The following is a 61,805-nucleotide window of genomic DNA, read 5'->3' as shown; positions in this document are numbered from 1 at the left end:
CTCCTACCTCTGGATCGACCCTGAACCAGGATAAACGATACGGTTTCCTCTGTGGTTTTGAGGGATGCTATAAGCTCATTCAAATTTCCAGCATTTTCCACTCTTGCCTATGAATAGCAAATGTTTTCTAAAACCCATGTGTGCTCATTTTCCAAACTATATATGTATAGAGTGTTTTTGTATGCTGTAGATTTAGTGTTTCTTCACTAAAACTTGAGAGGTCAAATCCTACTCTAACATGACCATGCTCCTGTAAATGAAACCAGCTTCATGAAGACGAGATTTGCATTAGGTTCCCATTGAAGAATTTGAGTGTCCTGCACTGAGAACTGATCTCAATCCGACTAGAATGCTGACAACTTGTATCTAACTCCTGACTTCACTAAAGCTCATGTGCTCCTGTTCACAAATTTAATCGAAAGCCTTTTCTCAGAAGAATGGAGGTTATTATAACAGCAAAGTGGGACTGTTCGTGTGGAGATTAGATTCGAGACTTTATTGTCATATGTACAGGAAACAGTCTGTTACACCATACAATGAAATTCTTACTCTGTAAAACCTCCAAGCAGACATAAATTATGGACAAAAGGAAAACGAAAGATGACGTAAATAAAGTTATTATGAATTTACAGTGAATTTTATAGTGCAAATGCAAAAAGTCTGAGTCTTGCTATTAACTTCTATCATGTGATTTATTATCATGTGATTCTATCATGTACTTTGTCAGAAGTAATAAATGTGTATGAGAAATAGATGGTCAGGGTTTAAGCTGGTGCAACCACTATTATTTTGCCAAATTAGAAAAAAACTAGTTATTGGAAGACAGTCAGAATCAGAAATAGATTTATTACTAAGTATGCTCACACACAAGGAATTTGACTTGGCGCTTCCAGATAGCTTTGAGTTCAAGAGTAGATGATAGTACACAGGAATTACACAGTAGAGATTGAATATAACAAAATGTAAGAAAAACAAAACAGTTAAATAATGCATTATATACAGATGTAGAAATATTGTTTAAATGAATTTTATTTTCAAGTGTGCAGTTTACAAATGTACCATTTAAACATTTGTAAGACAATGAGGTACGATTTAAAAAAAATATATACATATTGTGTAATTTTTTTGGTGCATTTAAAGCATTCTAACTTTGAACTTTTTCCTTTTGATACTCATTGATTATGACCCTATTAGACTGTGTAATCTGTCGAGCACTTCAAAGTGTGAATTTGGCTTATTAATTTACAGTAACAAAAATGGATCCAGTGGATCTAACATGTGCACTACCACCTGCTCCAGTCAACAACTCTTAAGCCAGGATTTTACCCAGGTTTCAGTAAAAGGTATATAAAGATTGAAATGCATTGACTGATTTTTTTTTTGGGGTGTCCATGGAACTTTGTCCTTTGTTTCTTGACCCCACAACCCTGGATCCTGACTTAAGTTTCTTTCTATATTGCTTGCCATTTTTGGGGACCAGCCACTGATTTAGTGGATCTTACATGTGCACTACCCCCCCTGAGGTAAATGCCAGATTCAGCCAGGAAACAAATCTGAAGTCAGGACTTCATCCAGGCTTTAAAAGAGCCTATATATTAATAAGTGCTTTCATGGAACAAATCATCTTTATTTGGCACCAGAAACCTGGATCCTAAACTTTGTGTTTGAATTTGTTACTTTTGATATGAATTGGCCACAAAACTATCAGATTGTGTAACTTGTTGAGTGTTTCAGTGTGATTTTAGTCCAAATTATTTGGTATATTGTACAGAAATGGATTCAGTGGATCTAACAGATCCTCCAATCAACAACTCAAACGCTCCAGTCAACAACTCTTAAGTCGGGACTTTAGTTGGAGATTGAGGTGGACAGGATGCGTGTCCATTTCCCCGCAGTTTCAGGACAACCAGTTTACGAGACAACCAAGAAGTTTAATTTTCTCTTTTACTTTTTAATTTCCTTAAAGTTTATTGGAGTCAGTTTTAACTTGTGTAAAAACCCTGGACGTTATCGTGGCTAGCTCACTAGCTAGCTATGTTTGTGAAGTAGTTAGCTAGCTAGCTTCGTGTTCCGAGAAGTACAAGACAAGCAAGAAGGGAGAAGGAGAGAGAGAGAGGGAAAGAGGGAAAGAGAAAAGATGGAGATGGAGGACGGAGTCCTTTATCACGAGGACTCGGGGAGTTCCTCCATGATGTCGGAGAGGGTGTCCGGCTTGGCGAGCTCCATCTACCGCGAGTTCGAGCGTCTGATCAGAAAGTACGACGAGGACGTTGTGAAGGAGCTGATGCCGCTGGTGGTGGCCGTGCTGGAGAACCTGGATTCGGTGTTCGCGGAGAACCAGGAGCACGAGGTGGAGATCGAGCTGCTCAAAGAGGACAACGAGCAGCTGATCACCCAGTACGAGCGGGAGAAGTCGTTGAGGAAAGGCGTCGAGGAGGTGCGTGATGGTTTCTGTAGGAAACAAACAAAACTAACTAAAACTCCAGATATGTGAGGTTGATCTCTATATAGGATCGGTTTGATCAGGGGTGCACAAACTTTTTCTTTCCACTGGATCTCAGTATGTAGGTTCATCATCGTCATCCTCATTACCTTCATCATAATCATTGTCTAGAAAATTTTTTCCTTTTAAAATACATTTGCCATGACATTACCAGACTGTGTAACTTGTGGAGAGTTTGTGTGATTTTATTACAAATTATTTGGTATATTTTACAGAAACAGAAATGGATCCAGTGGATCTAACAGATCCTTCAATCAACAACTCAAACGCTCCAGTCAACAAGGTTTAAATTGGGATTTTACCCACATTGTGCAATGACTGTGTTTTTGGGTGCTTCCTTGAAAATTTGTTTTTGCTAGTCCTTTTTCTTGGTCACCAAGACCCTGTATCATGTCTTCAGTTTCTTTCTTTTGATTAGCATTTGAAAATTTGTTAGAAAATTTCTTCCTTTTGAAATACATTTGCCACGACATTACCAGACTGTGTTACTTGTGGAGTGTTTGTGTGATTTTATTCCAAATTATTTGGTATATTGTTCAAAAACAGAAATGGATCCAGTGGATCTACAGTAGCAAGTACACTACCACTCCTGAGGTAAATGACAGATCCACCGCACCCCCTCTCTCTCTCTCCCTCTCCTGTTCCCGCCCATCCCACTTTTAGAAAGTGACGTCACCCGGCGACGCTCCAGTCAACAACTCTTAAGTCGGGACTTTAGTTGGAGATTGAGGTGGACAGGATGCGTGTCCATTTCCCCCGCAGTTTCAGGACAACCAGTTTACGAGACAACCAAGAAGTTTAATTTTTCTCTTTTACTTTTTTAATTTCCTTAAAGTTTATTGGAGTCAGTTTTAACTTGTGTAAAAACCCTGGACGTTATCGTGGCTAGCTCACTAGCTAGCTATGTTTGTGAAGTAGTTAGCTAGCTAGCTTCGTGTTCCGAGAAGTACAAGACAAGCAAGAAGGGAGAAGGAGAGAGAGAGAGGGAAAGAGGGAAAGAGAAAAGATGGAGATGGAGGACGGAGTCCTTTATCACGAGGACTCGGGGAGTTCCTCCATGATGTCGGAGAGGGTGTCCGGCTTGGCGAGCTCCATCTACCGCGAGTTCGAGCGTCTGATCAGAAAGTACGACGAGGACGTTGTGAAGGAGCTGATGCCGCTGGTGGTGGCCGTGCTGGAGAACCTGGACTCGGTGTTCGCGGAGAACCAGGAGCACGAGGTGGAGATCGAGCTGCTCAAGAGGACAACGAGCAGCTGATCACCCAGTACGAGCGGGAGAAGTCGTTGAGGAAAGGCGTCGAGGAGGTGCGTGATGGTTTCTGTAGGAAACAAACAAAACTAACTAAAACTCCAGATATGTGAGGTTGATCTCTATATAGGATCGGTTTGATCAGGGGTGCACAAACTTTTTCTTTCCACTGGATCTCAGTATGTAGGTTCATCATCGTCATCCTCATTACCTTCATCATAATCATTGTCTTGAAACTTTCAAACTTGCATTTACAGAAATCCAAAACATGTTCAATCAGTCACATGGTCCCTTGACCCTGATTTTCAGTACTGATTTAATAATAATTTAGAGGAAACCGGAGTACGTGGAGAAAACCCTTACAAGAACATTCAGCGATTTTATACAGACCGAGACCCAAGGTCGCGATCTAACCAGATCCTGGAGCAGTGATGCTGTGAAAGCTCATGTGATGCATCTGTAGGGGTTTCCACTATGTAGTCTGGTAATTTCTTCAGCAATGTGAGCCACAGGAGCTCGTCTGTTGGATCTGATCACACGGGCCAGCCTTCGCTCTGCTCGTGCATCGACGTTCACCACGGTTCCTTCCTTGTACCATGTTTGATAGATACTGACCTCTGCAGACCGGGAACATCCCACAAGAGCTGCAGAGATGCTCAGACCCATTCGTCTAGACGTCTCGCTCAAATCCTTACACTTGCCCATTTTTCCTGCTTCCAACACGTCAACTTTGAGGAGAAAATGTTCACTTTCTGCCTAATGCATCCCACTCAATAACAAGCGCCATGATGAAGAGATAATCGGTGTTCATTCACTTTACCACTCATAATGTTATAACGCCATCATGTTATGCCTGATGGGTGTGTCGTCGTCTTCTTCAAGCCGTCTTGATGTCTTCATCGATCGGCTGTTAAAACAAAATCGCACTCCTCTTACTGGTCCGTTGAACCGGTTTGCATTCAAACCTGATATTTTACCGAGAAGTTTTAACCACTCAGCTACCACTTTCTTTTTTTTTTTCCTTCTTTGAGATCATGAAGTGCATAGAATCGCAAATGCACTTGCTTTAACAAAATCAGCTTTGGGCTTTTGTGGGAACATGTGATACATGTCACATGCATTGCAGAAACCATGTATACACAAAAAAAAGCCCCACAGTCCCGTGTCCTGTTCCTCAAGATGTGTGAATTTTTTTTTCTCTAAATGTCTTCCAGGTGCCTGCTCAGTTCATCTAATTGTCACACACACTTATACAAAATGATTAAAGGCACACCTCAGCAAATGGGCAAGCCTGATCATGTTTAGACTCTGTCATTAATACCTCTCTCACTATCCAGTCACGTTCTTTACAAATCCTGACACATGCACTCTATTAACCCGTTGCAGTTCACCAGGAACACACACTCGCTGTTTTCTTTTTCCCACGAGCAGCATAACACCATACCGTACACGTTCACTAGACCTACAGGAGCCTGGATCTCAAGAGTCTAATTCTGCATGCTGTCTGGAATTGAGTGACTTGAATAGGAGCATGTAATCAGCATCTACTTGTCCGAAGCCTAAAAACAGGCTTGAATTCATTTTCAGTGCTGGTGTAAGGTTGCATGCGGTCATGTGTGTTGCCGATTATTAAAATTTCATATTGCGACGATCGTGTATTCCAGAGTTGAGTTTTACGATCCTGTCTCCTGAAAGGGGTTCGGATGTAAACAGTATTCTTAAAATGCTCCCGCTGGCCATTGGGCGTTAGAAGAAGTCTGAAGTCACATCCAGACTGTGCAACAGTTTTCCCCCCTAAAGCAATCAGGCTCCTTAACACCCAGAACTGAACAGTACATAACACACACACACACACTCAACTGTGTTACTGAACTGTTACAACATGAACTCGCACTCAATTCATTACACATCCATATCTTCAGCTCCACCCATATTATATGAATCATGTTCTATTGTTTACGTGCTGTTTTGCACCTCACGATTGCTGTTTTTTTGCAAAATGTTATGTTTGTTTACACTCTTGTTTATATTTCTCTTTTGCACACTGTACATTATAACACATTATTCAGTATGTTTACTGGTCGGTGCTGTTGTGTTTTGTGCATCTGTCCCACACCGTCTTGTATCGTCTTTTGTGATGCACTTTATTTGGCGAGGACACTTAGTTTAGTCCGTAGCTCTATGTCCTGTGATGTAGCTCTATGTTGTTCTGTAGCACCAGGGTTCTGGAGAAGTTGTCTCTGTATCTGTTATGTCACTGTGTACTGCGTCGGCTATATATATATATATATGTATGTATATGTATGTATGTATTTATATATATATGTATGTATATATGTATGTGTGTGTGTGTGTGTGTGTGTATATATATATGTTCTGTTCTCTACTGTTCTTTATTTTGTCAGTGATGTTTAAGGACAATCGTTCAGGACATGCTCTCTTTTACATTACATTAAGCATCTCAATAGGGTTGAGGTCTGGGCTTGACCTTGCCATTCAAACCCCCTCGTCGTCTTCAGACGTTCAGATTTGCCGGACTTTTCCATTTGGAGAAAAGTGTCTATATAAATAATACTTGTTCAGTCTCTTTTTAATGATGCCGTCATGGACATTTCTTTAAATGGTCTCCCCTCAGACTGAATTCACACTCTCCTGGAACGGTCTTGAAAGCTCTTGTAAACAATCTGTAGAACGGTGTTTCCAGTTGTTTGCAGATGGCCTTATAACCCTTCCCAGAGTGATGAACAGAGACCGTAGATTCTCTGAAGCCTTGACTGATGTTCTTTTCATCTTGGCATGATGTAGGCACACACCTGAGTGCTCCAGATCACCAAACGTTCTAGAGGTAGAGATTATGTGGTCTTTTTGGGGCAACATGATTGTTTACATGCAGTTGTGTTTATTTTTTTTTTTGGTGTTTGTGTATTGTAATTCAAAGTTATTTGTATTTCTAGGTTATTAGAAGTCAGTAAGAAAAAGGGGAGGATCTGGATAATTATTTATAGGGTGGCATAGGGGTGGCAACACTCAAGCAAGCATTTTGGTTCAGAATTCATGCAATGATAGGCATAATCGGTGTATACACTGGGCACATATAAAAAATAAATAAAGACAAATATGTGCTTTATATACTATTTAACTTGTGTTTTAAATCGTCACTCGAAGAGTCCGATATGGTGATTTGTTTGTGATCAGGCTGGTTACGTTTAAATCGGTTCAATTCACTAAATCGCAGCAGTTTACAAGCGTCGTTTGTTCGGACTACACTTTAGTAGGAAGACGAGATTTCTTGCTATTATTTCTGGGTATATGTTGTTTATGTCTTCGCATTGAAACCCCACTGCTGTAAATCGGTCGAGGAAACTGATAAAATGTATTTGAAAGAATTAGACTTTGGGATAACACTGCTGCTGGCAGATGGGGTGGCAATGCTTTTTTTTTTTAGGGTGTACAGGCATCAAAGGCTACTGGGGGGAAAGAGTATGTTTGATGCTCTTATACAATGTAAATACAGCCTGTTTATTCAATGAATCCGTACCACAGAAGCGAACTGACACGATCCACTCAGAAGAATTTGTGTGGATTACGAAACCGAGCAGCGCGGATGGTGCAGTCATGTAGGTCAGTTGCAGCGAGACCCTCATAAAGCCCAGCCTCCACATCTGAGCTGCCTGCCAGTTGCTACTGCTCAACAGTCACCTGCTTGTTCTAAATAAAATCCGCAGGGACACCCCCGGGCCTGGCGAAACGCATGGGGGAACACTGCCTTGCTTCTGTGTCCTCCTTCTCGCTCTCTTTTATATGCCTGGCGGCAGTGAAAGTGCTCCTCTCCTTTCTTCAAAGCCAGGCTCACTTTCAGGTCACAGGATCCTGTTGTGTGTAGAGAATGAAGAGAAGGGCCGGTGCACGACCCTTTTGCGTTAGCACCGTGCGTTTCGGTGGCCTCGGGGGTCATTCACTGGGACGCCGCGCTGCGTCGTTCCGGTCATTAAGAGTAGGACGCTTGAGAAGCGTCAGTCATATAAAATGACCAGAAATTTCGTTATACGTGTGGTTATGGAGACGAATGCAAAATGAGTCATGGAATGGATGCTGGTGATGATAAATTCAATCAATCCTCATATTTTGTAATGTTTTGTAAAGGTGTGAACAGATGAGATCATGACGCTATATGAGTATTTTCTGGTCTTTTTTTCGATCATTTAAAAAAAAATTTTTAAATCTTAATGGGAGTTTGATTACTGTGAGTGTGCTTGTGTCATGCTTGTCCTTGCTCAGTGGGTCAGCTGATACATTTTTCATTCAACGTTGTGATGTTTGAGTCATGTATGTCTTTAAGAGGTGTGTTAACAATTTTGTCTTGTATTATCACCACACATCTAGATCACGTATAAGGTCTACAGTTTGTTTGGAGGTGCAGAGAGGAAATGTCTGGAAAGGGCCAGGAATGTACTCAGGGAGGGGAAAAGAAACTTCCGGAGCTCCTCTTTGCAGCCAGGATGCTTCTTGGACAGGCTTTTTTTTTTTTCGTACTCTTTGTGAATGTGTTGTATTCACTGTGGGGGTTCAACAGAGCGATTTGAAGAATTCTCATTTTACATGGATAAAACCATCGGTACGCAATCTATACATCTAATACATATATATTGAACATATGAACATTTGTATTCATTTTAATGATCTTTGCAGATGGCAAGTTGACAACCATGCTTAAAAATAATCTATATAAAATATACAACATTGTTTTGACCTATTTTGTTTATTTATGAAGATATAATCATCTAGAATCTATAACTAGTTTAAATTGTATAATAATGACATTATGTGCATAAAATAAATATACAAACGTTGAAAACAAGCATTTGAATGTAGTAAAGCCGCAGTAAATCACATTTATTTGTTGCTTTTAGATTTAGTGTTTGTTCGCACCGTTAACTTGAGCAGCCCGATGAATCGACAGCGGCGTTTTCATTATAGGTTGTTATCTGTTTTATCAATCAGTTGTTCCAGCCCCAGTTCCAGCAATCAGCTATCGGTGCCGAATAATCTACAAAAGTGTTTAATCTGTCATTTTAATACATTAGGAAATTTGATTAGTACACAATGAGGGTCTAATTTACCAAACCTAACAAATTGAAGTTAGTCATTATTATCTCATGTGTGATTTCAAAATATTCTTAATTTGTAGTTCAGTGAAAGGTATAGTACAATGAGAAACCACCCAATTTAGTATACAATAGAGTTCAATGCTTCATAAAGCTATTCAGTGACTTCTAATGACCTGAAGCCCCCAAATCCCTGAAACCCCCCTCCCTCCTTTATATTTTGCTCTACTTTTATATGGCATGGCAGATCAAATCAACTTTGGGTTTTTGTGGTTGTGTGTAATGGGATAAATCGGTGAATAAGCTCACTGGAAGTATTGTTCCAGTTCATATTATTATTCCTGAGAATGTTCCAGATGCATGTAGTGACAAGCAAAATCGAGTCCGCAGCAACTTGAACCATAAACCGCGGGTCCTTAGGAACCGTCGCCATGCTCATTTTGTTATTCAAATCATAGTTTTTTATTTTAGTGCAACCAACAAACGTCTCCATAAGGGTGGATATTCACACAGCAGTAGTGGAGACCAACTAAAACCAGGCGAGCTAAACTGTAAAATAACAAGGAAAAAGAGTCAAAAAAAAAAATATTCCACCTCTATGTGGGAGCTGGCAGACGTGCTATAGATTCCATGGAGAGTTTACGGAGTTATTCCGAGAGAGAAAAGACGTTCGGTTTTTCAATCCTCTTCCAGTATTGCTACACATATTGCAGTTTCGAATGTTAAATGTGTAGCTTGAGAAGCTTTTGAGGGAACGTTGTAGAACAGGGGTCTTCAAAGTTTTTTTCAGCACCCCTTAGGCGATAGAGACATGGGACAGGGACCCCCTTGAAACAAAATAACCAATCATATTGCATTATTTATATTAAGACAATTAGAACTATGTTGTTGTTTGGACAGGCACCGTTGTCTGTATATTTTAATAGATTTTTTACAATTTAAGTTGTTTGCACTTGTCCCGTAAGTACACCCCTCACATTTCAGCAACCACTTCAGTGTGTTCATGAGGGACAATACTATAGAAATAAAAACGTGAGTATATTTTAGAGTAGTCAGTGTGCAGCAGTACAGATTTTCTGTCCTCTAATAACAACTCATCATACAGCCATTATTGTCCAAATATCTGGCAACAAAACTGAGTACACCCTAAGTGATGTAACTATGCAAAGCCACATGTGCTATTCATTATGTGTTTGTCTGCTTGACAGGACCATACAAATGTGTTTTTTTTTTTTTTTTTTTTTTATTAGAGCATTTAAAATTTGGTACTTTTAGTACAAGTCTTACTTCATACTGGATGTTCAACATGGCACCTCATAGTAAAGACTCTCTGAGGATTTGAGAATTAGAATTGTTGTAGATCAGTAACACCCTGTAACTCGGTTACAGTACAGTGGTCAGGGTCATACAGAGGTTTTCTAAGATGGGTTCCACTCGGAACAGACCTCGCAAGGGTCCATGAGTCCCTTGAGTCTGCTTCAAAAAACAGATTCATGAGTGCAGCAGCATTGCTTTTAGAGGGTGCAGAAGCGGAAGGTCTGCTTGTCAGTGCTCAGGCAGTTTTGACATGTTCACTTAGGGTGTTCTTACTTTTGTTGCCAGCGACGTAGACAATGATGGCTGTAGGTGGAGTTATTTTCAGAGGACACTAAATCTGTACTGCTATTCAAGCTGCACAGTGACTAAAATATATCCAAGTTTCATTTCTACATTATTGTCCCTTGAGAAGATACTAAAATGGTTGCTGAAATGTGAGGGGTGTACTTACTTTTGTGAAAATGCTGTACATTTACATGAACTTTAGCTTTAATTTGAATCGAACTTCAATCTAATAATTTATATTTTTTATTAGCGGACCCCTGCAGTTCCGCCACAGACCCCTAGGAGCCCGAAATTGAACCTTGACACAGAGCAGTAGGTTTGCCTGAGAGAAGCAGTGAGTGGATATATCTCTTTAGTGAAGCATGGTGGTGGTAGTATGATGGTGTGGGGATGTTTTTAATCAGCAGGGAATCTTGTCTGGCAAATCTAGAGCAAATCTTTTTAAAGTATGGAAACAATCTTCTGACAAGTAATGACAAGCTCTCTGACGGGACTCACTCCCTATTTTGCACAATATGATGTACATCTGCTGTTTTCCGCAGAACTCGTATGCTTTTGCCGTGGTGGTTATGAACTATGGCTTTGTGCCCCGTAGAAACAACAAGGCGACTGAAGATGCAGTTGACTTAAAGAGAGCTCTGTGAATAGAGTGCCAGCACAGTGCTTCCTCTGTATCGGTTTTCGGCACAAGGGGATCATTATGCGTGGAAACGTTCAGGCTGTACACAGCCCAGGCCTTCTTCCTCTGCAGCGAAGTCATATGAACGTTGTCCTGTGGATCATATGATGAGCAATGCAAAGAGATGGTGAAAGAGAAACCCTCCCACACACTCATTCAGCAGACGCTCGCGAGCGAGGTTTGAGGAAGAACTATGTAGCTTGGATTAATGGTTTGTTCTGTGTGATCTCAGTAACAATGTGCTACAAGTATACTGAAAAAAGAACCATGTACAGTATTACTGCATGGGAAATCTCGAATCAGGAATTTGCAGACCAAAAGCCAAATAACACCATTATCAGTCTTGTGAGATGCTCGTACGGTTGATCGCAGCCGTCTGTTACCTGCCAGAACTTGTTTGTTACAACCAATCCCTCATAAGCCTTATGTAACTTTTCCATCATGGTGGGGAAAACTCAAACGCGATGGGTTATTCCACCCCTGGTGCTGAGTGCAGATTTCTCAGCATTTCAGCTCAAGAGATTTGGTTTATCGTAAACGCGAGTTGCGAGAATCGTGTTTTCTGTCTGTTTGATAAATATAAATAGATCAAATTTTCAATCAAAATTGACGCCCCCTCTTTGGATCCAATGCAATCGTATTAGGGATGGTAAGGTTCACCGATTCGCATCGGCGTAAAAGTTAACGACGCAGTGCATCGATTTTAAAAACGTGGGCATTGAATACAAGTTTCCAATCTGATTTATATGTAAGTAATAGATGCCACACTTTTATCATTTACAAACCGATCGATAATTTGTGACCAATATTTGATATGCAGATTGATTTCTCCTCGCTAAAATGTTTCAGAAGCGCGTTCTCTCAGCACCACTGCTGCTACGTGACGTATATATGCCCTATCACAACACTACGGAGGCCGAGGCGTGTGCTGAGAATCACATAGAATACAGATTATGATGGCAGAGGTAGAGCTGCATCTTCCTGGAGACAGTACAGAAAAAGAACGTCTGGGTTTGTTTCTTTTATGTTATTATTTTTTTTTTTTTATAAAAACATAGAAATAAAACCGAACTATCTGTACCATATTAAATTGAAAAGCATACATCCTCCCCCCCGAATTGCATTGTATCTTTAATGTATCGTATCACTGGCTTTGCCTGTCCATAACCACTGCAAACAGGTTAGGGCTCAGAGCCGATCCTTGATGCAGTCCCACCTCCACCTTCAACCAGTCTGTCGTTCCTACTGCACACTTCACTGCTGTCACACTGTCCTCATACATGTCCTGCACCACCACGTCTTTCATTCTCCATGAAAAGCCATTTGGCCGCATTAAACTCTGTTTAAAGCCTTATGAACAGCCTCAAGGCAAGTCCGAACTATTAAACAGATGGTCTTTTTGTTTCTTTATCTTGACATCGACTATTTTGGATGGTTCTTGTGATGATAGTTTAACTTCTGTGGAACACTCGATCTGTTTTATTGCTATCTTTGTCTTCCTAATTTGGTCCCAAGGCCAGTTTTGTACTCTGCACATCACAAGGTGAGCATTGTCAACATCTATAGCAGTGTCCGAAGGCACTTGGCTGCAGAGGATGTAAATATGAGTGACCGGGAGCATCTTGGTCATGGGATTCTTTACTCAGATACTCGGTGTGCGTCATTTGGCTTTTGAAATTCGATTGCCAGTGGAAAATACAGCCTTCCTGTCCACCTTAAGTAAACTGCAGAAATTTTAGTTGTATTTCTTAGACTTTTTCTAGACTATCACCAGAGTGTTTGCTTTGCTTTTCTTTTTTACTTTTGCTAAATATTTTCCTTTGACCCCAAATAAACCTTTTGGTTTTGACAGAGCAGAAGTTCAGCCGACAGAAGAGAGCATATCCCTATCGCTATGAGTGAAGCATGGTGGTGGAAGTGTCATGGCGTGGGGATGCTTTTGGCTTTTATTGAAATATTTTCCTTTGCTCTAATTGTTTACATTTTCTTTTGTATTTTTTATTTTATACATTTTCTCAGTTCTCTTTATTTCCCCCCCCCCAAGTCACATGACCTCCACTATTCAAGGATGGTGAAAGCTAATCCTTCCATGGGAATGAATGGGAATAAACTGGAAATTTTTGCAGCAGTTTATCCCATAACAGGGACCTTTAAATGTAGTTAAAAAAAATAAAAAATAAATCATCAAGATTTAATGCAATTTCAGTTGAATTTTACATTTACTGCAGTCTTATTGAGGCTACACTTTTTCAATCCTGCACTCAAAATAATGTAAAAGAAATGTCCTTATTGATGAATATTCACGTAAATTACATCAATATTACATGCATTTATGTTTGAAGCTTCATTGTACTGTCTAAGCTATTGTGCAACAAAATGATACTAACAATTACATCATTTAAAAAAAAAATCTGTACTGCTTTGCATGCATGTCCACTTATGACCACACATATGTTTTATACCTATGCTTTATATAAATTTCCACAGATTTCTAATTAATTCCCATTAGTGGAAAGATGGCTGGAATATGTTATTGCTGCATTAACTGACACGGGTCCTTTTCATATTTAGTGTAGGGCTGTAACGATTCCTCAAGTATTTCTGATACAAAAACTCATGCTTTGTTTAGTTCATTTAACTACACACCGAGCATTGCGTTTCCCTGCGGACCATTATTACTGATGCACCACCCGCTGGAGCACTTCGGACGGGGAACACAGAAGACGCTGCAGAATAAAAAAGGGAGGAACGTGGAGAAATATGGCAATTAAATGCACTAAATGGGTTTAGTTTTCAGATATTCTTGTGCAATTTCAGCAATAATTTTTTTTTTTTTTTTTACATTTTTATAAAAGGATACAAATTCATTATTAGAGACCCGTCTTAATTTCTCTTGTATATTTAGAGTTGCTCTTTAATAAAAAGTACTTATCCGATTACTCGATTAATCGCTGGAATAATCGGTAGAATATACGATTACTAAAAAAATCAATAGCAATGGCTCTAATTTGGAGTAAACTTATAACAGAATAGACACAAACTATATTTGATTAAAAGCTTTTATTTGCTTATTTTTTTAATTTAATTTTTATTTTATTTGAGGAAAGAAAGACAGGGCTCACATCCTGCACGCTGACTAGAAATGATTGTTGGAAGAGGTGCAACTATTTGTCATTGTATTAATACATTTCACCACCTGTCTGGCCATTATGTAAGTCTTTAGTCACCCACACGGGACTGGGCAACACGTTGGAGCTTTCACGTGCCTACAGATTGTTTTAATATATCATCCGCTAAACTCTGGAGCGCTTTGGATGGGGAACACAGAAGACGCTGCAGAATGAAAAAGGGAGGAACGTGGAGAAAACAGCAAGGGGAGAGGTGGAGATTTATATGGAAGAAGATGCAAAGTTTCCACAGTTTGGGATCATTTCGAACTAAAACTTTAAGACCCTACAGCGCGTTTACCATTTTTAGAGTAATTTGAAATGGATTTTTATATTTTCCCTCATTATTTTTATATTTAGCCACAGTGACACTGCGCTAACGCTTTCTTGTTTACATTTTTCTATCTCTACTATTGCTGTGTGTTTTCAAGTTTAATAGTAATAACAAACAAACAAACAAACATTGACACTGGGCTCAAAGTGCGAGGCGTAAAAAGGGTCAAAAACGTACCGAACTGAAAGCCCTGAGCCCCCGAAATGGTGTCTGTCTGTCTAATCATAGATAAATAGATTGTCTGTCTATCCAGGCATATGTGTACTGTATTTTTCCACTTCCTGACTTCTTTTTTTATTTATTTATTTTTTATTTTTTTGTTCGCCCCTTCATTAATTTCTAATGGATAAACACTGAGCTTCAGCACTCAATAGGAGGATTGGGGTAATTTTTTTGTGTGTGTGTGTGTGTGTGTGTGTGTGTGTGTGTGCAGTAGAACAGTGCGTGATGGGGAAGAAAATCCTCTCCACAGCTATCCTCTAAAGCTTCTCCTCCACTTGTCGCAGTTGAAAGTGCGGCTTGGTGTGAATGAGCTAAGCTGGTATGAATAAGCTCCGCTAACGCCTGCAGTGATTCACAGAAACCCGACTCAGTGGTGATGAAAGCAGCACACAGCTGTTCGCGTTTAGCCGGGGCTACGCCACCGCATACCGGTGCGGAAACGACTGCTGAGAATCACTAGCAATGTTTTCTATCAGGGTTACTTCTAAAAGTTTGGATTAATTGATGCATAAAAAGATGAAAGTACAAGAAGAGAGTCTTAAGCAAACTTTTATGAACTTGTATTGAGACCCTGTACATTTGCAGCCATATGTGGTTCTTCCCCAAACTGTGACCACAAAGTTAGAGGCACACAATTGTATAGAATGCCTTTTGGATGTGAACAAAACCAGCTTTATGGTTTATTTATTTGGACTGGGAGATCTTGAGTGGCCTGCTATAGATCTCCAAACTCCAATACCTTATGGTTGAATTGGAGTGCTGACTGGATGGCAGGCGTCCTCACCTCACCTACATCAGTACCTCACCTACATCAGTACCTGACCAGGGTTTCTGCGGGGTCTAAAAAAGGAAAAACTTCTTTTAGGTCTTAAAAATTCTTAAGTTCGCTGGTCCACCAGTGCAGATCACCAGTGCAAGTATATTTCACTGTATTACGACTTCAAATGAGACATGCAACAGCCAATTGGCTTTCTTCTTTCGCGAGTCTCTCTCGGGTTGTACCACAGACGAAGTTTTGTGATGCTCGGCTTGAAAAAAATACATTTAAGGCCAGTTGCTAAAAACTTGTTTTTGATGTCATGATATAGATCTTAAGTTTGATTCGTAAGGGTCTTAAAAAGGAGGATTGGGGTAATTTTCAGGCACCTCTGCATCCTCTAAAGCTTAGATGTTATTTCTACGTAGCCCCTCCAGGAAATGTGTTTTTGGCCCATCTCAGACAGTGCGTGTGTGTGTGTGTGTGTGTGTGTGTGGTAAAACAGTGCATGATGGGGAAGAAAATCCTCTCCACAGCTATCCTCTAAAGCTTCTCCTCCACTTGTCACAGTTAAGTGCAGCTTGGTGTGAATGAGCTAAGATGGCATGAATAAGCTCAGCTAACGCCTGCAGTGACTCACTGGTGATTCGGTGGTGATGAAAGCAGCACACAGCTGTTAACGTTCAGCTGGGGCACGTTAAGAGAGTCTTAAGCAAACTTTTATGAACTTGACTGAGACCCTGTACATTTGCAGCCATATGTGGTTCTTCCCCAAACTGTTTGCACAAAGTTAGAGGCACACAATTGTATAGAATGTCTTTGGATGTGAACAAAACCAGCTTCATGAATATATGGTTTATCTGGGATGGACTGGGAGATCTTGAGTGGCCTGCTATAGATCTCCAAACTCCAATACCTTTTGGTTGAATTGCAGCGCTGACTGGACCGCAGGCGTCCTCACCTCACCTACATCAGTACCTGACCAGGGTTTCTGCGGGGTCTAAAAAAGGAAAAACTTCTTTTAGGTCTTAAAAAGTCTCAAGTTCGCTGGTCCTCTAGTGCAGATCACCAGTGCAAATATATTTCACTGTATTACGACTTCAAATGAGACCAACATGCAACAGCCAATCGGCTTTCTTCTTTTCACGAGTCTCTCTCGGGTTGTACCACAGACGGTGCAAGTTTTGCGATACTCGGATTGAAAAAAAAGGCCAGTTACTAAAAACTTGTGTTTTTGATGCCATGATATAGATCTTAAGTTTGATTCGTAAGGGTCTTAAAAAGTCTTCAAAAAGGTCTTGACCTGCAGAAACGTTACACTAAATCATGTATAACTTTAGTTGTACACTATAATTTTATTGTACAAGTTGCACATTTACGGAGGCAAAAAGCACAAGATACGTTTTTTTCCTTTGTTTTTAAAAAAAAAAAAAAAAAAAAAAAAAAAAAAAATCGTTAGCATGAAAGTTTTTTTTTATTATTTTTTAATTATTTTTGTAATTCAGCATTCTTTTGTATAAAAAGTAAACAAAACTCACTGCAGCTTTTCTATAACCATATATAAACCACTATATGGACAAAAGTATTTTGACAACTGACTTTTCCAGCCTGATGTGGTTCTTCTCCAAAGGGTTGCCATAAAGTTGAAGGTATTGGATGTCTATGGATACATTATAATGAAATTTCCATTCACTTGAACTGGGAGACCCAAACCTGTTCCAGCATGACAGTGCTTTTGTGGACAAATCCAGCTCCATTCAGTCATGGTATAGATGGGTTGGAGTGGAAGATCTTGAGATCCTGCTTATGGAGCTCTGACCTCAACCCTAATGAACACCTGTGGTTGACTGCCCCCCCAGGCCTCCACACTTCACCATAGTCATCACCTGACTTTACCAACACCCTTGTACCTGAATGAACACACAAATCTCTACAAACAATCTAGTGAAACATCTTCCCAGAAGAGTGGAGGTTATTATACCAGCAAATTGGGACTAAATGTGGAATGGGATGTTCAAAAAGCACATGGTCATTCAGAGAATGTTTTACATTTATATACTTATATACTATATACTTCCACTGTACAGATCAGTGTAACCCTGTAGTATGTGATTTCTGGATGTTTTGTGTTCAGCGTATGTCTTCATCACTAAACTCTGGCCCATGACCTGTGTTGCTTTAGAGGTACATGGAGATTGAGGACTTGCAAGAGCAGGAGAGGAAAGAGCTGCAGGGCAAAGTGACCACGCTGGAAGGCCAAACCAGACAGATGGAGCTGAAGACCAAGAACTACGCAGATCAGAGTAAGTTTTTCATTTCACAGCCGACTGCATTTCTCCATTTCAGACACCACAGGTGGCAACGTCTATTGTGTTTTTTTTTTTTTTTTTTTTTAAATACACGTGGCTACAGAAATGCAGAAGATACTATTTAAGATGTTTATTTCCTGCTAGGTAAATTTTTTTTTTTAGTTATTGCTCAGTAACATCTTTTTGAAGAAAATATCTAACATCCAAAATGTTTGTTAGCGATCAGTCTTTTGCTGTAATTAATGTACAGTTCGAAGCGGATATGGTTTCTACTTTACACAATTTTTTGACAAGCTCTATGTCCTTAAAACAGTTGAGATGTTTTATGGAGGCAATAAACACACTTCTCTGTCCAGTTGTCTTTAAAAATATTCACTTAAACTTATTTACTAACACATGCATATGGTTGGTGGGTGAATCTAACAAATTATTAAGCAATATTAATAACTAGAGGTCGACCTATAATTATCGATACTAATAGTGAGGTTACTTGCTCATTGCATTAAAAAAAGGATACTGGATTAAAAAAATATATATAAAACCCTATGTAAAATAGTGCTGAACTTTAATAGAAAAATAAAGTAAATCAGTACTGAATCATGAAAATGCGTTGTTAAAAATGCACCAGTAGAGGCCGCTCTCATACTGTGTAACGCCACCAGGAAAAACTATTAGTATGAATTTTTCTTGATAGCCGATAATCACAGCGATCAACTTTCAGTGCCGATCAATCAGCAAAACCGATGGATTGGTGGACCTCTAGTTTTACATCTCCATGGTTTACAGTACTAGTCCATGAAAGATTTATATTTTTCCAAATCTGGATGTGTTTTAGTTTTTAAAATGGAAAAAAAAAAAAAACTGTACTGAATCATGAAAATGTGCAAAATGAATCATGTTCATTGATCAGTCTAATTAAATAAATAATAAGTAATAAATTGTATTTAGTGCCGTTGATGTACTTGTGTATTTTATGAAATGTAGCATTTAAAAGATTTAGTATATTCATCATCAGAGAATCAAGACTACAAACAGAATTGATGTCTTGTCATTGTACAAATTCATTAGCTTTTGGTACAGTCTCAAATGTTTCAGTAAAACTGTATGTTTGAGGATGTTTTGCGTCACGCATTTCCTGTTGGGGGCCACAAAAGGATTCACCCTGAACAAAGGGGGCCTCCTGCTGAAAATGTTTGAGAATTACTGCTCTAGTGGCTTGTTTCCTCTTCATGTATGAGTCAGTGAAGAACGGGCAGAATTGGATATATATTAGTATATAATGGTATAATATGTATCTGCCTGAGCTCCCCAACACGATCAGCCGATCGAGCACGCTCACTACCAGGCCGCTCTTCAGGTGGGCGGTAATTATATAACCCCTCTATCCGAATGACAGCTAGGCAATGCTATCAGCTCCTTCAGGTTTTATTTTGTGTCTCCTGTGATAAGTAGAAAAGTCTGTTGTGACGTTCCTTAAGCATGATTTCTCTCATTTTATAGTTCTTAACTTAACCAAGTGTACGACACTTTAGGGCCTGACCTACAATCACATGCTGGAGGAAGCGAGTCAGAATAAAACCACCTAAACAGTGACCATCGACTGGACCATATATTTAGTTCAATTCAAATGTATTTCTATTGCGCTTTTAACAGTGGACATTGTCTCAAAGCAGCTTCACAGATTATAACAATTATACAACAAAATTTTTTTAATTTAGTTTAGCATTTACCGTTACCTCCATTCTTCTGGGAAGATGTTCCACTAGATTTTTGTGCGTTCCTGTGGAGATTTGTGTTCGTTCCGCTACTGATTTAGGGTGATGAGAAGACCTAGGGTGCGTTCAGCTTTCCAGTTTATCCCAATAGGCTATTTGAGACCTTCCTCTTTAACCTATGTAAAGCATTTCTTCATTGGAACAGGTTTGGGACACCGTAAAACCACAGTGCACCGTCTGAGTTCCAGTAGTTTGAACTCGCTTGTCTTTTATGAAGCCACTTGGGACGTGTGTGGAGTGAAGATACACGGTTTTTTGTGTGTGTGTGTAATTTAAGGTTGATTCACAGTATAGTGTATTTCTTTCTTGCCAGCTTCCCATCTGCTCTTCTGTCTTTCCATTCATTTCTATCCATTTCTATTCAAGTCACTTTGCTTGTTTTATGTAAATCACTCATCGCTTCCTCATAACACGGCTTTTAAAAAAAGACGAAAAAAAATGGATGGCATGTGATCAAATGTCGATGAATGAACGAGTCACGTGTTTTACAAGAACTGTCTAATTAAATTGCTAAAATAAGCCAGTTGCGTTTCATTTTCCATGCCAGTGTTTTGCGGCACATTCCCACGTAAAAACCGTCGCACATTCTATATATGAGAAAAGACACGGAAAGGGGAGTTCCCGAAGAACTTGACGTACATGTAGAAAGCAGTGATCACGTCAAACCCTAATACACTTTATGGATAAAAGTATTGGGACACCTGACTTTTTGCTGATGCATTTTTCTGTCAAATAGTGGTTTATTTATTTATTTATTTTTTAAACGTTTACTTGTAGGAATAATCATCAGTTATGTCATTTGTAAGTTGCTTAAATAGACGAGTTTGTGAATTGTTTTGAATAATTGTAATGTTTTTTTCATACGAATACGAATGTCACTTGTGTTATATGGACTGTACATGTACTTGTCAGGTTTGTACTAATCATATAAAGCTTAAAGCTCATGATTTATATGACATGATTTAAAGCTTCCAGTATCAGATTCTGGCCCGTGTTGTGCTGTAACTTCCCACACCGTACAACGGCGCTTCCAGTATATTATTGCGATATGCCTTTTGTCCTTTTGACCTTTATTTCTATCCTGATGTCTGCTTGAACTTCCTTCTTTGTGAATTGTATTGTGCTGACCTCTTGTGGCCGATTATCGTTATTGCATTTTAATCCCAAATTCAAGGTTGGATTTAGATTCACTCCTCATAAATCCTTTTCAAGTACAAAGGTATTGAGACACCTGACTTTTCCATCCTTATCCCAAACTGTTATCCACATAGGATGTTTTTGGAAAGGGTAGCATGAAGCTACTGCTTTATGGAGCTGGCTTTTGGAAAAGTGACAAGGAGACCCAAACCTGTTCTGGCATGACCATGTCCCTGTACCCAAAGCAATCTCAATCTCCATCTCCAAAATCCTGGTTTACATGAACTGGAGTAGAAGATCTTGAGTGGCCTGCCTTAGAGCTCTGACTTTAAACCTACTGAACGCCCCCCAGACCTCCTCACTTACATCAGTACCTGAATTGTGGGTAACGATTAATTGCGATTATGACAATTTGTTGGCTGATTGGTGAATAATACTGTTTACTGTATCTTTCAGAAATATGAAAATTATGTACATAACAAATCATCACAATAAAGTGACCATAAGAAAAGACTGTAGATTCCAAATCAAACCATATTCACATTTTCTGAATAAAGAAATTCAGTAAATAACAAAACAATAACAACTAGGACCTCAACAGAACAGGCCATAAATGTAACGCATCCGAACAAGGCTGCTTCTGCTCCTTAATGACTTGGTAGATTACAGTAAAGAAACACTGGCATGTCAACATGGACAAGTAGGGTGCTGCAGGTGCTACAAGCGCCCCCTTGTGGCTAATAATTGCGGTCGGACAAAACGACCACGGTTATGCCAAACAATTGCGATTGTTCGGATATTTAATAATCATAACGGTCTTACTAACACCCCTGTGGCACATTCAGGGGTCTAGTGGAATTCGTCTCAGAAGAATGGATGCTATTTTAACAGGAAATCTGTATTAAATGTGGAACGGGACCTAAAAAATAAAAATAAATAAATAAAAAAAGCACATACAAAGATCATGGTCAGGTGTCCACACGTTTTTTTTCTTTTCTATTTAGTGTATTTAAATTCCTAACATTGTCTAATAGATAATAAAAGGTGTTTAATTGGTGACTAATGGAGAACGTCTCTGTCGTTTAGTCGGCAGGTTGGAGGAACGGGAATCGGAACTAAAGAAAGAGTACAATGCCCTCCATCATCGGCACACAGAGGTGAGGAGTGTGTGTGTGTGTGTGTGTGTGTGTGTGTGTGTGTGTGTCATTTTTAAGATTTTTATTGTACGTGTGATGATTAGGTTTGAAGGAAATATTTGTCTATAATGTTGAAGCTGATAAATGTAATACAGTTCTATAAAACAATCATTAGTGCCTTGTATTAGGGATGTGCATCTCCGTGACTGAGGCCGATGCCTAACCTACGATAGGTTAAAGATACATATGAAGCCGCTACCCATGCCGTGTGATTGGATTCCGCCCTGATACGATGCAGTGCGATCCGATTCAACACAATTCAATTAAGTGGAAAAAATAGGATGCTATGCAGTTCAATACAGTACAGATAGTTCACTTTTATTTCTATTTAGATGCAGCTCTACCTCTGCCATGTTAATCTGTATTCTCCGTGACTCTCTGGACACGCCTCGGTCTCCGTGATGCTGTGATACGTCATGTTCACGTAGCAGCAGTGAGAAACGGTTAACCGAGGAGAAATCAATCTACATAGCAAATATTGGTCACATGGTCACTTTTTGAATGATAAATGAGTAGCGCATCCACTAATAATTTTATATAAATATACCGATGCAAATAGGTTAAAAAATGCTACGTTGCGATACAAACGCCAGCTTGTCTCCAATGCACAATTTTTTTAATCGGCGTATCGCGTCGTTAACTTTTATGCCGATGCGAACCGGTGAATCCTACAAACCCCTAATGCCTTGTGCACATGCTTTAGTGCCCGTACATGTCCTCATCTCTTATATTGCCATGTGGTACACTGTGTAATTCCCGGTGAATATTCAGAATGCACACGCTCACACATCCCACGTCCAATCCAAACCAGGCTTGATCATCATTTTGTCTTTTTGCAGATGATCCACAGTTACATGGAGCATTTGGAGCGCACCAAAATGCTGCAGCAGACAGGGGGGGAAGCCACGGACACGAGCACTTCCAGCAGACACAGGTGAGCGCGAATTCACTGACCTTATTCGTCACTGATCGGCTTTTATCTCCCTCCTCTCATGTGTGCCTCTGAAACATATCAGTGTATTTTCAGGTACAATTCTGCTATGATTTCAATTCACCTTCTCTACTGATATAAATATATAGATGGATAGATAGATAGATAGATAGATAGATAGATAGATAGATAGATAGATAGGCAAATAGATAGGCAAATAGATGGATAGACGGATGGATGGACGGATGGATGGATGGATAGATAGATGGATGGATGGAGGATAGAATAATATATAGATAGGCAAATAGGTGGATAGATGGATAGACAAAGACAGATGGATGGATAGATGGATAGACGGATGGATGGATGGATAGATAGATGGGCAAATAGGTGGATAGATGGATAGACAGAGACAGATGGATGGATGGATAGATAGATGATGGATGTAGGATAGATAGGCAGATGGATAGATGGATGGATGATAGATAGATAGATAGGCAAATAGGTGGATAGATGGATAAACAGAGACAGATGGATGGATAGACGGATGGATGGATGGTAGATAGATAGATAGATAGATAGATAGATAGATAGATAGATAGATAGATAGATAGATAGATAGATGGGCAAATAGATAGATAGGCAAATAGGTGGATAGACGGATAGATGAATAGATAGATAAATAGACGGCTGGATGGATGGATGGATAGGCAAGTAGATAGATGGATAGACGGACAGATGGATGGATTGAGGATAGATAGGCAAATAGGTGGATAGGCAAATAGGTGGAAAGGCAGATGGATAGGCAGATGGATATATAGATAGACAGATGGATAGTTAGTTAGTAAGTAAGTAAGTAAGTAAGTAGGGATGCACCGAATATTCGGCCAACCGAAACAACACGGCCGAAACAGTTTGTTGTGATGACGCAAACAGAAACCGCGCCCTGCACGTGCTTGTCTAAAACAACGTCTGCGGTGTGGAGAATTTTAGTATATCTGAGAAAGACCCACGGATAGCGATTTGCAAAACATGTATGGTGCATGAAAATAAAAATGTTAAATAATAAAGTATTGAAAAGATAAGTACAGGTAGTCGTCGACTTACGACCACGATTGGTTCCTACAGACCAGTCGTAACACGATTTGGTCGTAAGTAGAGTAGGCTATATGTACAGTACTGTGAAATGATGTTATAAAAAAAGTAGTATTTTATCATAATTTTTTTCCATTATTGGTATACTGTATATAATCATTTTCTTTGTTAATTTTATGCCATTTGTATCATCTCTACACCATTTTGTTTCTTACTGTCGTACGCCGCGTCTAGTGAATGGTCGTAAGTTGCATAGGTCGTAAGTCGACGACTACCTGTATAAGTGATCCTAAAACATTAAGGTATTGCACATTTAAAGTCTTTATTCAGATGCAGTTGGAATAAATAAATCTGATGTAGAAATTCTGTGAGGTGTGTAAAAATAAGTGTGTGTATTGCCAATAATTCGGCGCATTCACCTATAGTGCATCTTGTTATTCAGTTCCCAAATGGCTTTTGGCTAAAAACTGTTCCCGAGCCCATTCATGCGTGATTGGACGGACCTGAAGTGCCTACCCGAGGGTAGAAGGTCGAACAGATGGTGTCCAGGGTAGGTTGGGTCTTTCTGCTGTAGCAGGGAGAGCCCAATCGTTCTTCCAGGGGGGTAATTAGCATAGGAACGAAGAACTAATTTTGTTTCGATTTAATCTCCTGATTTGTTTGCTGTGTCAATAAATAGACTGCGGTGATGCATGTGACAGTCAGAGTTTCTGGAGACGCACTGACATGGCGAATATGGGTCAGCAGCGTCTCAGCCCCGTCACGTGTGGGATAGTTGGAGAGGGAGTGCGAGGAAAAGGGAGGCATCGACGGATTGAGAAAATCTGGCGGTGGATGTTAATGATGTGTGCAGCAGCTCACACACTCGCTTTATAATAAACTGAGAGTGTGAAAGGAGGAGGAAAAGGGGGCTGCTCGGGCACGGCGGTGAACTCGGTTTCTTTGCTGTTATGTTATTAGCCCTGCCCCAAATACACTCTATGGACAAAAGTATTGGGACACCTGACCCTTCCTGCTATATGTGGTTTTGAGCTCCATGAAGATTATGGATTACATGGTTTGCAAAGGAAGATTTTGAGTGGCCTGCTATAGAGCTCTGATGATCTCAACCCTACTGACCACCTTTGAAATGAACTGGAACCTCAGACCTCCTCAACTCACCTACATCAATACCTGACTTTACTAACACCCTTGTTGGCTGATGAACTCAAACTTGCAGAAGCACAGTCCAAAATCTAGTGGAACATCTTCCCAGAAGAGTGGAGGAAATTATAAGAGCAAATATGGACAAAGCGTGGAATGCGATGCTCAAAAATTGGCATACCGTACCAGGTGTCCGCAAACTTTTGGCAGCATAGTGTAGCACACCTTTGTGGCCTTTTGTCTCATACCAGTCTCAGTTTATGGCATGCAAATCATTTCACATTTCATATTTGCTGGAATGTAGGACAGGGTCAGAGCTTAACCATGACACATCTGGCTGTATGAGGGAACATGTTAAGTTTATATAACTGAAGCTCTGATGGTATTTCTGGCTGTAATACAAATCACAGGTTTTTTTTCATGCCCTCGCTTAAACACATTCTCATTATGTACAAAGTGATGTTTTTTAATTTTTATTATTGCACTGGTATGGTCACTTTTAAATAGTGCCCTTAATTAGGGATTTAAATAATTCATATAAAACCATTTCTGTACAGGGCTTTCAGTTTGCTGCATGTGTGTCCATTTACTGCCCTGCACTTTGAGCGAATTTTTTACGAATTATTATTACAGTTGAAAACGTACACAACACTGCCAGGGGTATCAAACGAAAACTAGAGTTAGCACAGTGTCACTGTGGCTGCTGACTCCGTACCGGAAATACGGTGAAGAGGTGCTGGATGATGAGGGAGATGGCTAGAAAGGTACTTGGTGTGACATATGGAAATATAAAGGAAGACAAAGAGACGGTGGTGGTGGAATGAGGAAGTGCATTACAGCATAAGGAGAAAGAGGTTGGCAAAACAGAATTGGGAACATCAGAGTGATGAGAAAAGTAGGCAGGAGTACAAGGAGATGCGGCAGCAGGTGAAGAGGGATGTGGTAAAAGCCAAGGAAAAGGCGTATGCAGGAACTACAGGGGAATTAAGTTGATTAGTCACACCATGAAGTTATGGGAAAGAGTAGTGAAAGCCAGGCTGAGAGAAGAGGTGACCATCTGTGAGCAACAGAATGGTTTTATGCTGAGGAAGAGCACCACAGATGCATTATTTGCTTTAAGAATGTTGATGGAGAAGTATAGAGAAGGTCAGAAGGAGTTGCATTGTGTGTTTGTGGATTTAGAGAAAGCGTACGACAGAGTGTCGAGAGAGGAGTTGTGGTATTGTATGAGGATGTCAGGTGTGTCAGAGAAGTATGTGAGGGTGGTGGACATGTATGAGGACAGTGTGACAGCAGTAAAGTGTGCAGTAGGAACGACAGACTGGTTTAAGGTGGAGGTTGGACTGCCTCAAGGATCGGCTCTGAGCTCTTTCCTGTTTGCAGTGGTGATGGATAGGTTGATGGACGAGGTCAGACCGGAGTCTCCATGGACTATGATGTTTGCGGATGATATTGTGATTTGGAGAGGTGGAGGTACGCGCTGGAGAGAAGGGGAATGAAAGTCAGTAGGAGTAAGACAGAGTACATGTGTGTGAATGACAGGGAGGGCAGTGGAGTGGTGCGGTTGCAGGGAGAAGAGGTGGAGAAGGTGAATGTATATATGCTTAAATATTTATCTGCACTTGTCAGTTTGCATAATTGCTAATATTTGCACTTCTGGTAGATGCTAAACTGCACTTTGTTGCTGTGTATCTGTACTATGCAATGGCAAATCTCTATCTATTTGTCTATATACCTTTTAAACAGGGGTCTTTAATGTTTTTCAGGTCAAGGACCCCTTAGGTGATATGGGGTAGAGACCCCCTTATACAAAATCTGTCAAACATAGCCACTGATATTAATAGAACCCAATTATATTAGTAATATTATTATAAGTAATATTATTTGAAGACAATTAGAAATATTAATTGTTGTACATGCATAATTGTCTGTATATTTTTAAATCTCTCAAAAAGATTTATGCATAATAACGAACATATTTTGCAATAAAAATCACAATTTATTAAGTTGTTCAAAGCTGTCTTTTATTTATATAGTAAAAGGAAAATAAAAGTATAAATCTGTCTGATAGACTATTAAAAGTTTACATGAATGTCAGCTTTAGTTTTAAAAGGAATTTAGTGTAATACATTTTTTTTATTTATTTTTTATTTAGTATTTTATTTTTTATGTTTATACCTATTTATTTATTTTATTTTATTTTTTTAAAGAAAAACTTATTTGGGATTCCACATTATTTAGTGGACCACTTGCAGTACCTCCGCGGACCTCCTAGGGGTCGCGGATTCCCGTTTGAAGATCCATGTATATTTATTTATATTTTCTTATATGTTTATCTTTACTTTGATCTTTTACTGTGAGCAACTGCAACCACACAATTTCCCCTATGGGATCAATAGACATATTTTGATTCTGGAAAGTTCTCCCCTCTCCCTGTAGGCTGGCCAGTGTTTTAATGCACAGATCAGGTTTATAAAACTGCCATTGTAGAAGTTTCTTGGGTACCAAAACCTTTTAAAAAAAAAACAAGAAACAGTTTGTTATTGAAAGTGTGATGGTGGTTGGGTGGTGGGGGGTTGGGGGTAGTGAGCCATGTGTGTGTGCAAGTCACCGATGCAAATATCACAACGGTGCTCCGAACAGGATTTGTAAGTCCCTGTTCCCACAGTCCCCCTCCCAGAGCTCTTCTGTTTATTCCCAGCCAATAGCTTTTCAGAGAGCAGTGAGCAGAGAGCGTGCGAGTCGTTTTGATGCTACCGCAGTGTGAAATGCGCGAGGAGAAGCTCTAAGCACCGAGCTGCCGTTAGAATCCTTCAGGAGGAGACACAGTGCAGGGACAAAAAAGAGGAAACTGCAGGAGCAGCTGCTGCAAAGCCGCTTTTCGCTTAGCACTGTTTGTGTGTGTGTGTGTCAGGGCGATGATGTCACAGCACTGAGAGGCTGCAGAGCGACACACATACACGTGTGCGCACACACACACACACACCGGCGTGTAGACGGACGTGTATCGCCAGCTGATGCTGATGGGATTGTTTTGGTGGCTCAGGGGGTGTTGGGAGGCCCATAACCTGCGGTCAAGAACATGAGTCCCGGCTGCATGCTCCTGTTTGTGTTTGGCTTTGTCGGGGGGGCCGTGGTCATCAACTCGGCCGTGCTGGTCTCGCTCTCAGTGCTGCTGCTAGTGCATTACTCCGTTTCTAATGGCCTGCCCGCCATCACTCTTCCCAGAAACAGCAGGTACGCACAAGGAACCAAGGCTGCTCCGTCACAAGGGGATATAGTTTTATACATCAGCCTGATTCATATCATTGTTATAGCTGGAATTGATCTGGTTCTAATGTTACTATAGTTCACTTTTGCAGGTTGTTACAAGCTGGGAATGGCTCTTAAATGTTTATTTATTCTTTGTTGCTCTTTTCCTGTTTATTTAATTGTAATTTATGTACTTTATATCAATCTATAGTGTATATGTTTGTATGTATGTACACATGTATATGTCTGGTTTTGTAGATAAACACCACTATAATGTTTTCCTCTATAAGTTAGAGGAAAGGGTTGACCACATCTCACCCTCCAATGCCCATATCTCCCTGCTTGTTATTGTTTCCCCATGGGAGCTTTTCAGTTTTCCTCTTTGTTTCCCAGCACACTGTTTTTTATTTATATATATATATATATATATATATATATATAACACGCAATGCATGATATTCTGGTGTCACAGTGCAGTCAAGTTTGTTGCCTACGTATGCCATTGTATTTTAAGATTGAGCAATATGACAGCCTGGGATCAAAAGAAGAACCGACAGCTTTTAAGTCATAATGCAGAGTAGTTCAGTGCATTGTTGTCTCCAGATCAGTAAACTTTGGAACACATCACTCAGACCTGGTAGTTCTTTTCAACTTTGTACCCTTTGTATGGATAACAGCGGTCACGTGAGAATCAACCATCAGCAATGTTATCGACACAAACAAGTTCGGACAGGCTGTTTACATAAGCCACGCCGTGCACTTTTATGTAACACTTAATCAGACGTATCCATGTTTACACAATTTTATACGAGTTGTCCGCGTCTACGAGGTTCGTTCCTGCGTTCGGCTTCGATTTATGCCAGAGGTTGACCGACACTGAAAGCTCGGTTCGCTAGCTATAGTTCTATCATAGTTTTTTTTTCCCCCAAAATGTATACTGGATAAAACAGACAGACATAGCACTCTGTGTAAAATAGTGCTGACCTTTTATTATAAAAATCCAAAAACAGTAATTGAATCATAAAAATTTGATCAATAAAGTGATTGATGTAAACATACTAATTATATTAATGAATATAATTATATAAATAACAAAATAAATAAATTATAAACAATGTGGCACCAGTGATTCGCCCCTAGGGGCCGCTCTCGTAATGATAGCGGAACTTTTTAGCACCTGCTACCCGGAAAAATCTCCGTGGTGTCAGTATTTTTCTGACAGTTACAGCAATCGATCGATGAATCGGTCGACCTATAATTTATAATACTATATGATCTTTTGCGTATTTCAATCGACCACAGAAGCTAAATAGAGAAAATTTTGATTATATTAGAAAGTTCCATACTAATTTTTCCGGTACTGGCAATGTTTTTTGTTTATTATAGTTTGAGCTGGGTGTGTGTGTGTGTGTGTGTGTGTGTGTGTGTGTGTGTGTGTGTGTGTGTGTGTGTGTGTGTGTGTGTGTGTGTGTGTGTGTAGTCCTGGTTGGGATGCAGTTTCCCAGAATGAGCAGTCAGCATGTTGGGATTCAGACACATTGAATAGTGCTCCACACGTCACCGTGGCAACCTGCGTGCAGCATGAGCGAAGGGAGCTGTGGAAGTATAGTTGAATGAAGAGAAAAAAACAAGCCAGATCCTGAGCAACAGTGCTGTCTATTCAGGAAAAAAAAGGAAAAAGAAATGTGCTTTATATTTGTCACATGTACTATTTTTCAGCACAGTAAAATGTTTTCTCCTTATATAACAACGATGTTGGAAAACTGGGGTCAGAGTTCAGAGTCAGCCATGATACTGGAGCACACTGAACCCCCAACCTTCTGATCAGTAACCCAGATTTTTTAGAACTCACTCCTTTGGGTGTCATTGGAAATTGCTTTTCTGTGATAAACCTAAACAAGGCGACGTGATAACCTTTTGACGTTTGTCCTTGTATCAACAGAAAGGAGCGGCCCGTGTCTCTGGGGATCTTCCAGCTGCAGGGAGGCGACGTAAGGACCCCCGAGTCACAGAGGGAGCACGTCGCGACTCAAGGGACCGATGCATGGAGGTTCAACGACCTGAGTCATCCTCACTCCAACACCAGCCTCAAGGTACACAAAACAATTCCTTCCTATTGATTGTTTATTCATTATTCCTTTTGCAACAGATATCCTTTTATGTGATTAACAAATGTGGTTCTGTCAGCTGTAGTACGTATTGAACGTCTGAAGGGCTCCCAGGATCGAACTTGATGACCACATCGCCTGTACGGAGCGCTCGTGTTTTTTATTTTTTTTATTTTTTATTTTTTAAAGGATCCCGACACAGCGTGTATTAAAATAGCTGGAGCAGCAGTGTGGCAGCAAAGAGGAAGGCTTTTCTCAGTTGGAGCTTTTCCATGCTGCGTCCTGCATGCTTAAACAGAGAGTGAATGAGGGTGAAGGGAACGGTTACAGAGTGTCCGTCTTTCACTCCGGCTTCGCTCGAAGCTTCTGGTGTGAACAAAGACGCAAAAATTAGCACGCAGTAGTTCTTTGTTGCGGGTGTCCTCTTTATTCTAGTGCTCAAATGAATCAGAAATGAAGAGTAAACACCAGGCTTGTTTCTTATATGCCAACTTTTATTGATGCACAATAACTTTATAACAAGAACTTTATTTATACACATTTAGACACCACCACCTTCAAAATAGTCTCTCAGCGTTCCTACCCACTTCTGGAATGTGTCCTGGAATCTCCTTTGTCGGAGCGTCTCAAGCGGTGTTACGGCGAGCTATGAGAACGATCATCTTTGGTAAGAGGGTGAAGTCCGTAGGAGCCAAATCTGGCGAGTCGGTGGGGGGTGCGAAAGTGAGATCACGTTGTTTCCGGCGAGAAGCGAGGGAGAGCTCGGTGAGAGGTGCGCACGTAGTTAGAATAGCAGACGTGGTAACGCACGTGGACGTAGACCGTGTACAGGACGATGTCTTTTGTCATGCTGACTTATGAAGTTTGGTGCTTCCTGTGACTGTGCGTGCAGCCTTGTGCTGCCATCTGTTGGTGTGTTTATAAAATTAGTCTTGAAGATTTTTACAATTGTGAGTGTGTGTATTTATATATATATATATATATATATATATATATATATATATATATATATATATATATATATATATATATATATATATAGAAAAAAACCATTTATATTTTATATAAATTTTTTGCATCGCACTATTATTATTGATGTAGTCAGGATTATTACAGCTACAATGGAAATAACTTTTTTAACTAGAAGAATGGTCCCTTTAATTATATATCTGCAACAGCACAGGCTTTTATACACAGTTATAAAGTTAAATATTGATATATGATAGAAGCAGTGGAACATGGAGAGATCTTATGATCTTATGTATTGTAGCTTATATGGACAAACTTATCAGGACACTTGACTTTTCCAGCCGTATGTGGTTCTACCCTAATATTGGAGGAACGCAATTGTATAGGGAGTCTTTGGATGTGGTAGCACTACATTTTCCCTTCACTTGAACTAGGAGGCCCAATCCTGTTCCAGCATGACAATGCACCTGTGCACAAACCCAGATCTATTAACATTTGCTTTACATGGGTTGGAGTGGAAGATCGTGAGTGGCCTGTTATAGAGCTCTGAGTATAACCATATTATACGATATTTCATCCATCCATCTATCCATCCATCCATCCATCCACACACTAAAATATGCAAGTTAGTATATACAATGGACACAATTTCAGATTACATTTATGCCATTTTAGACCAGTAACTGTACTTGCACTTAAGTAGAATTTTATTGAAGTAACAGTACTTTTATTTAAGTGGAATATTTCATGCTCTTTCCACCTCCGATAAGAGAATCTGCCAAATACTGTAAATGTGAATAGTGCTAGTAATAGACATAGTAGGAGCAGCATTTCCATTTCCAATAAAGGCATTCAGCAGATGCCCTTGTCCAGAGCGATGTCTCTATCAATAAATAAATCTACACTGGTACGCTAGATTACAAACTTAAAATATATCAGCCTACAACTCTGTTTAGAGTTATTTTTTTTAAACAAAGCAAACCTGGAAAAGAGTTAGTTAAAGTGTTTCAGAAAGAGGCGGGTCTTTACCCATCGCCCGGGACTCCACTGTTACCTCCTCGGTGCCAGAACAGAGAAGAGCCTTAAAGTATAGTTACCTCTTACCCTGAGTGAAGGTGGTACCAGTCGAGCAGTGCTGGAGGATTTCAGGCAGCGTAGTGCGGTGTGAGGAGTGACGCTTCCATTTTTGGCAAGCATCAGTGTTTTGAATCTGATACATGCAGCTAATGGAAGCCAGTGGAGGGAGCAGTGTGGGGTGGTGTGGGAGAACTTGGGCAGGTTGAACAAGTCACACAGCCCTTGCAGTAGTCCCGTTTCGAAATGACAAGAGACTGAGAAAGCACCTGAGCAGCCTGTGTGGACAGAAATGGTCGAATCCTTTGGCTTTTGTAGAGAAGAAACCGACAGCAGTCTACTAAAGGGAGACGGTAGATTAGTGGTTTTGGCATTAAACTTTGGATCCGAAAGATTCAAATCCCCGCCACACCAAGCTGCCACTCTGGGCCCCCTGCGAGGCCCTTAACCCCACAGCTGCTCAGTTGTATAAATGAGATTAGTTGTTTTTCAAGTGTATCTTCCCAAAATGTGATAAAACTGGAGCAGGTTTGGGTTTTTTGGTTCCAGTGAAGTGAAACTGTAATCCGAAAAAAGCTTTCGATTACTGATTACAGCAATTTTGTTGTTGTAGTAATAATCAAGTGTTTATATTAGGGCTGTCAATTGATTTCAATATTTCATCGCGATTAATCGCATGATTACAACGAGTTAACTCGTGATTAATCGCCACTTAATCGCACATTTTTATCTGTTCTTAATGTACCTTAAATTAATACTTTTCAAGTTTTTAATACTCTAATCAACATGTGCATCAGTAAAAGAAATGTTTAGAGTTAAAAAATTATTATTTTTTTATATATTAATCCGAGTAAATAATTTATATTTTGATTAAAAATGGTCAAACGGAAATTCTCTCTGCATCACTCGGGCGTTAAGAAAGTGGCGTAGAAGTGAATTTGACAGCCCTAGTTTATATACCTTTGGCTGTAGAGCATTTATGCTACAATTCTGCTCTGTACTATCTTGCATGGACTGACCTTGAGGTTTCGGACTTCGCAACCGATACACTTGGTGAAACGTGCTGATGTGGAGATTGGATTTTAGCTCCTGAAGCAAAAGCAAAGCCAATGATGCTTTCAGTGGCAGACTGACTATTACTGATTCCTAATGTGATAAAAGATGAGGCTTTAATGGAAGTATAACGTTTTTCACCCTTTTATTTCTTTTGTAAAAGTGTAGCTTGTTTTAATATCTTGTTTTTGTGGACATCAGACTGTAAGATTGGTGGGTGCTTTTTGAACATCTTATTCCACATTTAGTCATCATTTACTGTTATAATAACCTTCAATTATCTGGGAAGACGTTCCAACATGGAGATTTGTGCTCATTCAGCCACGGTTAGTAAAGTCAAGTACTACTGTAGGTTTTAATTCGTCTTGTATAGCAGGAGATCTTCCACTCCAATCTATGTAAAGCATATGTTCATGGAGCTGGTTTTCTGCAGAGGAGCATGGTCCTGCTGGAACAGGTTTGGGTCTCCAAGTTCAAGTAAAGGGAAAATGTAATTCTAGTGAACACAAAAACACGACTGGAAAAGTCAGGCGTCCCAATACTTTCGTGCATATAGTGTTTTTGGACTAATGCAAATGTGACGTTTGACGGAAGGGAAATGCTCCCAGCATTTTATTCCACTTGCATCCTGGGATTTATCGCCAACTACCAGTTCATTCTTAATCGCCAATTCGATTTCTCAGCTGTTTTAATTTTCACCTCAGGTCCAGTAACACAAAAGAGCGTTCATGTTGCTACGCCTCCTGCTGAGGAGACACAGGCTGTCCTTTGTGACCCCTATGACTCGACATTTCTCGCACATTTAACGTCTCCCACGCAAGGCGGCCTGTTTGTGTCTCCCACACGGCGAGTATGAAAGAAGTAAAATACATAATAAACCATAATATTACCAAGCGTTTTTTTTTCTTTCTTTCTTTTTTTTTTTTCTTTTACACCAAGCAAAATAAGCACCAGGCTTTGCTACGGTAAACCCGCGCTGCCATGGGAACAAGAAAGGGTATGATCGCACGTTGCAAACAGCCGCTGACCTCCCATCAGGCATCTCTTTTATATGTGTGAGACTTGAAAGAGGAGAAAGGAAGACACTTGAGCATTCAAGCTGCTGTGTGGTGCATCACGAATGTTATTACTCACTGCTTAGCAAATCAGTTTTAATTAGCTACATGCTCATTAAAAAGCATTCAGATGGGGTCTGTTTCTGTACAAAATCTTTTTATTTTTAATAAAGCATCCTTGCTGCTTAAGGACAAGGTGTTCCACTGCTTCAGCGTATTAAACGATTAATAATGCATGAAAGTCTGCAGATCATTTATAAAGTGTTCGGTGTCTCCAAGGTTGCTTTCACATGCGCAGTGTTTTCTGGTTCATGTAGGCAAATGTGAATCAAGTAGTCGTGTGTATATACACAAAAGTAAGTACACCGCTCACATTTATGTTTTCAAATGACAACACTATAGAAATGAAAATTGGATATATTTTAGTTAATGTGCAGCTTATATAGCAGTATAGATTTACTGTCCTCTAAAAATAGCTCAACATACAGCCAAAATACCTGGCAACCAAAAAGTGTCAATCTTTTGTGAGAGCACCATCGTTACGTAGCGCTGCTATAATCCTCCTGGGTATGGAATTCACCAGAGCTGCACAGGTTGTTGCTGGGATCCACTTCCACTCCTCCATAATGACATCACAGAGCTCCTGGATGTTAGACACATGACACTTCTCCACCTTCTGCTTGAGGAGCCCCATAGGTGCTCAATAAGGATCAGGTATGGAGACATAATTGGCCACTCCATCACCTTCACCTTCAGTTTCCTCAGTCATTATTATGTTGGAAAACTGCCGTTTGGCCCAGGGAGGGCATCGTGATCTGCTTCAGAATGTCACAGTACATGTTGGAATCAATGTTTCAAGCAATGAATAAAAATGGTACCCCCAGATGCTACCACCACCATGCTTGAGTGTAGGCAAAACATAATTTTTCTGTACTTCTTTAGGGTGTCGCCACACATCCTGGACATCATTTGAGCCAAACAAGTTCATCTTGCCACAGGACATGTTTCCAGTATTTCATGCTCTTGGACAGGTTGTCTTCAGCAAACAGTTTGCAGGCTTTCTTGTTAGCCAGTTTCAGAAGAGACTTCCTTCTGGTACGACGGCCTGCAGACCGTTTGTAGCTGACAAGTGAACGTTCCGTGAACTTGTGTCTGTTTTTTGAAGCAGCTTCTGCACCTGACTCATGTCACGAAGACTCTACTTCTTTGATGGACCCTTGCGAGGTCAGTTCTGAGAGGAACCCGTTTTGGAAAACCTCTGTATGACCCCGAACACTGTACTGTAACTCAGTTTCAGGGTGTTACTGATTTTCTTATAGCTGAGGCTTCGTTGTGGAGAGCAACAATTCTAATTCTCAAATCCGCAGAGTCTTTGCTATGAGGTGCCATGTTGAACATCCAGTGTTCAGTATGAGAGACTTGTACTTAAAGTACCAAATGTTAACTTCTCTAATACAAAATACACACATTTGTATGGTTCTGTCAAGCAAACAAAAACATGAACTTGATGAAAATGACATGTGGCTTTGCATAGTTACACGACATCCAGCTGTTATCAGTTAGGGTGTACTTAGTTTTGTTGCCAGTTATTCAGACAATAACGGCTGTATGTTTTTATTTTCTGAGGACAGTAAATCTGTACTGCTACACAAGCTGCACATTGACTAATATATATCTAGGTTTAATTTCTATTGTATTGTTCCTCAAGAAGATATACTCAAACGGTTGCTGAAATGTGAGGGGTGCACTGTATATATGTGGTCTGACAGACTGGAAGAAAATCTGTAGCTCATAGGATATTATTAATTAGTAGTTGATTATCAAACGCTTTATTTAGTGCTCATGCCATGTTCTTAATGCTTTTGATTTTGTGTTTACTTTACGGAGGAAAAACATTTACTCCTTTTTTTTTTTTTTTTTTTAGACCTTATTTTCCCCCACAAAAACAGTTATGTTTGGGTTAAAAGTTAGCTTCAATTAAGGCTATGGGTTAACGATCAAAAGTTTGAAGGTTCAAGCTCTAGCACTGTTAAGTTGCCTCTGTTGGGCCCTTGAGCAAGGCAGCAAAATACAATTAGCTGATAAACACATTAATAGTGCAGCACTGACTAGTTTATTGCTGGATCTAACGGCTATCTGCAAAAATACATACCGATAGTTTTTCCGGGTTGTGTTACACACTTTTTCCAGCTTCCGGGTTGCTGTCATTACAAAAGCGGCCTCTAGGGGCGAATCATTGACGCCATGGGCTGTTTGGTTTTGCACGGGAGACTGCGCGCTGCACGGAGAGCGCTAAATTATATTTCTTATTTATAATATATTAATGAATATATTCATATTTATTTATTCTTGCACTTTTTGAATGATTAAGTACTGTTTTTAAATTGTAATTTTTTTTTTTTTTATTTTACTATTTTACATGACGTGCTATGTATATATAAAAATCTTTTCATCCAGTATCTATTAAAAAAAAAAGCGGTTGATTTAATCGTTTATTGGCAAGTACAATCCAAGCTATCGGTCGACCTCTAGCACTGTCCAGTGCAAATGTATGTGTGTCAGTGCAAAGAATTGTCTGTTTAATAATAAATGTTGTAGCAGCTGTTATTTGTGCAAAAGGTTTCACTGGTGTTAATTTAAGTGTGCATGTATGTGTCCTGTCCTTTTGTATTGAGGAGTCGAATGGTATATGAAAAGAATAGATATCAAAGAGAATGTATATATATATTCAATGACAAATATATTTAATGATGAACTTTGAAACTTTTTTTTCCAATTTAGTTATGTTGCAGCCATCGTTTAAAAAGGTTTTCTTTTTCTCATTAATCTGCACTCAGTATCTCATAATGACAAAGTGAAAACAGAATTCCTGAAATATGTTTTAAATGTAATAAATAACTTGATTATAAAGAATAAACCTGAAATATCACCTGTACATAAGTATTTAGACACTTTGCAACAGCACTTGAAAATTGGCTCAAGTGCCTTTCAATTCTCTTCGTCGTTGCTTGGTTGTTGTTTCTACACGTGGTCTATCGGTGTAAAAGTATATGAGCTGGACCCTCTTCACCCCAGTGCTCGAATTGAGTCAGGTCTTATTGGTGTTCCCAGTTGTTGTGTAATTCATATATTTTTACTAAAATGATCTTTGGGAGCCCCCTAAGTCTATTTTTTTTACTTTTCATTGGGGGTCCCGAATGCCTCATGAGGCACCTGGATTCCCCCAGCCCCCACACAATATGAGCACTGCCACTGACAATGCATATCAGAGCAGAAGCCATGAGGTCAGAGAAAGAGCAACAAGAGCATGAATAAGAACTAATTTTTCTCGTTAGCTTATTGTCTCTGATTAGTATTAGTGGACACGTGTGAATGCAACGCACCTTTTTCCTCTCTGGGCAGCAGGAATCAGCTAAAAGCAAGAAAAAGACTTCATGCAAGACTTTGGATTTCCCTTGGACTGATATCAGGAAGGTAGCTGTCACTTGCATCGTGAGCCTTGTGGTAGTCTGAACTAGAGACCTGCACAGGACGGATTTTTTCAGTATTATTTATTATTATTATTATATAGATTATTTTCTCCCGCTCCCAAGCACAAAATCTCACAGGTAAATTGTACGAGTAGTTTTTTATTTTAACGCACTGACTGCTTCCTCCCGCTACTCTGCTTGTTTTTTTTTTTTTTTTTTTGTTTGTTTCACTTGCTTTCCTTTTGAATATGAATGAAAAAGAAACGGAAAATTAACAAACATTTCGTTTTAATCGAGGTTGGCTTTTTGTGTAAATTATGAAACAAGGAACTTTTAAAAAATCAGGCCGAGGTTTTGCTGTGTTGTTTGTTTCTTTCTTTAATAAAGAAAAGATATCTGTAGCACTCAGTGATTCTTCAGACGCTCGTGATCTAGTAGTTTACCGTCATGAAACCACGCGAGAGTTCGTTTCCGACCTTGTGCCTGTAAATCCTTGTTTTATTTGAGTTGCTATTGTTGATTTTGTGCAGTAGATACGTTTATTTGATTTTAGTGATTTTATTATTATTATTTTTTTTTTTTTTAGTATATTCTAAAGACCATTTTGCGGGAGTCCCAGCGAATGACTTTATTCTCCCAAATATTTTACTGCACCCGTTTTCACGAATTAAATCTCGTCCCCCGCCGCACTCTTTTGCTTTGGGTCCCGCGGGAGTGCAGGTCTCTAGTCTGAACTCTGATGTGTGCCTTTTGGCCAGTTGATGCATCTCGCAGTGTGTAGACTGCAGGCACTTCGCATGCATTCATTATAAATACACTACACTTTTCTTGTGCATTTAAGTTAACGAATGAAATTAATGATTGTGCTCCCAGCCATTATACAGAAAAGTGTATGTGTGTGTGTATATATATATATATATATATATATATATATATATATATATATATATATATATATATATATATATATATATATATATATATATATGGACATCAGGGTTCAGGGTTGAGGTCAGAGCTCTATATCAGGACGCTGAAGATCTTCCACACCAACCCTTCGTGAAGGCTGTACGATTGTGTACAACTTTATGGTAACAGTTTGAGGAAAAAACACACAAACACCTGATGTCCCAATACTTTTGTCCATATAGTGTCTATCTATGTCCTGTACTTAGCTGCCTTTGCCGATCCTAGAGTTTTTTTGTACTTTGCATATTAATGCTTGCGTGTGCTATTTGTGTGTACAGAGAGACTAACAATCGAATTGCAGACATTAACGGCATGGGCGTCCAAAAATTAGGATTTGCACCATGTGGCTGTTTTAATAATTGATTCCCTGCATTGTGTGTTTATTAGATGAGTCATTTATTTATAGGCATTTCTCACAGGTTGATATCCAGACTCGTCCTTTCTCTTGTTTTCAGGATGAACTCTCAGACGCTAATCATGGAGGTTCCACGCCAAAATCCACAGCGCACCCGGGCGCTGTCTCGACGTCCGTAGTAGTGTCCCAGGCCGCGGAGACGGAGGGACTGAACAGGAACCTGGACTCCAGCAGCAGGAAGCCATACAGCAGCAAGAACATTAAAGTACAGGAAGCGGTAGCAACGGAGGTGTGTCCTAAAGGTGAGTCCTGTCGATTCAAGCTATAACCTAGACATTATCGGGATCTGATATCTGTGGACAGCTTTATCTTTGGATACTTGGAGAGTTTTATCCCGTGTCAGGAAATTTAGCAAAAAAAAAAAAAACCACACACGTTTGCATTTCAGTCGCATTAGCAATCAGCAGAGATAAATTTGTCAACTGATTTTAGTGTAGGTTTTTTTTTTTATAATATAATGGGAGCAGTGTCACACGTTTTTACTAGAGGTCAATCGATACCGATAGTTAGGCTGATAACCGATTAATCAAACAATAATTATTTTTCAAATGCATGATGCTGCTCTAGATTAAGCTGTTATGCGGAATACGCCGAAAAATTAAGCGCTGAACACGAGGAAACTATGCATGTTAAGATGACGAGAAAACAAGAAAGGAAAAAAAAGATTTACGCATGGCCTTTTAGGACTTCCGAAATCATGAAAATGTGCTAAATAAAATAAATACGAATATATCAATAAATATTAAGAAAATAAGAACGTTCCAAATAAATGAAAAAAATACAAAATATAAACAGCATGTGGTGTCAGTCATTTGCCTATAGAGGTCGCTCTCGAACTGTGTAACGCAACCCGGAAAAACTATTGGTATGTATTTTTGCTGATTTTTCCAGCAATCAACTATCGGTGAAGATTAATCGGAAAAAAACGATGTATCGGTCGACCACTAGATTTTACAGTACAAGTTTACAGTTTACTGGTTTACAGTACAAGTTAATGAGGGAGATTTTTTTTTTTATATATATCTGAATAGATGTCCTTGAGAACGTGGAGAAATCAGAGGTGCAGGCGATTATCGAGTCGACCCCTGAACTTGACATGGACCTGAGTGGCTGCAAAGGCTCCAGGTATGCTCTTACTGATTTTATGCATAGAGTCAGCTTGGTTTCTTAAATTCTTCATTTTTTTCATCTGCTTTTGTGTTTTTGTTTTTTTTTATCTCTCAGCACTCCTACCAAGGGGACAGAGAACATGGCTTTTGACCGCAACACTGATTCCCTGTTCGCGGAGCTCTCGTCAGCAGGCACGGACTTTATCGAAGATGTAGATGAGGGTGCAGATCTGCTGGGTAACTGTTCCTTATTTGACCTACATGCCCCAGGTGGTGCACTGCAAGAGAAACCGGCATGGGATAAGAAGAAATATTTATTCTATCGCCATTTTATCGAAAGATAAACAGGAACTAGACTTGAACCGAATCTAATTGCATCCCTGTGAGGATGCTGAAATGTTCCTTTGTGGTATTGTATGTCGGTGCTTTTTCTTACGCTGCTTTTTCTCAATTCTGTTTTGAAGATCTAATTTCATATCTCAATAACTGCATTAGTAAACCTGCATTCATGAACTGAAGATTTTGAGTTTTTGTATCTATTGCCTGTTATAGCAAAATAGCTAATAATGATATTAATGGTTTAGTATGCAAAATGAATGAAACGTGTATCGCTGTTGTGCAGGAATGGGACGTGAAGTGGAACACCTCATCCAGGAGAATGCGCAGCTTCTCGATACAAAGTAAGTAACCTTCCTCAGAGCTTGTTTTCAGCACAGACTGGGGCAAGTCTGATGGTACTTACTTCAGATGTCTGCGGTTTCTTCTGATCTGTACTGCCATCTACCGTGCATTCATAGAATAACAGTCAAGGACAAAAGGACCACGTGTTCAAACTGTAAATTACATAACATCCATCTGAAATTCTCCAGCACACACACACACACACACACACACACAGACACGCACGCACGCACTCATCTCTTATAAAACAAGGCTTGATCAAGCAGTTTTCACTGGATGATGTATAGATGGATCACAATCGACTCATACATTTCTCCTTAAAGCCAAAGACCCAACCTTATGTTTATTCTGCAGTAGCCCCCTTTCCATTAAACATATTTTATTAGACTGTACTGATTTTAATACAATTAAACATGTATGTTGTATGCTCAAAGGACTTGTTTAGTAGAATATCGCCAGACAGGGTCTTAAAAAACAAACATGTAAAAATCTCAAATGCTTTATCCTATTTTCTACTATTAATACTATTTTTAATATTACTATAATACTACTATTACTACTCATACTGTTACTATTGCTACTATTATTACTACTACTACTATTTTTTATATTATTATTAATACTTCTATTACTATTACTACTGTTACTATTGCTACTATTACTACTTCTACTACTATTATTACTACTATTTTTAGTATTACCATTACTACAATTATTACTACTACTATTTTTATTACTACTATTATTACTACTATTATTATTACTACTCCTACTACCACAACTACTACTATTTTTTAGTGCTTCTACTACTACTACTACTACTATTATTACTACTTCTACTACCACTACTACTATTTTTAGTACTGCTATTACTACTGCTACTATTTTAAGTATTACTATTAATATTACTACTACTATTACTACTCCTACTACCACTACTACTACTATTTTTAGTGCTTCTACTACTACTACTACTACTATTATTACTACTTCTACTACCACTGGTACTATTTTTAGTACTGCTATTACCACTACTATTAGTACTGCTACTATTTTTAGTATTACTATTAATATTACTACTACTATTACTACTACTACTACTACTCCTACTGCTACTACTACTACCACTACTACTACTATTTTTAGTGCTACTACTACTACCACTACTACTACTACTACTTCTTCTGCTCCTACTACTCCTACTTCTACTACCACTACTACTACTGCTACTATTTTTAGTGCTTCTACTACTACTACTATTACTACTACTACTGCTACTATTTTTAGTATTACTATTACTACTACCACTATTACTACTACTACTACCACCACCACTACCACCACTACTACTACTATTTTTAGTGCTTCTACCACTACTACTACTACTACTACTTCTTCTACTCCTACTACTCCTACTTCTACTACCATTAATACTATTTTTAGCACTGCTATTACTGCTCCTACTACCAATACTACTACTATTTTTAGTATTACTACTACTACAATTTGTAGTGCTTCTACTACTACTACTACTACTTCTATTACTACTCCAACTACTACTACGTCTACTACCACTACTACTATTTTTAGCACTGCCATTACTGCTCTACTACCACTACTACTATTATTTTTAGTATTACTATTACTACTACTACCACTACTACTACTATTTTTAGTACTACTACTAGTACTATAACTACTTCTATTGCTACTAACTATTAATATTATTATTACTACAACTATTACTTCTACTATATTTTACTACTTCTATTTGTTTTGGTACTATTTTTATTATTATGTTTACTACTATCACTACTACTGTTACTATTTCATCTACAATTTTATTTTTATTTTTTACTTCTACTGTTTTTACCTCTTTTTTTTCTACTACTCCTACTAATTTCACTATTATTACTACAATTACTATTTTTTATTACTAGTGTTTTTTACTATACAACCATTACTACTATTTGTACTACTATTCTTACTACTTCTACTAATTTTACTATTACTGTTTTCACTACTATTTCTAATATGTTTACTTCTATTTTCTTTACTATATGCACTACCACTACTATTTTCACTATTACATTTATTCCCAACCACAATCTATATAAAGACTGACTGTGCAATAAATATTTGATAATGTTTACATTTTTAATACTTTATTATATTTTATATAAGTTTTTACACACCTTAAGTACTGAAACCTAACTTTGGTGTAACCTGTGCAATGAGAGTATAGAAATTCTATTTTATTCTATTGTGTTTTATTTTATTCATTATTTTTGTCCCTGTGTGTGCATCCAATGTAGAAATGCTCTTAATGCAGTGAAGAATGACCTAATTGGACGTGTGGATCAGCTGACCTGTGACAATGAGGTCCTACAGGGCGAGATGAAAGTCCTTAGTCAGGCAAAGGACAAACTGGAGGAGAAGAACAAGGAGTTGGAGGAGGAGATTAAAAGGTGAGACTGTAAAAGTGCAGTTTTCATAGAGAAGAAAAAGATTTTCACAAGCTGCTCTGTATATGCTTTTAACCTGGTTAGTATGTGTATCTGGTAAGGTTCTATTAGCTCAGTGCTAGCCATGTGATCTTTGGTTTGTCTTTGTATCACTGAAGATAATATTTGTTCTAACAAGTGGTCCATTTTTGTCTAAACTAAGGTGTTCTCTTAAATTGGGAGAGTTCAGATCTATAAAGCATTTATACCCCCAACCAATCCCAAAATATTATTGAACACATTTAAATAGTTGAAGTGTTTTTGAATTACGGCTGAAACGTTTCCTTGAGTAACCTTGAATACAAAAAATCATCGAGGCAAATTTTTTGTTTAGTATATTTCACTACACATAGAGCATTGTGATTCCCCACGGACCATTATTACTGTCGTACCACCTGCTTAACTCTGGAACGCTGTGGACAGGGAAACACATGAAAAAAATTGAGGAACGGGGAGAAAACAGTGAAGGGCGTGGAGAAGGCTCATAGGGAAGCCCGTTTCCGCCACATAAAAAAAAAAAGTTTGCACCAATTCCGACTTTTTTTCTCGCAATTCTGTTTAGTACTCGCAATTCCGTCTTTATTTCTCGTAATTCTGACATAATTTCTCGCAATTCCAACTTTTATCTTGCAATTCCGACTTTTGTACAGCTTCAAACTTGAGGCCCACAGCATGGTTACAGGTGGATGCACTAGAAATGGATGTTTACGAGTAATAAAGTAATTGCGAGGGGAAAAAAAAGTCAGAATTACGAGAAATAAAGTCGGAATTGTAAGGGAAAAAGTCAGAATTACGAGATAAAAAGTCAGAATTGTAAGGGAAAAAGTCAGAATTACGAGATAAAAAGTCAGAATTGTGAGAAATAAAGTCGAAATTGTATGGAAAAAAAGTCAGAATTACGGGATAAAAAGTTAGAATTGCGAGAAATAAAATCAGATTTGTAAGGGAAAAAAAATCATAATTGCGAAGAAAAAAATGCCAGAATTACGAGAAATAAAGGCGTAATTGCGAGGGGAAAAATAGGCAGAATTTTTTTTTTACATGGTGAAAACGGGCTTCCACAGGATTCAGGCCAAAGAAAACGACAAAGTTTCCAAAGTTTGGGATCATTTCAAACTAAAGCATAAAGAAAACAGTACAGTGTGTTTACTTTTTATTTTTATTTATTTTTTTTTTTTAGAGTAAAATGTATTTTTATATTTTTATTTATGATTGTATTTATTTATATATTTGCATTTTGATGTAATATGCCAATTAAATGCACTAAATGGGTTTAGTTTCCACGGATATTCTTGTATGCAGTTTCTGCACTAAAAACGTAGCATTTCTAAGAAGAAAACAAACGACTTGTTTATTAAAGAGAGCCGTCTTAGTTTCTCTTTTCTATTTAGTGTTGCTCTTTATTAAAGAAAACTACGTCTTATCCGATTATTCGATTAATCATTGGAATAATCAGTTTAATATTCCATTACTAAAATAATGGATAACTGCAGCTCTAATTTGAATGCAGCATTCTAAGGCTGTTGATCGTAACAGGGTTCGGGCGGAGCTAGAAGAGGCCAAGCAGAAGACGAAGGAGGAAGATGATGTGAGTGTATTGGAGCTCATGGCATTATTAATATTTTTATTAAAAATGTATTAAAGATCAATTTGGTTTTAACCACTGAGATTTTGTGATTTGTGGCTGCAGAGTGACGTTCCCACAGCCCAGCGCAAACGATTCACACGGGTAGAGATGGCCCGAGTGCTAATGGAGAGGAACCAGTACAAGGAGAGACTGATGGAGCTGCAGGAAGCTGTAAGATGGACGGAGATGATCCGGTGAGTAGTGAGTTTGTACTGATTATCTTCTCAGACCTTCAGAGAAGATGCACTGTTTACCTTGAAAGCTACAGAGCTTTTCTATGCAGTTGTGTTTCCAGCTTTGTGGCAGCAGTTTGGATAAGAAGCACACATGGGTGTGGTGATCAGGTGTCCACATAAAAAGCAAATAATCCTTAACTGGTTTTACATGCTGGAAATCTATTACCATAATTTAACCTGTACTTATGTGAACTAACGCTCATTTATTATGGATTTCCAGTTATCTGTATTGTATTTCGTCTCACTGTTACATGATTTTAATGATTTCAACTACTCTAAGGTCCGCATTTTAAATGAAACAGAGTTTGTTTTTAAACCTACTGGAACATCCAATACACAATAATCTAACCTAAACGAGGCAAGAGACTGGAGTTAAAAGTTCAAGATTTAATTTCAAACTTTGTCATTCCGCCACATGCAAACACATACAAAGGAACGAAATGTTGTACCTCACAGGACCAGACCAAAAAAAAAAATGTGTGGAAATTAACAGACAAAACAGTATATAAACATGTAACCTTTAAAAATCTGAAAATATAACCATTATAAATCTACATATAAATACAAAATGTATAGCCTATACAAACAAACCTATGTAAATCGACACATACATATATATTAGCGTATATATAAATATATATAAATATATAAAAATTATATATATATATATATATATATATATATATATATATATATATATATATATATATATATATATATATATATATATATATATATATATATATATATATATATATATGTATGTATGTATATTTATATATCTATATATATAATTTTTTATATATTTGAACATATTTGAACATTTGAACAAGTATTTGAACACCCTGCTATTTTGCAAGTTCTCCCACTTAGAAATCATGGAGGGGTCTGAAATTGTCATCGTAGGTGCATGTCCACTGTGAGAGACATAATCTAAAAAAAAATCCAGAAATCACAATGTATGATTTTTTAACTATTTATTTGTATGATACAGCTGCAAATAAGTATTTGAACACCTGAGAAAGTCAATGTTAATATTTGGTACAGTAGCCTTTGTTTGCAATTACAGAGGTCAAACGTTTCCTGTAGTTTTTCACCAGGTTTGCACACACTGCAGGAGGGATTTTGGCCCACTCCTCCACACAGATCTTCTCTAGATCAGTCAGGTTTCTGGCCTGTCGCTGAGAAACACGGAGTTTGAGCTCCCTCCAAAGATTCTCTATTGGGTTTAGGTCTGGAGACTGGCTAGGCCATGCCAGAACCTTGATATGCTTCTTACAGAGCCACTCCTTGGTTATCCTGGCTGTGTGCTTCGGGTCATTGTCATGTTGGAAGACCCAGCCTCGACCCATCTTCAATGCTCTAACTGAGGGAAGGAGGTTGTTCCCCAAAATCTCGCAATACATGGCCCCGGTCATCCTCTCCTTAATACAGTGCAGTCGCCTGTCCCATGTGCAGAAAAACACCCCAAAGATGATGCTACCACCCCATGCTTCACAGTAGGGATGGTGTTCTTGGATGGTACTCATCATTCTTCTTCCTCCAAACACGTTTAGTGGAATTATGACCCAAAAGTTCTATTTTGGTCTCATCTGACCACATGACTTTCTCCCATGACTCCTCTGGATCATCCAAATGGTCATTGGCAAACTTAAGACGTGCCTGGACATGTGCTGGTTTAAGCAGGGGAACCTTCCGTGCCATGCATGATTTCAAACCATGACGCCTTAGTGTATTACCAACAGTAACCTTGGAAACGGTGGTCCCAGCTCTTTTCAGGTCATTGACCAGCTCCTCCGTGTAGTTCTGGGCTGATTTCTCACCTTCCTTAGGATCATTGAGACCCCACGAGGTGAGATCTTGCATGGAGCCCCAGTCCGAGGGAGATTGACAGTCATGTTTAGCTTCTTCCATTTTCTAATGATTGCTCCAACAGTGGACCTTTTTCACCAAGCTGCTTGGCAATTTCCCGTAGCCCTTTCCAGCCTTGTGGAGGTGTACAATTTTGTCTCTAGTGTCTTTGGACAGCTCTTTGGTCTTAGCCATGTTAGTAGTTGGATTCTTACTGATTGTATGGGGTGGACAGGTGTCTTTATGCAGCTAACGACCTCAAACAGGTGCATCTAATTTAGGATAATAAATGTAGTGGAGGTGGACATTTTAAAGGCAGACTAACAGGTCTTTGAGGGTCAGAATTCTAGCTGATAGACAGGTGTTCAAATACTTATTTGCAGCTGTATCATACAAATAAATAGTTAAAAATCATATATTGTGATTTCTGGATTTTTTTTTTAGATTATGTCTCTCACAGTGGACATGCACCTCGATGACAATTTCAGACCCTCCATGATTTCTAAGTGGGAGAACTTGCAAAATAGCTGGGTGTTAAAATACTTATTTTCCTCACTGTGTATATATATATATATATATATATATATATATATATATATATATATATATATATATATATAACAATTTATATAAACATAAACCTTTAAAATCTATATAACAATTTATATAAACATAAACCTATATAAATCTACATAAAACACATTACCTATATAAACACCACTTGTACAAATCAACATCATAACATAAACATAACCTCTATCTATCTATCTATCTATCTATCTATCTATCTATCTATCTATCTATCTATCTATCTATCTATCTATCTATCTATCTCTCTCTCTCTCTCTCTCTCTCTCTCTCTCTCTCTCTCTCTCATAACCTATAAAAACATAAACCTATTTTAAATTAATAAATGCGTCTAGAACAGAACCTATGTAAACATAAACCTATATAAATTAACATATATAAATATAAACCTATATAAATCCAAGTTGCAAGATTGTTTAGTCTCCACCTGAAACTTTTATCTAATTTTTTCTTAATTGTTATTATTAAGCTTGAAAACATACACAACAATGCCAGGAGAATATAAAATAAACTATAGTGAGCGCAGTGTCACTGTGGCTGCTCACTCCATACTGAAAATAAGATTTGTTGAGTTTATGCATAAAAACACTAAAGAAACATTAGCGCTATGGATTCTTTAGCGTTTAATGTCTAGCTTCAAGAATTAAAAGTAGAAAATCCTGACAATTCCACATATCAATAGATGGAAGGAGTGAAGACATTTATTATAGTATGCTGAAATAAGTAGAAAAGTTCAGTAGAACATATCTTTAACAAACTAAATATTACATGTAAAACACACACACACACACACACACACACACACACACACACACACACACACACACACACACACACATACACATCTCTATTACCCGAATAGGTTCCAATAAAAATTTTATTTTTAAATTCAATTTGATTTAATTAATTATATTTGTGACAATTTAATTGATTACTCAATTTAACGAATGTAATAAAAAAAAGCGCATTGTATAAATTTGATTTATTTTAATTTTCTGAAAATATTATAAAATATTATTTAGATATTATTTACCCAAGCAGGCATTTCTTTGTTTTACAAATGTAAACTGTTTAAATGTTGATCATCACAAATGTTAATAATAAACTGCGTTAATAAAAGAAAGACAAGATACTTTTGGTGGATAAAACATCACCTATATAATTCTACATATATATAATATTAACATAACCTATGGAAATCTACATATACAGCCTAAATAGACCTACAATTTGCTAGTAGATTGAAGGAAGTATTCTGACTATGCATATACCTTATATAAATACTTTACACAGGACAGAGACATTCAGGGAAAGAGCAGTACAAACAGGGACCAAACACCAAGAGTTACTCTATAATCAAAACTCACTTCTAGCTAATACACGTATCCTTAATAGACGTACTTTTGTTTTCTCCGAATGTCTCTTTCTCACACATTGCTTTATTAAGCCGGTGTTTCTCACCTGGCTTTAGCTGAAACATACAGGAAAATACAACATACAAGGGAAAACATTAGGCCAATAATTTTTTTTTGTGTGTGTGTGCATTGAAAACATAACATTTATAAACTGATAACTATCGATTATTAGTTTGTTATGGTGAAGTAAGCTTCTGTATGCAATGTTTTATTTTTTAATTTGAGATTTCTTCCTCATGCAGGGCCTCCAGAGAGAACCCAACCCTGACTGAGAAGAAAAAATCCAGCATCTGGCAATTGTAAGCTTTACATCCATATTGGAAAGTCATAGGCCCTGTTTTTTTTTTTTGTTTTGTTTTGTTTTTGGCGTCCATTCATTTTCTCCCCTTTTCCTCTTTCATGTTTTTTTTTTGTTTTTTTCCCCCCCATACAGGATGTAGGTAAAAAATGAAAAGCAATGCTAGTAAATCTACTGTTGCAGTTGGTTTGGCTTTTAAACACAAAACTCTTTGCTCTTGGATTTGGGAATGGTTTTTCTTTAAACCATTGAGGTTTAAGCTCAACTTGAAAGTAAATTAGAACGAAAAATCGCAAGTCTGCTGCAGTGCAACTTCCACGTTTTCATTGCACGGGTTTATTGTTTACTTTTTTTCAAAACGTGGATTCAGCTCTGTGCTCACTTGGCCATTCCCAAGTCTCGGTCTTGGGGTTTACGTGAATTTTCTGGCTGTGGTGTGATTAGATTTTTTGGGATAAATGATTGTGGTTTTGCATACTCAGAATTTCTTTATTCTCCTGTGTGTCCCTTTTATGTGCCCTTTCATCCTACCTTTTGTTGTCCTGCGTGTCTGTAGAAGGTTTGTGTTTGGGTGAGAGAGAGAGAGAGAGAGAGAGAGAGAGAGCTTGTGTAGACTGCAGGCTTTTTTTAGATCATAACATGGTGCCGCATTTCAGATTTCTTTATGCAGGTTTATTTATTTATTTATTTTAGGTATTTTGAATATAAACAGCAACTAATAATTGATTAGCCAAGCAAGTGTACATGAAATGATTAATAGAAAGTGTGTGTATGAGTCAGCTAATCCTAGTATGAGTGTGTCCAGTGTATTTTGTTAGTTCTCTAACATTCATCTTAACATGGTGGATCACATGAGCATCTCGATCTCAGTCTCGGTTTGATCGCGAGTCATTGCTAAGCAGGGTGGGGGCATGTTTGGGAATCAACCCGTCAACCTCCCCCTAACGGTTCACCGATGACATCTAACACCTCTGCTGCTACTGCTTGCATCTGCATATCAGTCCTTGTCTCTTTGTCTTTCTCTATATCCCCCTCCTCTCTCTTTCTTCTCCTCTCTATGTTTTTTCCTCCCCATCCCCAGTTTCAGCAGGCTCTTCAGTTCGTCGTCCAGCGGTGCCGCCAAAAAGCCGGAGGCTCCTGTTAACGTTAAGTACAACGCCCCCACCTCGCACATTGTCCCCTCGGTTAAGAAGAGGAGCAGCACCCTTGCTCAGCTACCCAGCGACAAGTCAAAGGCGTTTGACTTCCTCAATGACGAGTGAGTAGGGTTGCAAAATTCCAGGAATTTTCAAGACTGGAAACTTTCCATTAGAGTTAGAGGGAATTACACCGGGATTTTACAAGATCGCAGGTTAGCCTGTAACAGGGAACTTAAATGTAGCTGGAAATGCTGGTTGGTTGGTTGAAATCAGATTTAATGCAATTTCAGTTGAATTTCTACCCTGCACATTCATCACATGATTAATGATTAACACCAAATAATGCAAAAAATCTTGGGGAGTATTCAGGTAAATTACACAAGTATTGCATACATTTATGTTTAAAACTTCCTTTTGCAAAGGAATTATGCTAACAATTAAGTCAAAATGTCATAAAAAAAATCTGTATTAGTTTGTATAAATTCCTGGTAACTTGGAATATTAAAAAAAATTCCCCGGATTTTTTCCCATTGAAAGTTTCCGGAAATGTACGATACATCTTCCACCCCTTTGCCACCCTGTGAGTGAGCGATCTGTTTTTGAAGCTAGATTTAAGACGCACACGTGTTTGTGATTGCAGTCCGGAGGTGGAAAACATCGTGTCACGTAGGGAGCAGAAGAGAGCGCAGTACCAGCAGGTGAAAGCCCATGTCCAGAAAGAAGATAGCAGGATACAGGCTTATGGCTGGAGTTTGCCTCAGAAATATAAGGTATGTTTTTAAACTCTGGTAAAATACCTGAAGTCGATCATTTTTTTTAATGACTGTCATTTTCATGCTACAAAAGATTTATACACTGCTATTGCATTGGGTTGAAAGCATGGTCATCAGTGGTGAACAGTAAGGAAGTGAATGTAATTCGTTACTGTATTTGAGTAGCTTTTTCACGTATCTACTTCACTGAAGTGTTTCCATTTGGCGAGACTTTTACTTAAACTTCACTACGTTTCAAAGTCAAATATCGTACTTTTTACTCGTCCTCCTTTTTATTTAGGATCGGATAAAAATGTAACTGGTTAAACATGTAGCAAGCGACCAATCAGGGTCGAGCGCGTGCTCTGTTTAATATTTGTTTTGATTGGTGCTTGGTGACATCTACTTATCACCAACATACAGTTTAGTATTTGCTGAATTCAGTATATGCATTCAGTTTGCTGAATTTAGATTCTCTCTTTCTCTCCCACACAAAAGGTTTCCAATGGTGCACAGGGAGACACTAAGACGAAGAATTTACCAGTGCCTGTGTACCTCAGACCTTTGGATGAGAAAGATGCTTCCATGAAGGTAAGAAGCGTTGTTTTATTTTCGTATTCTTCGGTGTTGATGGCAAACCAGAAACTGCTGCTTGTCGTTTTGCATCCTTGAATGATGTCATCACGTGGCCGACGTTTGCCCAGCCTTTAGGCAAATCACTGACGCCACGTGTTATTTGTTCTAACACGCAAGACCGCACGCTGCACGGAGAGCGCTATATTATAGACATTATTTATCGTTTTTATTAATGATAATATATATCAATGGGTTATATAATATAATATATATATAATATTCTGGTTTACCATTAACACTGAAGAATATGGAGATAAAACATTGTGTTTTTTTTTTTTTTTTTTTTAAATCAAGTATGCATTTTAAAACAGTTGATTTAAGTTAGTTTTTGGTAAAATACAATATCAGTCGATCTCTGATCTTAGATATGTTTTGTTTGCTAAGTAAATCTCTCTCTCTCTTTTTTTTTTTTCTTTTTTCTTAGAAGCATTTGTAAACTGCAGTTTAATACCTTGAAATTTGCAACATCTTTTCACATCTTGTCTTTTTGCACCAAATTATAGGGAGTAGTATTGATAACAGTATCGATAAGTACCGATATCAATACAACGTATACGATACCCATTTCTAGAGAAATCTCAAAAATGCGACCTAATCCTGACTGGCTGACTCTAAACATCCCTGTGTGTGTAGCTGTGGTGTGCTGCAGGGGTGAACCTGTCAGGGGGAAAGACCCGTGACGGAGGTTCTATTGTCGGCGCGAGTGTGTTTTATAGAGATGTCTCTTCAGTGGAGAGCGGCAGCCTGAGCCCCCGACTTGCAAGAGGCTCTCAGAGCAGTTTAGACAAACTGGAGCAGGAGCTCAAGGTAGCAGTCAGGACACTTTTGATTTTTTTTAATAGAATTGGTTATAAACGTTTTTCCGATATTCCGGATTGACATTGTGTCCTGGTGTGTTTATCAGGAGCAAGAGAAAGAGCTGAGGCAGCAAGATGACTTCTCCAGTCTGGTATGGATCTGCACTAGTACTAACACCACCTCCAAGGTCATAGTGATTGATGCCAACCAGCCTGGAAAAATCCTGGAGAACTTCTTTGTCTGTAACTCTCACTTGCTTTGCATTACCAGTGTCCCAGGTGTGAAGAAAAGGCCCTTTTTATTTATTTATTTATTTTTTAACCATAGAGTGCCTATAACTGATTTTTGTTCTGTACTGCTGAATGGTTGTGCTGCAGGTGCCCGGGAGACTGATTACCCTGCTGGTGAAGAAGTACCTGCAAACAGCAATGCAGGTGGGGGTGAGGGGGCACTACAGACTGGCACTGCAGCAAACAGCAGCTCTGCCGGCTCTGAGCACGGTCTGGATGGTATCATTGTGGTTGGCTGTTCTGTCGAAGGAGCTGTTGCGGTTCCCCAAACTGCAGGCACAGACTCGATCGATGGTACAGGATCTCAAACATCTGATGTTATAGTGCTATTTATTTGATTTTTTTGGGAAATCTTCACAAGGTTCTAGGGGTGTGACGGTACCTGTAGACTTACCAAACCGTTTCGGTACAGGGCTTTCGGAACGCAATCCTTTATTATGTGCAGAACATTGATCGCACTGTCACTGTTTTTATTGTTGTTATTATTATTATTATTATTATTATTATTATTATTATTATATACTGCTTTTAGATTGAATGTTTGTTCGCACCGATTTAATTAAATGTCCCGAAGTTAGCAAACAGTTTACACAATAACACTTCTTTAACTGGACCATTGACAGATAACGAGGACTAAACATTTTTTGCTCGCCGTGCTGATGTTTCGCTTCATCTCTGACGTGGGGGACACACTTTTTTCCTGCTGCCGTTTGACCCTGAACTCTCTGCCATTTTTTTTTTTTAATAAAAAATATAACAAGCGATTATATGTTTTGCATTCCCCCCAACAACTGTGCTTCTTCCACTCTTTCCCCCATTACAGGCGATGTGTTAGAGCAGGTCGGAGTGGCTGCACCTGAAGAAGCTATGGAGGCCACGGAGAGCAGCAACACCACGCCTGCAGAGGACGGCCAGTCTGGGATCTACACTGAACATGTGTTTACGGACCCTCTGGGAGTTCAAAACAATAGGGACACACTGTCCTCTTACACACAGAGGTGCTGCTCACAGACACTGTCAAAAGCTGTCCACATGCATACCAATAAAACTTCCACTGTCACGTATTAAATCTAGGGCTTTTGTTTTCTTGCTGAATAATGCTTTAGGGAATGCGATCTTGTGAAGGACGGCGTGAGTTCAATGCCGGACGAGCAAGACCTGATGAGGGAGGAGGCGAACAAAATGAGCAGCGTCTTGCCCACTATGTGGCTCGGGGCTCAGAATGGCTGGTGAGTTTGCTCATAGATCTGTCATTCATTGTCATCTCATGTTTCCACAAGAGCTGCAGTTTTGGGTCAGAACATCTCCAAAACTGCAGTTCTTGTGGGATGTTCTCGGTCTGCAGTGGTCAGTATCTATCAAAAGTGGTCTAAGGAAGGAACAGTGGTGAACCGGCGACAGGGTCATGGGCGGCCGAGTCACGTTGATGCATGTGTAAAGCGAAGGCTGGACCGTGTGGTCCGATCCAACAGACGAGCTCCTGTAGCTCAAACTGTTTAAGAAGTTAATGCTGTTGATGCTCGATGGATCAGGACTGTTTTGGCAGCAAAAGGGGACAACACAATATTAGTCAGGTGGCCATAATGTCATGCCTGATCGGTGTATAGACAAGTAACCTGCACCTTTTGTTTTGTGCTTATCTGTTGCAGTATCTATGTCCACTCGTCTGTCGCACAGTGGAAGAAATGTCTGCACTCCATAAAGCTGAAGGATTCTATTTTGGGGATTGTGTATGTAGAGATTGACTTATCACACAGTAGTTTAGTTTCACTTCACAGTAATCAAATGGAATCCCTCATTCTGTCTTTCTCTGTGTAGACACGTGAAAGGAAGGGTTTTAGTGGCCTTGGCTGATGGCACTCTAGCAATATTTCACAGAGGAGTAGGTGAGGGTTTATTGACAAAGTCTAAATATTAACGAATTAGCTATTTCATTTTTTAACCATATCCTGTTGTGGTGTTTCTCCATGTAGACGGTCAGTGGGATCTGACGAACTACCACCTGCTGGACCTGGGTCGGCCGCATCACTCCATCCGCTGCATGACGGTGGTGCATGATAAAGTGTGGTGTGGGTACAGGAACAAGATCTACGTGATCCAGCCCAAAGCTATGAAAATAGAGGCAAGACAAACTTGTTGTTATGTAGATGTAGAGATACGTAAAAAAAGCTACTTAAGTACAGTAACGAATGACATTTACTTTGTTACTCTCCACCACTGTATAGACTATAAGATAAATAAAAAAATAGCTTTTTGGCTCAACACACTAAAGATTTGTTACTTATTTGCTGCAAATGAACTGGATTTCTGTTCTAATGATGTTTGTATGTATTTTTTATGGACATAAGAAGTAGATTTAGTTTGTACATACGTTTAATTATATTCGAGCAGGACTATTTAAAAAGAATTGTCATACACGTATTGATGATAACCTGATAATCTATGTGTCGTTATTGATTCTGCTTAAACGACCATATAAATATCAGGAAAGTTATGCAGGTGTTTCATTCACTATATTATTTACCCACGTTAGAAGTCCTTTGATGCCCACCCTCGGAAGGAGAGCCAAGTGCGGCAACTAGCCTGGGAAGGAGACGGCATCTGGGTGTCTATCCGTTTAGATTCCACGCTTCGACTGTTCCATGCACACACTTACCAACATCTGCAGGACGTCGACATCGAGCCATACGTCAGCAAGATGCTGGGTGAGCAAGTGTATATATATACACACACATACACACTATATTGCCAAAAGTATTGGGTCACCTGGTCATATGTATGGATGTGATTTTTGAGTATTGCATTCCACATTAAGTCTCAATTTGCTCTTCTAATTCCCTCCACTCTTCTGAAAAGATGTTCCACCAGATTTTGGAGTGTGCTTATGGATATTTGTGTTTATCAGCCACAAGGGTATTATGAAAGGCAGGTACTGATGTAGGTGAAGAGACCTGGGGGTGCAGTCAGCGTTCCTATTCATCCCAAAGGTGTTCAGTAGGGATGAGATCAGAGCTCTATAGCAGACCACTCAAGATCTTCCACTCCAAAGCATGTAAAGCATATCTTCAAGGAGCTCACTTTGTGCACAGGGGCATTGCCATGCTGGAACAGGTTTGTTATTATAGCGAATCTAAAGACGTCCTGTACAATTGTGTGCCTCCAGCTTTGTGATAACAGGAAAGGTCAGGTGTCCCAATACTTTTGGAAATATAGTGATATAAAATGATCCCTTTGGTGCTGACATTAGCCTTTTGGTTATTTTTGTCTCAGGTACTGGTAAACTCGGCTTTTCCTTTGTGAGGATCACTGCTCTGATGGTCTCGTGTAACCGCCTGTGGGTGGGGACGGGAAACGGCGTCATCATCTCCATTCCCCTCACAGAGAGTACGTGATTAAAAGTCTTTTCCTGACTGTCGTAAGATCATTAGCTGATGTTAATATGGCGATGTAAATTTAATTTTTTTTCACGTTAAAGTATACTGAATTTACAGTGTAATTAGGCGTAATAAATTTTGTTTTCCAACAAAGCGAATAAAGTCACCCAGGGAACCCAGTCTAACCGGCCGGGCAGCGTGATCCGTGTCTACGGCGACGAAAACAGCGATAAAGTGACGGCGGGTACTTTTGTCCCGTTCTGCTCCATGGCCCATGCGCAGCTCTGTTTCCATGGCCACCGAGATGCTGTCAAGTTCTTCACTGCTGTTCCAGGTACGGCTCATTCGTACCCTTTATCCTTTCTGTCCAACATTCAGCCGCTAGGATTGCGAAAGACCAGGTCAGGTGGTATGGAACCTCTTCATTTGACACAACATTTAAGTGTCTACACTTCCACTTCACTCCTCTGATTCTGGTCTAGTTGTTCCTCAAGCCCGTTTACATTCTACGGTCGATCGGGATTTTTCCTCCCATGCACCAAAACTGTAGAACTCTCCTCGTTGAGATTAAACAGGCCGAACTTTATAGTGTTTTTAAATCTGCCCTTTCAGGATAGCTTCTGAGAAATCTTTTTATTATTTTGTAAAGTATTCTGTGATGTTTATTTACTTATTTTATTGTATTATTATTTTATTAGTAGTAGTAGTATTAAAATTTTAAAGCACTTTGAGATGTATAAAGTAAATTATTATTATATTATTATAGTTTCTTGTTTTAACATGTTTTCCATGCTGGTCACTGTCAAGACACCATTGAATAGTCCAGCTCTGGACATGGATTTCCTTCTGTTGTTTGTTCATATATTGACGCGCTTTGCCTTCTGTTCGCCATGTGTATTTTGTTTTCGCCGTATCGTAGGCCATGTCGTCCCAGCTGCTGGAGCAGGAGGCGAGGCAGGCACTGACAAGCCGGCAGCAGACTCGCCCACGCCAGAGTTCTCCAAGTCAGTGCTGGTTATGAGCGGTGGAGAAGGCTACATTGACTTCAGAATGGGTCAGTGTTACTACACTCGGACGTTATACGCTGTGTGTATGTATGTGTGTGTGTGTGTGTGTGTGTGTGTATATATATATATATATATATATATATATATATATATATACACACACACCGATCAGGCATAACATTATGACCATCTGCCTAATATTGTGTTGGTCAGTGTTCTTCACTTCTCTGGTCATAAATTGTATTTATTAATTTCTTATTGTATGTCTGTCATTTCAGGCGATGAAGGAGGTGAGGGTGAGGACCTGAACGAACCCACTCTGAAACTGCAGCCCTTCCTGGCGAAAGCCGAGCGCAGTCACCTAATAGTGTGGCAGGTCATGATCCACGAAGACTGAGCTTAAAAGGCTTTACACTCGGGCAGCCAATCGGCAGCGGACATTTAAAAAGCAGATTGACCTTTTTGTGTCTGTTCTTTTTCGCTTGAAGGGACACTGTTATTGCGTCCAGCTATCAGGAATTAGTCTTTTGCACATACACTGTTGTGGCAATAGGAGTCACGATCCTGCAAACCCACAAACACACACACACACCTAAACAAATGGATCCATTAATCCATACAAAGCTGTGACAGCGGCCCGGGTGCGATCAGTCTGGACAATCCGACGGGGGAAGTTCGTCCATTTGAAAAGTTCTATTCTAGCCAGGTTTGCTTTCTTTCATGTCCCCCCCAGAGTTCACAAAACAGCTCCCATCTGTCACAGCGAAATCAAGATATCCGTCAGCACAGTGCTCAAGTCGATGATTATTAATCAGAATACCGCGTTCTGTGTAAATAGCTGGTGTGAAGTGGCTGGAGGGCGAAACGATCGCACAGCCAAACGAACCCTTCTTATGAAATCGCTGCTCCTGGGCTAAGTCACGGCTTGCAGAAAGCTTGCATGCCCCAGTGCCTGCTCTTGTCTTTAGGCTGCTGTTGCTGTGCTCTAAATCGACCCGCAATTCTTCAACTTCTTCCCAGATCGAGTCGAGCGTTTTTTCTCAAAACAGCGTCTTTGTCTGTCGTACTTTTACACATACACTGTTCCTGTGATCACAGAAAGAGTTGAACGAATGACAGAGTATCTATTTATATATTCACGTTCGGTTTACCAAAGGAATTCAGATCATTTGTAGTAGTTTTGTATAAGGGCGCGGTCAGATCACGTCCAGCTGTAAATAGGAAGTCGTAGTCGTCTAAAAGGAAACCCGTTATGCAATATTGTTAGGATCATGATCTGGTCATAGGCACAGTGGGGGATTTTTATTTCCACTGCTTGGTTTCCTTAATAGAGCATCTCTCTCTCTCTCTCTCTCTCTCTCTCTCTCTCTCTCTCTCTCTCGTAGATTTAAATGCCTATTTTTATGACACTTTTGTACCTTTTTTGTCTTTTAGCCTCTAACCACAGGCCTCTGTAATGCGTTAAAAGAATTGGCTAACATGTTCTGCTGCTGTTATGCTAGTGTTCGGGGTGTACTGGAGGGCTTCGTCTGCAGTCGCTCCTCTTCTCCACGAGACGTGACGCGACTTCACGTTGCAACTTTAGCCATCTCAGTATTTATTTCTACGAACGAGCCTTTGCAGAAACGAATGTAACTTTGTATGCTGAATATAAATTTTATCTGAAATATAAATACTGTACATGAAACAAATGAAGTTGGCGTGGATTCAAATTAGCATCGGGTATTCGATACCGTTACTCGAACGATAGGAATGATTAACCCTAAAATTGTACCTTCACTGAGCTATGCACTATTTTATAAACAGTGTGTTTTTGAGACTCGGCCGGCGTGTTTGTGTCGTGACGGCTGTTTCGAGAGTGTGTGCTGTGTATGAAGAGTTGTGTGAATGTTGTACTGTGATCCTCCACGCCACATTTTCCAGGTCAGGGTGTGTGAAGATGGGAGTGGCTGTAACTGTACCACTCGAAGCCCAAATGCGGGTTAGAGCGTCTGTAAAGGGTCGTATTCCCGCTCAAAGCATAGCCTTACACTCTTTTGCTATTAAACTGACATTTTCTGGAAATGTGTGTGTTACTTCCTTCTTCCTTCCCAATTTTGACCTATTTTACCTTAAGCGCAGTGTTGGACCGTAATAAAGTAATGCGTTACTGTACTTAAGTGGCTTTTTAATGTATCTGTACTTGTGTTTTTATTTGGCAAGACTTTTACTTGAACTTCACTACATTTCAAAGTCGAATATCTTCCTTTTTTACTCTGCATTTTAGCGGAATCAGTCGTTCCTTTTTATCTACGACTGGATAAAAAATTAACTGGGCAACCGCGCAGCAAGTGACCAATCAGTGTAGAGCGAGCGCTCTGTTTTGATTGGTGGCATTTACTTAATACATAATTTCAGCGTCAGTTCAACAGAACATTTTGAGAAGAAAAAATGATGGTGATGGTGAAAAAATGATGATGTGACTCGAACTCGCCACATCACCCATGGTCTTACTTGTGATGATTTTTTTTTTTAAGTAGTTGAAAAGAAGGTTTTGGGCTCATGATAATTGTAATCGATATCAATCAGTGTTTGACTCATATCATTTTATTAATAGATCAGTGTGCCGAGAGTAACATTGGAGTCTTTTCACATAAACTGAGTTGATTAATGAAAGAGTCTCGTGACAAAAATATTGTAGGAACATTATAGCCGTAATAAGCCATAGTACTTTGGATAATTGAATAAATTTGTAGGTGAAACGTTTTGTACTTAAATTCAAGTGAAAGTTTGAAGAAAGCATGTTTACTGGAGTAATATTTTACCGAGTGTATCTCTACTTTAACTCAAGTACATGCTTTGGTCTATTTGTCCACCAGTGACCTTAAGAAATTAATCAGTGCCTTCCTGAAAGTACGTTCCAGAATTCCAGAATCATCAGGGGGTAAGGAAGCACTTAAATCATCTGAATGTATTTATCAATCTTTTTTTTTTTTTTCTTTTGCGTCTGTGAACCTGCTGAACCTTATGTCATCAACCTATTCTCCCACTAGGGGGCAGTATTGTACCACAGCTTTACCCTGCCTTTGAGATGACTTTCAGATGAACAGAGTACTCTGGCTCAGCAAAAGGAACATGCTGTACATTTCCTGCTCTCCTTGGGCAATGAAGCTTCATATCAGCACTAATGCTCTGAGCAACCAGGTGATTTTTTTGTATAAATAGAAAAAAAAAAAACACATTTTCCCCCAAGAGTATGTCGATTGACTTTGAAGTAGAAGAAAGCATGAAATCATCCATGTAGGCCCATTTTTCTACACTTTCCAGTACAAACTATTCCATCAGTGGTCACAACTGGAAAAGCGATCAAACAATCTGGGAGGATTTTTAGGTGAAATGCGTGGAGTGTTCCTAGTACATGCAAAACTACAGTCCTTCTGCTTCCTCCTCCTCCTCCTCTCTCTGCCCCCTCACTTTCCCCTTCTACTGAACAGACTTTGCTGTTACGTAACCTAGTCAGCTGGGGTATCCATGAAGGATTCCCAGGGCAGAAGGATGGTGTTTTGCTCTCCTCACGTAGCCCGAGGGCCTGGACACTCCGACCAGCAGGGGCTTCGTATCTAGCAGTGAGGGAGCGGCGTGTATGTTTGGATACGTGTGAGGAAAAACTAAGAGGCGGCAGCTGTTTTATCCCGGGTGGCCTTATTATCGCTGTAATATCCTCGTTATGTTATTCATTACACTCTGTTTCGTTCATTTAAGTCGCACAATCTCTAAATGGATGCGAACGCGCTAATCGGGGTACATGGAAATAAAATAAGGGCCCTACAAAGCCTGGTCTTAATTAGCTTCAATCACAGCCGCATCATAGTCGTGCATACGAGACTTGCCAGTTACCCCTTGAATCTATTCCTTTCTATTTTCAAGGTCCTTTTAGCTGTTAATCAGACAA

The 61,805-nt window shown here is 39.2% G+C and overlaps 1 protein-coding gene across 4 annotated transcripts; it reads left to right on the top strand.

Moving 5' to 3' along the window:
• Positions 1–1,946: 1,946 nt before the first annotated feature.
• Positions 1,947–60,033, top strand: spag9b (sperm associated antigen 9b). Of its 4 annotated transcripts, none has more exons than XM_046853557.1 (30): positions 1,947–2,437; positions 17,801–17,921; positions 21,926–21,996; positions 22,875–22,969; positions 30,399–30,549; positions 39,610–39,811; positions 40,601–40,694; positions 40,794–40,915; positions 41,301–41,358; positions 43,675–43,827; positions 45,400–45,451; positions 45,554–45,684; positions 49,823–49,879; positions 50,435–50,437; positions 50,960–51,136; positions 51,658–51,787; positions 52,268–52,360; positions 53,039–53,212; positions 53,310–53,481; positions 53,581–53,787; positions 54,317–54,491; positions 54,600–54,722; positions 55,143–55,223; positions 55,312–55,379; positions 55,467–55,615; positions 56,027–56,198; positions 56,764–56,877; positions 57,022–57,201; positions 57,787–57,921; positions 58,153–60,033. In XM_046853557.1, the coding sequence occupies exons 1-30, from the start codon at positions 2,138–2,140 to the stop codon at positions 58,269–58,271; spliced, it is 3,879 nt and encodes a 1,292-aa protein (XP_046709513.1). In that variant the 5' UTR covers positions 1,947–2,137; the 3' UTR covers positions 58,272–60,033. The 4 variants fall into 4 exon arrangements, with proteins under 4 accessions (XP_046709513.1, XP_046709512.1, XP_046709514.1 ...); XM_046853556.1 differs by lacking the exon at positions 50,435–50,437 and adding an exon at positions 50,014–50,016; XM_046853558.1 differs by lacking the exon at positions 50,435–50,437.
• The last annotated feature ends 1,772 nt before the right edge of the window (positions 60,034–61,805 follow it).

The sequence above is a fragment of the Silurus meridionalis genome, chromosome 7 (genome assembly GCF_014805685.1).
Source record: "Silurus meridionalis isolate SWU-2019-XX chromosome 7, ASM1480568v1, whole genome shotgun sequence".
NCBI classification, from domain to species: Eukaryota; Metazoa; Chordata; class Actinopteri; order Siluriformes; family Siluridae; genus Silurus; species Silurus meridionalis.
The sequence above is the reverse complement of the archived record's forward strand: the minus strand, read 5'-3'. Positions and strand labels throughout refer to the sequence as shown.

Bases quoted from the DNA above. Each gene is read 5' to 3' on its own strand.
- spag9b (XM_046853557.1), top strand. From the start codon at position 2,138: ATGGAGATGGAGGACGGAGTCCTTTATCACGAGGACTCGGGGAGTTCC. The intron at 2,438-17,800 runs GTGCGTGATGGT...GTGTTGCTTTAG, and splicing joins TGAGGAAAGGCGTCGAGGAG to AGGTACATGGAGATTGAGGA. The intron at 53,788-54,316 runs GTACAGGATCTC...CCCCCATTACAG, and splicing joins AGGCACAGACTCGATCGATG to GCGATGTGTTAGAGCAGGTC.